At 44.4% G+C, this 72,089-nt stretch overlaps 3 protein-coding genes across 4 annotated transcripts; all 3 read right to left on the bottom strand.

The window, feature by feature from the left end:
- Positions 1-14,946: 14,946 nt before the first annotated feature.
- LOC123062811 (structural maintenance of chromosomes protein 2-1) lies at positions 14,947-30,016 on the bottom strand. Its single transcript, XM_044486482.1, has 21 exons — positions 29,549-30,016; positions 28,350-29,030; positions 28,119-28,262; positions 27,744-28,034; positions 27,433-27,618; positions 27,164-27,328; positions 27,020-27,079; positions 26,834-26,896; positions 26,621-26,712; positions 25,522-25,618; positions 19,255-19,371; positions 18,950-19,168; positions 17,844-17,984; positions 17,576-17,743; positions 17,197-17,381; positions 16,969-17,062; positions 16,795-16,883; positions 16,444-16,669; positions 15,552-15,626; positions 15,293-15,429; positions 14,947-15,214 (listed from the first exon to the last, which is right to left on the bottom strand). Exons 1-20 carry the CDS (start codon positions 29,864-29,866, stop codon positions 15,313-15,315), a joined length of 3,528 nt encoding a protein of 1,175 aa, XP_044342417.1. The 5' UTR covers positions 29,867-30,016; the 3' UTR covers positions 14,947-15,214; positions 15,293-15,312.
- Positions 30,017-31,217: 1,201 nt separating this feature from the next.
- Positions 31,218-35,670, bottom strand: LOC123062812 (peptidyl serine alpha-galactosyltransferase). 2 transcript variants are annotated; one of them, XM_044486484.1, is made up of 8 exons: positions 35,285-35,670; positions 34,802-34,972; positions 34,288-34,531; positions 33,967-34,167; positions 33,402-33,868; positions 33,165-33,329; positions 32,640-32,883; positions 31,218-32,233 (listed from the first exon to the last, which is right to left on the bottom strand). In XM_044486484.1, exons 1-8 carry the CDS (start codon positions 35,566-35,568, stop codon positions 31,565-31,567), a joined length of 2,445 nt encoding a protein of 814 aa, XP_044342419.1. In that variant the 5' UTR covers positions 35,569-35,670; the 3' UTR covers positions 31,218-31,564. The 2 variants fall into 2 exon arrangements, with proteins under 2 accessions (XP_044342419.1, XP_044342420.1); XM_044486485.1 differs by having other exon boundaries at positions 35,281-35,648.
- Positions 35,671-36,470: 800 nt separating this feature from the next.
- On the bottom strand, positions 36,471-40,478 carry LOC123062810 (two-component response regulator ORR26). Its single transcript, XM_044486481.1, has 5 exons — positions 40,240-40,478; positions 39,119-39,271; positions 38,630-39,010; positions 38,438-38,514; positions 36,471-37,722 (listed from the first exon to the last, which is right to left on the bottom strand). The coding sequence occupies exons 1-5, from the start codon at positions 40,346-40,348 to the stop codon at positions 36,688-36,690; spliced, it is 1,755 nt and encodes a 584-aa protein (XP_044342416.1). The 5' UTR covers positions 40,349-40,478; the 3' UTR covers positions 36,471-36,687.
- Between the last annotated feature and the right edge of the window lie 31,611 nt (positions 40,479-72,089).

The raw sequence follows: 72,089 nt of genomic DNA, 5'->3' as shown, positions 1-72,089 counted from the left end.
ATCCACTCCTCCCTCGTTGCTAGATGACTCCATAGATAGATCTTGGTGACACGTAGGAAAATTTTGAATTTATGCTACGTTCCCCAACACCACCAGCCAAATATGCATATAGAATAGCTGTTTCTTTCCATTACTCTCTATGTGTTACATTGGCAGCATATTCCATGTGCTGACCCGTTTCGGGCTGCAACATTAATGTTGCAGACTTTTCAGACGATGATTAAGGAGTTTTAGGTCGTGGTTCTATACTCGGTGATGCCGTTGGAGTTGATGGACTCACTTATCTTCCAAGCCTTCCGTTGTTATCATTATTAGATGGCCTTAAGCCATATTTATTGTAAGTTCTCTTTTGGAGACACTCGATGTAATAAGTGTGTGATTGCTACTATGTTATAAATCCTTCAAGTACTGTGTGGTGTCAGCATTACTGATCCAGGGATGACACCGGAGCACAGAGAATGGACCGTTTGAGGTCTGGTCGCTACAAAACTACTATGAACTGCAAAGACCAACTTTGAATTGTCAACTGAAAATACGAAGTAGAGTTCCCAACACATACACGGGGTAACTGAACATAAGTCATTACAGAATTGCACCATCTAGAGGATCAAGATTACCTGGGACTGCGAAAAATGTGCTTTTATCATTCTACCTATGTTTTGTGTATGGCTTAGATCAAGGGCAGCATCAACCTGCAGTTCATGTTCATCCAGATCAGTTGAAAAGGATTTCCATTTTGTTATTCTCTCTGTCAAACCATCTTGCAAACACCTCAAACATGGAGCCGTATAGGAGTACAAAGAAGAAACATGGTAAAACCTGCTTGCTCAAACTCAAGAATTTACATCAACAAATGTGTCATGCAAGGAACAAAGGTTCCAACTAGAAAGAAGAGGGACTTCTGTTGGAAATATGCCCTAGAGGCAATAATAAAATGGTTATTATTATATTTCCTTGTTCATGATAATTGTCTATTGTTCATGCTATAATTGTGTTATCCGGAAATCGTAATACATGTGTGAATACATAGACCACAACACGTCCCTAGTGAGCCTCTAGTTGACTAGCTCGTTGATTAAAAGATAGTCATGGTTTCCTGACTATGCACATTAGAAGTCATTGATAATGGGATCACATCATTAGGAGAATGATGTGATGGACAAGACCCAATCCTAAGCATAGCTCAAATATCATATAGTTCGTTTGCTATAGCTTTTCCGAATGTCAAGTATCGTCTCCTTAGACCACGAGATTGTGCAACTCCCGGATACCGTAGGAGTGCTTTGGGTGTGCCAAACGTCACAACGTAACTGGGTGACTATAAAGGTGCACTACGGGTATCTCCGAAAGTGTTTGTTGGGTTGCACGAATCGAGACTGGGATTTGTCACTCCGTATGACGGAGAGGTATCTCTGGGCCCACTCGATAATGCATCATCATAATGAGCTCAATGTGACCAAGTGGTTGATCACGGGATCATGCATTGCGGTACGAGTAAAGTGACTTGCCGGTAGCGAGATTGAACGAGGTATTGGGATACCGACGATCGAGTCTCGGGCAAGTAACGTACCGATTGACAAAGGGAACTGTATATGGGATTGATTGAATCCTCGACATCGTGGTTCATCCGATGAGATCATCAAGGAGCATGTGGGAGCCAACATGGGTATCCAGATCCTGTTGTTGGTTATTGACCGAAGAGTCGTCTCGGTCATGTCTGCGTGTCTCCCGAACCCGTAGGGTCTACACACTTAAGGTTCAGTGACACTAGGGTTGTTGAGATATTAGTATACGGTAACCCGAAAGTTGTTCGGAGTCCCGGATGAGATCCCGGACGTCACGAGGAGTTCCGGAATGGTCCGGAGGTGAAGATTTATATATAGGAAGTCCAGTTTCGGCCATCGGGAAAGTTTCGGGGGTAATCGGTATTGTACCGGGACCACCGGAAGGGTCCACCGGGTGGGGCCACCTATCCCGGAGGGCCCCATGGGCTGAAGTGGGAGGGGAACCAGCCCCTAGTGGGATGGTGCGCCCCCTTGGGCCTCCCCCTGCGCCTAGGGTTGGAAACCCTAGGGGTGGGGGGCGCCCCACTTGGCTTGGGGGGCAAGCCACCCCCTTGGCCGCCGCCCCCCCTTGGAGATCCCATCTCCTAGGGCCGGCGCCCCCCTAGGGGTCCTATATACAGTGGGAGGGAGGGCAGCCGCACCCAAGCCCCTGGTGCCTCCCTCTCCCTCTCGTGACACCTCTCCCTCTTGCTGAGCTTGGCGAAGCCCTGCCGAGATCACCGTTGCTTCCACCACCACGCCGTTGTGCTGCTGGATCTCCATCAACCTCTCCTTCCCCCTTGCTGGATCAAGTTGGAGGAGACGTCTTCCCAACTGTACGTGTGTTGAACGCGGAGGTGCCGTCCGTTCGGGGCTAGGTCATCGGTGATTTGGATCACGACGAGTACGACTCCATCAACCCCGTTCTCTTGAACGCTTCCGCTCGCGATCTACAAGGGTATGTAGATGCACTCCCCTCTTCCTCGTTGCTAGATGACTCCATAGATTGACCTTGGTGATACGTAGAAAATTTTAAAATTCTGCTACGTTCCCCAACAGTGGCATCATGAGCCAGGTTTATGCGTAGTTTCTATGAACGAGTAGAGCACAAATCAGTTGTGGGCATCGATATTGTCAATTTACTTGTCGTTACTAGTCTTATCTTGATTCAGCGGCATTGTGGGATGAAGCGGCCCGGACCGACCTTACACGTACGCTTACGTGAGACTGGTTCCACCGACTGACATGCACTAGTTGCATAAGGTGGCTAGCGGGTGTCTGTCTCTCCCACTTCAGTCGGATCGGATTCGATGAAAAGGGTCCTTATGAAGGGTAAATAGAAATTGGCATATCACGTTGTGGTTTTGGCGTAGGTAAGAAATGTTCTTGCTAGAAACCTATAGCAGCCACGTAAAAACTTGCAACAACAATTAGAGGACGTCTAACTTGTTTTTGCAGCATGTGCCGTGTGATGTGATATGGCCAAAAGGATGTGATGAATGATATATGTGATGTATGAGATTGATCATGTTCTTGTAATAGGAATCACGACTTGCATGTCGATGAGTATGACAACTGGCAGGAGCCATAGGAGTTGTCTTAATTTATTTATGACTTGCGTGTCAACATAAACGTCATGTAATTACTTTACTTTATTGCTAAACCCTTAGCCATAGTAGTAGAAGTAATAGATGACGAGACAACTTCAAGAAGACACGATGATGGAGATCATGATGATGGAGATCATGGTGTCATGCCGGTGACAACGATGATCATGGAGCCCCGAAGATGGAGATCAAAAGGAGCAAATGATATTGGCAGTATCATGTCACTATTTGATTGCATGTGATGTTTATCATGTTTTACATCTTATTTGCTTAGAACGACGATAGCTTAAATAAGATGATCCCTCGTAATAATTTCAAGAAAGTGTTCCCCCTAACTATGCACCGTTGCGAAGGTTCGTTGTTTCGAAGCACCACGTGATGATCGGGTGTGATAGATTCTAACGTTCAAATACAACGGGTGTAAGCCAGATTTACACACGCAATACACTTAGGTTGACTTGACGAGCCTAGCATGTACAGACATGGCCTCGGAACACAGAAGACCGAAAGGTCGAGCTTGAGTCGTATAGAAGATACGATCAACATGAAGATGTTCACCAATGTTGACTAGTCCGTCTCACGTGATGATCGGACACGGCCTAGTTGACTCGGATCATGTTTCACTTAGATGACTAGAGGGATGTCTATCTTTGTGGGAGTTCATTGAATAATTTGATTAGATTAACTTAATTATCATGAACTTAGTCTAAAATCTTTACAATATGTCTTGTAGATCAAATGGCCCACGTTGTCCTCAACTTCAACGCGTTCCTAGAGAAAACCAAGCTGAAAGATGATGGCAGCAACTATACGGACTGGGTCCGGAACCTGAGGATCATCCTCATAGCTGCCAAGAAAGATTATGTCCTAGAAGCACCGCTAGGTGACGCACCCATCCCAGAGAACCAAGATGTTATGAACGCTTGGCAGTCACGTGTTGATGATTACTCCCTCGTTCAGTGCGGCATGCTTTACAGCTTAGAACCGGGGCTCCAAAAGCGTTTTGAACAACACGGAGCATATGAGATGTTCGAAGAGCTGAAAATGGTTTTCCAAGCTCATGCACGGGTCGAGAGATATGAAGTCTCCGACAAGTTCTTCAGTTTTAAGATGGAGGAAAATAGTTCTATCAGTGAGCACATACTCAAAATGTCTGGGTTGCATAACCGCTTGACTCAGCTGGGAGTTAATCTCCCGGATGACGCGGTCATTGACAGAATCCTTCAGTCACTTCCACCGAGCTACAAGAGCTTTGTGATGAACTTCAATATGCAGGGGATGGAACAGACTATTCCTGAGGTATATTCAATGCTGAAATCAGCGGAGGTGGAGATCAAAAAGGAACATCAAGTGTTGATGGTTAATAAAACCACTAAGTTTAAGAAAGGCAAGGGTAAGAAGAACTTCAAGAAGGATGACAAGGGGGTTTCCGCGCCCGGTAAGCAAGCTGCCGGGAAGAAGCCAAAGAATGGACCCAAGCCCGAGACTGAGTGTTTTCATTGCAAGGGAAGTGGTCACTGGAAGCGGAATTGCCCCAAATATTTAGCGGACAAGAAGACTGGCAACACTAAAGGTATATGTGATATACATGTAATTGATGTGTACCTTACCAATACTCGTAATAGCTCCTGGGTATTTGATACCGGTGCGGTTGCTCACATTTGTAACTCAAAGCAGGAGGTGCGGAATAAGCGGAGACTGGCGAAGGACGAGGTGACGATGCGCGTCGGGAATGGTTCCAAGGTCGATGTGATCACCGTCGGCACGCTACCTCTACATTTACCTACGGGATTAGTTTTAAACCTCAATAATTGTTATTTAGTGCCAGCTTTGAGCATGAACATTGTATCAGAATCTCGTTTAATTCAAGATGGCTACTCATTTAAATCCGAGAATAATGGTTGTTCTATTTATATGAGAGATATGTTTTATGGTCATGCTCCGCTGGTGAATGGTATACTCTTAATGAATCTCGAGCGTAATGTTACATATATTCATAGTGTGAATACCAAAAGATGTAAGGTTGATAATGATAGTCCCACATACTTGTGGCACTGCCGCCTTGGTCACATAGGTGTCAAACGCATGAAGAAGCTCCATGCAGATGGACTTTTGGAGTCTCTTAATTATGAATCATTTGACACGTGCGAACCATGCCTCATAGATAAAATGACCAAGACTCCGTTCTCAGGAACAATGGAGCGAGCAACCAACTTATTGGAAATCATACATACTGATGTGTGCGGTCCAATGAGTGTTGAGGCTCGCGGTGGCTATCGTTATGTTCTCACCCCCACTGATGACTTGAGTAGATATGGGTATGTCTACTTAATGAAACACAAGTCTGAGACCTTTGAAAAGTTCAAGGAATTTTAGAGTGAGGTTGAGAATCAACGTGACAGGAAAATCAAGTTCTTGCGATCAGATCGTGGGGGAGAATACTTGAGTCACGAATTTGGCACGCACTTAAGAAAATGTGGAATAGTTTCACAACTCATGCCGCCTGGAACACCCCAGCGTAATGGTGTGTCCGAACATAGTAATCGCACTCTATTGGATATGGTGCGATCTATGATGTCTCTTACCGATCTACCGCTGTCATTTTGGGGCTATGCTTTAGAGACTGTTGCATTCACTTTAAATAGGGCTCCATCGAAATCCGTTGAGACGACACCATATGAATTATGGTTTGGGAAGAAACCTAAGCTGTCGTTTCTAAAAGTTTGGGGATGTGATGCTTATGTCAAGAAACTTCAACCTAAAAAGCTCGAACCCAAGTCGGAAAATGCGTCTTCATAGGATACCCTAAAGAAACTATTGGGTATACCTTCTACCTCAGATCCGACGGCAAGATCTTTGTTGCCAAGAATGGATCCTTTCTAGAGAAAGAGTTTCTCTCGAAAGAAGTGAGTGGGAGGAAAGTAGAACTTGATGAAGTATTGCCTCTTGAACCGGAGAGTGGCGCAGCTCAGGAAATTGTTCCTGAGGTGCCTGCACCGACTAGAGAGGAAGTTAATGATGATGATCATGAAACTTCAGATCAAGTTGCTACTGAACTTCGTAGGTCCACAAGGACACGTTCCGCACTAGAGTGGTACGGCAACCCTGTCTTGGAAATCATGTTGTTAGACAACGGTGAACCTTCGAACTATGAGGAAGCGATGGCGGGCCCAGATTCCGACAAATGGCTGGAAGCCATGAAATCTGAGATAGGATCCATGTATGAAAACGAAGTATGGACTTTGACTGACTTGCCCGATGATCAGCGAGCCATAGAAAATAAATGGATCTTTAAGAAGAAGACAGACACGGATGGTAATGTAACCATCTATAAAGCTCGGCTTGTCGCTAAGGGTTATCGACAAGTTCAAGGGGTTGACTACGATGAGACTTTCTCACCCGTAGAGAAGCTGAAGTCCGTCTGAATCATGTTAACAATTGCCGCATTCTATGATTATGAGATATGGCAAATGGACGTCAAAACGGTGTTCCTTAATGGTTTCCTTAAGGAAGAATTGTATATGATGCAGCCGGAAGGTTTTGTCGATCCTAAGAATGCTGACAAGGTGTGCAAGCTCCAACGCTCGATCTATGGGCTGGTGCAAGCATCTCGGAGTTGGAACATTCGTTTTGATGAGATGATCAAAGCGTTTGGGTTTACGCAGACTTATGGAGAAGCCTGCATTTACAAGAAAGTGAGTGGGAGCTCTGTAGCATTTCTCATATTGTATGTGGATGACATACTGTTGATGGGAAATGATATAGAATTCTTGGAAAGCATAAAGGCCTACTTGAACAAGTGTTTTTCAATGAAGGATCTTGGAGAAGCTGCTTACATATTAGGCATCAAGATCTATAGAGATAGATCGAGACGCCTCATTGGTCTTTCACAGAGTACGTACCTTGACAAGATATTGAAGAAGTTCAATATGGATCAGTCAAAGAAGGGGTTCTTGCCTGTATTGCAAGGTACGAGATTGAGCACGGCTCAATGCCCGACCACGGCAGAAGATAGAGAAAAGATGAGTGTCGTCCCCTATGCCTCGGTCATAGGGTCTATCATGTATGCTATGTTGTGTACCAGACCTAAACCTTGCCGTAAGTTTGGTAGGAAGGTACCAAAGTAATCCCGGCATGGAACACTGGACAGCGGTCAAGAATATCCTAAAGTACCTGAAGAGGACTAAGGATATGTTTCTCGTTTATGGAGGTCACGAAGAGCTCGTCGTAAAGGGTTACGTCGATGCTAGCTTCGACACAGATCTGGATGACTCTAAGTCACAAATCGGATACATGTATATTTTGAATGGTGGGGTAGTAAGCTGGTGCAGTTGCAAGCAAAGCGTTGTGGCGGGATCTACATGTGAAGCGGAGTATATGGCAGCCTCAGAGGCAGCACAAGAAGCAATCTGGGTGAAGGAGTTCATTACCGACCTAGGAGTCATTCCCAATGCGTCGGGCCCGATGACTCTCTTCTGTGACAACACTGGAGCTATTACCCTTGACAAGGAGCCCAGGTTTCACAGGAAGACCAGGCATATCAAGCGTCGCCTCAATTCCATTCGTGAAAGTGTTCAAAATGGAGACATAGATATTTGTAAAGTACATACGGACCTGAATGTAGCAGATCCGTTGACTAAACCTCTCCCTAGAGCAAAACATGATCAACACCAAAACTCAATGGGTGTTCGATTCATCACAATGTAACTAGATTATTAACTCTAGTGCAAGTGGAAGACTGTTGGAAATATGCCCTAGAGGCAATAATAAAATGGTTATTATTATATTTCCTTGTTCATGATAATTTTCTATTGTTCATGCTATAATTGTGTTATCCAGAAATCGTAATACATGTGTGAATACATAGACCACAACACGTCCCTAGTGAGCCTCTAGTTGACTAGCTCGTTGATCAAAAGATAGTCATGGTTTCCTGACTATGGACATTAGATGTCATTGATAACGGGATCACATCATTAGGAGAATGATGTGATGGACAAAGACCCAATCGTAAGCATAGCTCAAAGGTTGTGTAGTTCGTTTGCTATAGCTTTTCTGAATGTCAAGTATCATCTCCTTAGACCATGAGATTGTGCAACTCCCGGATACCGTAGGAGTGCTTTGGGTGTGCCAAACGTCACAACATAACTGGGTGACTATAAAGGTGCACTACGGGTATCTCCGAAAGTGTCTGTTGGGTTGCACGAATCGAGACTGGGATTTGTCGCTCCGTATGACGGAGAGGTATCTCTGGGCCCACTCGGTAATGCATCATCATAATGAGCTCAATGTGACCAAGTGGTTGATCACAGGATCATGCATTACGGTACGAGTAAAGTGACTTGCCGGTAACGAGATTGAACGAGGTATTGGGATACCGACGATCGAGTCTCGGGCAAGTAACGTACCCATTGACAAAGGGAATTGTATACGGGATTGATTGAATCCCAGACATCATGGTTCATCCGATGAGATCATCGAGGAGGATGTGGGAGACAACATGGGTATCCAGATCCTGTTGTTGGTTATTGACCGGAGAGTCGTCTCGGTCATGTCTGCGTGTCTTTCGAACCCGTAGGGTCTACACACTTAACGTTCGGTGATGCTAGGGTTGTCGAGATAGTAGTATACGGTAACCCGAAAATTGTTCGGAGTCCCGGATGAGATCTCGGACGTCACGAGGAGTTCCGAAATGGTCCGAAGGTGAAGAATTATATATAGGAAGTCAAGTTTCGGCCATCGGGAAAGTTTCGGGGGTAATCGGTATTGTACTGGGACCACCGGAAGGGTCCCGGGGGTCCACCGGGTGGGGCCACCTATCCCGGAGGGCCCCATGGGCTGAAGTGGGAGGGGAACCAGCCCCTAGTGGGCTGGTGCGTCCCCCTTGGGCCTCCCCCTGCGCCTAGGGTTGGAAACCCTAGGGGTGGGGGCGCCCCACTTGGCTTGGGGGGCAAGCCACCCCCTTGGCCGCCGCCCCCCTTGGAGATCCCATCTCCTAGGGCCAGCGCCCCCCCTAGGGGTCCTATATATAGTGGGGGGAGGGAGGGCAGCCGCACCCTAGCCCCTGGTGCCTCCCTCTCCCTCCCGTGACACCTCTCCCTCTTGCTGAGCTTGGCGAAGCCCTGCCGAGATCACCGTTGCTTCCACCACCACGCCGTTGTGCTGCTGGATTTTTATCAACCTCTCCTTCCCCCTTGTTGGATCAAGTTGGAGGAGACGTCTTCCCAACCGTACGTGTGTTGAACGCGGAGGTGCCGTCCGTTCGGCGCTAGGTCATCGGTGATTTGGATCACGACGAGTATGACTCCATCAACCCCGTTCTCTTGAACGCTTCCGCTCGCGATCTACAAGGGTATGTAGATGCACTTCCCTCTCCCTTGTTGCTAGATAACTCCATAGATTGACCTTGGTGATGCGTAGAAAATTTTAAAATTTTACTACGTTCCCCAACAACTTCTAGGTAAACTAGTCTATACATATCAAACTATCAATCTTCCCAGTCCATACCATGGCGTACTTCCACCACGGTCTAGAAAAAACTAAATGTTTGCAGCAAGGTGCCATGCAATCATGCTCAGGCTAGTGAAATAGTTGCTTTAGTTCCCTTAATTAATACGTGCATACAACAAGATAAAGTTTCGTTCGTCCTAGCAAAAGAACTTGGTGTCATGATACTAATCGATTTGGACGTGGTAAAGATGTGCGTCTAAGCAACTTCTTCCTCGCTCTAGACCGACCCATAAAAAAGCAGAAATAATAAATTCCGAACATTCGGATTTTAAGCATAGCAACCCGAACGTATTTCATGGCAATTTTAGTTGATGCGAGGTGGAAAGTTTAGTCGGTGAACATGGCAAAAATGCACTTTTGCAATGATTATCCTTTACCTTGGCCGAGTTCCGTCCACTCACTTCTTCCTCTCTCGATCTTTGGTTTTGAGTAATGAAACAGGGGTGTGCCGACCTGGGGCCCATATTAAATAAGGATCCAATATATCTATATGCTTAAATAAATTATTAAAAAGTTTTGCAAAATATAAAATCAACATGGACAAAGGGCATATGTCCCCCATCACACTTTACCATGTTGTATTTATTCAATAATTATTTATATTTGAACCACCGACACGGACCTTGCACGCTAGTGCCCTCCAAGGAGTGCAGCTTCTCGGAGCGGCTGCACCATGACGTTGCCCGAGCGGGCTACGTCCAGCAGGCCGCGGTGCGAACGGGTTGCACCAATCTGACGTGAGCATGCTGCCCCTCCTGGGAGACGCGCTAGGCTCGATGGAGTACATGGTCACAATTGGGATTGGGTTGCCGACATTTGGCCATCGGCATCGACACCGGAAACCACGTCTTCTGGTGCGCTGCAACACCCATGTCGGCACACTGTTCGACTCTACGGCATCAAGCTCCTCACGCCCTTCTTCTGTATCTCTATGGTGTGCTCACAGCTTGGCTGGTAGTGGAAAGGTTGTTCTCATGACCACTGCCAGTACGTTATTAGCTACCTAGAAAGCTCATACACTCTAGGGAGTTACGCCTCTGACACCCTTGCACTAACCGGCTCGAAAGCCATCAAAGGCTTCCAATTCGGCTACAACCACACGGATACATTCAACCCTAGGCTTGACGGCCTCGTCGAGCTCGGCAGCGGTGTGCAGTCGTTCCTGTCGCAGAAGGCGGCGACGTACGGGAGCCAGTTCTCCTACTGCCTCCCACCGACCCCACTCTCCTTCGGGTTCCTCACCTTAGGCGTGCCCGCCGACAAGGGGTTAAAAAGACAAAAAATTCCTACATGTATCATGATGTAGAAAATGGATGGCTAGATAAGGCGTGTCGTGAAGCCTCAGCTCCACCACAATTTTCCTGGGATTTGAGACTTTCTATAGCAACAACCAACAAGGCAATAGCATGGCAAAGGTCACGACTCAAGAACCTCGCGTCTCTGCTCAACCCCACACCACCTTAGCCCACCCACCCCGTCCTCAAGAAAACAACACTTGGTTCATCCGATCTGGAGAAATGGACTACGTCCAATTTGTCGAACTAACTCATTAATTTTGAGAATTTGACTAGCATTCAAATAGTTCATTGGATCGGAGCCTAGAACATCTATATCTATACTTTGAATATTGATTGTTGGATGAAATCAATCCGACGGTATAAAGGTAACAAATCTGAGCAATGTTGGTTGTCGGATATGTTCTTCACTCAGTCGGGTTTTGCCATGTGTAGTATGTAGAAGATTCCATGTTTGAGCTTAATCACAATGCACAAACCTCAAAACAACTTCCTCTTTGTTCCAAAATCTTCCATTTAAATTTTACAAAACAATTCCTCTGAATGTATTACCATTCTTTTAGACTTATAATTTACAACGAATAATATGCACAAACGTCAAAACACAAACATCCTTTGTTCTAGAATATTCCATGCTTCCATTATTCAACCTTTTTCTTTGAATTACCACTCCGTTCTTCACTTTATGAATTACAATGCACGATATGCAAAAACCTCAAATCAAATGCACTTCTTATTTGTTCTACACTCGGCCATATATTCCCCCAAGTTTGTTTTCCTCTAAAAGAATTGCTCTTGACTTTGAATTTATGGTTTTTTTTCGTTCAAGGCTATGACATATCATTCAAAAGTTTCATTTGTCTTTGAAGATGCAATACTAGCTACTCAAAATTGCAATATGGAATACCTAAAGATAATCAATGATCCTAGACGCACGGAGGAATACAGGCATCTCAACGCTACTTAATCCCCCCAGATTTTCATGGGGATGAGCCGCGCCTCCCTCCTAATCTCCAATAAAAAACGGCCACCTAATTACAATCCGTTGAATCCGTAACAACCAATCTGTATGTGTAGCATTACTCAAAATAATTATGTTGGATATATTTCTCATGTGTTTCGTGTAGTATTATATCGTCCAGTCTTCGAGTATTTTGTAGCTATAATTTGATTTTCAAGGGGATGAACTGCGAGAATTAAATCTACAAATACACATGCATATATGACTCCAAACATACATGTGTTACCTGTTATAATGTGATATGTCATTATTCATTCATTACTTTGGTTATTTAAGTTCGTGCGTGCAATGCATGTGTACTTTACTATATTAGTTATGGGGGTGGGGGCGCAAAAGAAACACGGTGTGGATCTCACTTAGCAGTTCATGTGGCCTTTTTTGCTCGCAGAAGAGACGATGCGAAGAGAACATGAACACCAAAGTCAAAAAGATTCGGCTTCATGACTCTTTGGCAGTACAAGTGAATCTTCTAGGCTTATATACATGATACATCTTAACTAACTCGTTCAAATCGGAGAGTTGCGGTTTCGAGAAATGTGCCCACGCATCATTAAAAGAAAAAAACGCATATACAGCAGAGAAAAAAGTAGATAGAGTTTGAAGTGATGATTTTTACAGGTTCACAAGGTGATTTGTTTTTTCAAGCAACAGGCAAAAGCGTTGCCTTTTCATTAAGATAGAAGGAAGAAACACGAAAATCCATCTCTACACCCGAGCTCATTTGCACCCGCATTGATGAAAAAAATCAAAACAAATACTAAAAAAGTTTTAAAAATTCCATTTTTTTTGTGCGGTAGACAATTTGACGCGTGAGGTCCGCTCTAATTTTCAAATCATTTGGACAGTTGAGGAGCTCTCAGCAAGAAAGACAAATTGCGGATCTGTAAAAATGTTTACTGTTTTGGTTTGATTTGTCTTTTCTGCTGAGAGCTGCTCAGATGTCCAAATGACTTGAGATTTGGAGCGGTCCTCACATATCAAATTGTCTACCGCACAAAAAAATGAAATTTTCTAAAAAAAATTGACGAATTGTATTCTAACCGGGTGTAGATGAGACTGGGCACCGAAACGCCCTACTCGGATAAACATGCATTTACAAGAGGAAAGATGTTTCTTAGGGAAACAAGCTAAAGAAAAAAGGGCAGTATGCAGGAATCACGCCAATGACCTAGCCTTGCGCTCCGAAAGCAAGCTCGCGCTGACGCATATCCTCAAGGGCCATATTTGCCACTTCGATGTAGGTTAGCCGCGATCCATCCTTCGGTTCCCCTTTTTCCATGTGTTCCAAATCACAGGGAGGATGACCACTTAGCCGGCACGACTCCTACAAGATGGTTGCACTAAGGCAAATCGGTGCTTGGCAGGCACGGATTTAATAAAAACTAAAAAGAGTGGCTTGGTTTACTCCTATATCTCAATCCAGAGCCACCAACATAGGAAGCCTGAGTACATGTCGCTGCAGGCTCAACCAACCAGGGTGGAAAATTAGGAGTTTTGGGAGAGTACTATTTACACTGTTGCTAAATCTCAGTCGACTGAAATTTAATTATGTCTCAGTCAATGTTATATTAGTGAGATCTTACATTAAGATCCGTGAAAATTTTTCTTTTTTCTTTCTTACATGTATTAATTGACTGAGACTTGATTAAGTCTTAGTCGACTGAGACCTAGCCACATCCTACTATTTATATGAGCTGGCATGCCGTTCATTTTATCATCACACTCAGATCATGCAGAGTTTGATGGTTCAATCATGCAGGAGGTACCAAACCATACCAAGTTCATGACTTGCTTGCCAGCGTGGGGTTGTGAGTGGCATGACCATCGAGCAAGTGGTGCATGTGACCATCGAGCAAATGGTGCCTGTGAGTGGCATGACCATCGAGTCAAGTGTGTCGGCACCTGCTCCAAATTCTAATGCTTTCTTCGCAAAGGAGTTTTGTGACTTGCTTGCCAACGTGAAGGTTGCTAGACCTGGTTTGGGTAGGTCAATTGCTTGCCTCCTAACTGGGACGCCAATAAAGGGCAAATCAAAGAAGGTTGGCAAAGGTAAGAGTGGTGCCATAGGCAAGACGAATGTGCTTGATTGATGGATGATCTCCGATCTCTCGGCTCGTCCTCTTGGACTGGGTTGCCTTTGTGGTTTGGGAGGAGCATGATGTCTTGTGTCGAGGTGTTCTTCTTGGATCACTTGGCGTGATAGCAATGTCGAGGTTGGTTGTTGTTAGCTTGAAGGGGCGTATGTGTTGTTGTGGGGTTTCATGTCATGTGAGTAGTTCGTCTGTGGTACGTTTGTAATGGCTTTCGCCTGATTTTTCATAATTAATTGGACAGTTCTCTTCTTCTTAATTAATTGATGAAGCAAAAAATTTGCCTCCATTTCAGAAAAAAAAAAGTTCATGACTTCTGTGCCGCGTGCTTCCTAGAATCCTATTTTGTGCTTCATATAATCTGTACCACGTGATTGTACGGAAATGATGGGATTGTCAGTTGTCACGATCTCACCAACACTTTCAGTGTCCAACCCGGGCTAGTAATGCCTTCAGGAGATCAATTGTTTTCGCCGTGGCCTTTATACTTCCTGCAGCACGCGCTGGTCTGCGGCAATGCATGCGACAGGCAAGCAGATCTGGCAAAGAACGAGCCAGCCTTGCAGTCGCAGTGTATTGGATGGTAGTCAAAAGAGCCGTTATTTGCGATTTGGTGACCTTCCAAAGTGCTACTCCCTCCGTCCCAAGACATATTGACACTAGTGTAGTGTCAAAAGCACTAGTATATTATGGGATGGAGGGAGTATTTTGTATCCTTCAAATGACTACTATTACTTTGAATATAAAACACCATTTTTTTTCTGGTAGAATATAAAATACCCTGCTTCTGCTAAAAGAAGCCATGGCACCCATTTAGGAAACAGCTAGCTCTAGAATAGTATAAGTGTTTTGAGTATCACACAGAGTAGACCCTAGACAGAGACAAACAGTTACAAATATAGAGTGAATAATACGCCACCAGGCCAAGATACACAGAAGAAAAAATGTATATACATCAACATGACGACATGTTCTAATATTGAGTTAGTACATAGGTTTGCAAACATATTGTGATGCCAATAGCCTACAAGTGAGGGGCTTGAGACTTTGTAGCGAATCCAACTACCGCAGAACATTGGAAGCCGGTTAGTTGTTGATTGCCATGACCAAAGAGTTCTTCACAGTCGTGTCCCTGAATTAGCCATCTCTGAATAAGGAATTGGTAAGCCGTTATTTGATTATAGCCTTTAGTCGTAAACAACCTAATTTTGAGTTGAGAGCATACCTTCAGACAAAGCATGTCTATCATTTCTGTTTCGAAGGGACTGTTCGTGTCACAGTGGACACCCCATCCACAAATTTCGTTCGGAATATCACGTTGGCGTTGTTGAACATACCCTCTTTTAGCGACACAACTATGAACTGCAATGACCAAATTTGAATTGTCAACTGAAAGGATGAAACAATGTTCCCAACACACACATACAGACGGTAACTGAACATGAGTCATTACAGGATTGCACCATCTAGAGGAGCAAGATTACCTGGGACTGTGGAAAATGTGCCTTTATCATTCTACCAATGTTTTGGGTATGGCTCAGATCAAGGGCAGCATCAACCTGCAGTACAGGGACATCCAGATCAGTTGAAAAGGAACATTATTATTAATTTGTTTTTTTATTCTGTACATCAAAACAACTTGCAAATACCTCAAACCTGGAGCATATGGGACTAAAAAAGAGAAACATGGTAGAATCATCTTGCTCAAACTAAAGAATTTACATCGACAACAAATGTGGCATGCCAGGAACAAAGGTTCCAACTAGACAGAAGAGGGACTTCTAGATAAACCAGTCTATCCATATGAGCATAAAATGAAAAATATTGGCCTGATTATTTTTGCAAGCTAGTGTTGGTAATAATCAAGTTGTAGGTCCATATCACACCATATGTTTAGATCAGAACCACTGTATCAAGCAATGGAGATCAAACGTCACAATAATATACAATGGTGCACTATGGAGTCTATGCAGTATCAAACTATCAATCTTCCCAATCCATAACATGGTATACTTTCTACCACAGTCTAGAAAAATATAAAACAGCAAACTAAATGTTGGCAGCCAGGTGTCATGGAATCATGTTCAGACCGGTGGACTAGTTGTTTTAGTCTTAACTGTTAACTGATCATTTCCAAAATCCAAACATCATAAAATGCCTGATCATAAGACAGATCAAGTTCCAGCCAGCCTTGAAGCTGATTTTGTTTAAGTTTCAGTGAACTGTCTCTGTAAAATCTGTCATGTGATTTGCAGGAACACTGCATAACAGTCTTGCTAATCTTAATTGACTATGCTAGTTTGTAGTATGACCAGCCAGATTAGAGATGGTGGTAACCGGTAAGCAATTTAAATACAAAATCACATGCAGACATACCTCATCTAATATGTAAAGCGGCGCAGGTTTAAAAAGAAGTAACGCCAGAATAAGACTAAGAGCAAGAAGGGACCGCTGTCCTCCACTAAGTTCAGACAAAGATTGCTTCCAGACTGTTCCAAATGCCACCCGAACTTCAAGACCATCCAAGAAGGTACCACCTTCAGGAGGATCAAGTTTTGCCATTGTACCAGGTAGAAGAGTACCAAATATAGACCCAAAATCCCTACAGGAGCAGAGGTTAGTTAACTTTGTACATTTGTGAGTAAAGAGAATACTATCATTACAGAGTATGAGCAATATTCATGCAGTGGTGCATCTGCTGGGAAATATTACAGAAAGGTTACTTACTTGTTAACTTTGAGCCATGTAACTTTCAAGGTCTCTTTCTTCTTCTCATCCAACTCTTCTATCACTTTCTTGATTTTTGACTTGTCATTCTGAAGATGACAACAAAAGGTATATTGCATGCTGGTACCAAAATCAATCCCAGGTTATCAAGAAATTTAGATGTGCAAGACCTACCTCGATAATATTTTTCTTCGATATCAAATCATTGTATTCATCCTCTGCCTTCTCAAACATTGCCATAACTTTCTTATTGACCCTCTTCTCAAGACTGCATTTGACAGTTAAGTAATAAGTCAGTTCGTTGCATTGAAAATTAAACAGCTGATAAGAGAACAACTATCCAGAAACATTAGATGTACTTGCAATTTTCCTTATTTCACTTTTTTTAGATAAAAGATGTACCCGGATTGCTGAGCTTGGAGATTATCAAGTTCTTCCCTCGCCTTGTGTGGTTCACACGATGCAAAGTCGTAATCTGTACCACTTTTTCCGAACAATTGTTTCTCAGTTGCAATCCAACTGTACTTCTCCATTAGCTTATCAACCCTTGAAGAGCAATCCTTCTGCTCTATCTCCATCCTCTTAACCTGTATGATATATTAAGAAGTTAAAAAACAGTAAGTTATAAAAGCAGAAATATTCACCATCTACACAATCAGAACAGTATTAAAAAACATCAGTTATAAAGTAGAAATATGCACCACATACCCAATAAGTACAATACTGAAAAAAATCAGTTATAAAGCAAAAATATGCACCAGAGATTAGACCCAATAAGTACCTCATTTTCCATTTTCTTCCTTTCGACATTCGAATCACCAAGTAGCTGCTGAAGTTTTTGCTGCTCTTTGGAGATGCTGTTTATTTGTGAGTCACATTCCTTCAGTTTGGAGCGACCAATGTTGAGCTCAGATTCAGCTTGGTCATACTCTAGCTTTGTGGCAGCAACCTGCATGTGATCAGTGAAACAAAGGGAAATACTTTAATAAATGAAATGTAACGGCTGGTAGTTAAGTACAAATAAGCCATTACACCGCATATTGAACTACCTTGCTCTTATGTGTGCCCCAGGTTTCAGACAGCGCAGTAATCTGAGCTTTCGAAGTTATCAATTGCTCTTCAAGCGAAGCAAGTTCATTAGCAACTGCATCTTTCTCCATAATAAGCCTCTCCCTCTCGCTTTGATAAGCCTAATCAGGATAAGCAAACATAGAAACAACAGATATGTTATTCATTAAACTGCTGGGATTAATGCTCAGGACTGAACTAAAACTCACAATGAAGTTGTGAACATAATATCATACATAAAATTCAGTAGTAACCAGGCACACTATAGTCCAAATATATTCTGCACAGTGTTAAAGAAAGCCTAAGTGGTAGATTAATCCATTTTAAAAAAAATGGACAGAACTTGGCTGTTTTTGAACTACTTCTGTTTGGCTGCTTGCGCAATAATGGCAATATGCCATTTATCTTATTATTAGGGTCCGTTCGGGAACTATTTCCTTCAGATTCTGGCAACATGATCTCTATTAGGCTATATCTATTTGAACTGAACTGCATTTTAGTTGTTATTTTGCTTGCTGTGTGAACCAGATGAGTGATGTGTATTTGCTATGGTATGAACTGCAATTTAGATGCTATTTCAATTGTCTATGTGCTATGTTTCCTATTTTCCTGTGCATATTATTCAAAAACAGTCAAATTCTGGCCAATTTTAAAAAATGCTTAAGCGTGCTTAAGCGCGTCCAATGCTGGCCTTACGCTTTCCACTTTTTTGAACATTGATTCTGCACCAATAACAGGACGGTACCCTGCAAACTTACACGCATCTACAGCGGGAGCTTGTGTTTGACTGATGGCAGTCAATGGAATTTATGATCTTTAACAATAAGCAGACTAGTGAAAGTATCTCAGTTATCTATATCTAACAGAATATGCATGTCATAAAACAACCAGACAATCCATTCGTGAAAGAAAAGGACAATCCTATAAAAGAACACTACTGACCATAAAGAAATCATTCTAGAGCTAGAAGTTAACTCCAGATAACAAAGAAGAGGAACATCTTATTGAACACGGTAACACTCCAGAGATAATATTGCAAGTGACAAATGCAAATCACCTATGGCAAAAACAGAGTCAGAAAACCAACCTTTAATTGCTTCGACATGGCCTGCATTTCCGATTTCAGTGACTTTATCTTTTTTTCTAGAGCTTTGAGCCTACCTTCACGTTCACTGCCATAAGTCTTAATTGTCTTTTCCAAATCAGAAACAGTGGATACACATTTTTTATGCTCCACTTGTTTTTCCTTCAATTCTTCTTTTGATTCCTGGAGTTCTTGCTCAAGTTTCTTCACAAGTTCACCTAACTAAAGTACAAATAGAACAATTGTTGATCCAATTTGAAGCTGAATGTGGTAAGGTAACCATATTGGTGGCATAAAAATAATTATACCTTGTGATGTTCATTTTGTTCAACTCTGCTTTGAAATAATGACAGATCATATGATTTGAGTTCAAACTGAGATTTCAACTCAGCGTACTTTTTATGCAGAGGCAGGAGCACAGCAATCTGCAAAACAAGGTAAATCAAAATATCTACTTATCAGACAATTGTAAAGCATTCCATTAAAAAGAATCAATCTAACCAATGTTATGATGCTGTTGGGCTGTGTCTTATCTGTATTTCAGTGTGTGTGTGTGTGCGCGCTTATGGCCCATGTGGCCCATGTGGCCCATGTGGCCCATGTAACCCTGCAGCCTATATATGTGCTGCCCCCTTGTACAGGAAACCCTAACTCCAATAGAATACAATACCAGGCCATCTTTCTATCCCAGCCGCCACCCCTCTCTCCCCTGATTCTACATGGTGTCAGAGCTTGGGTTCCCAATCCCAGCAGTGGTGATGGTGGTTGGCTGGTTGTGCTTGCTGGCGATTGTCTGAGAGGAGAAGGCTTGTGTGGAAGAAGGAGAGGTGGAATCCCAGATCTGAGGGGAGGAGGTAGTAGAGAGGTGAAAGTGGGGAGCAGTGGTTGCTGGAGGTTGCTAGTGGTGTGATTCAAGATTGGAAAGATGGGGGACAACCAGGGGTTGGTAAAGGCGTTGGAGAAGCTAGCTGAGCTCATCACTGTCAAGGCAGAGGGTGTGGCTTCCCCAGGTGCGCTTGTTCCTCAGCCTGAGGTGATACAGAAAATAGAACTGATGCCAAATGAAATCAAGATGGAAGGGGTCACAAACTACCTAAGCTGGTCCAGAAGGGCATTGCTAATATTGAGGACAAAGGGGCTGGAAGGCTATGTCAGAGGGGAAGTAGATGAACCGGCCAACAGGGCAAGTGAAGAGTGGAAGAAGTGGAGTGTCATTGACTCTCTGGTGGTGGCATGGCTGCTGAACTCCTTGACCCCATCCATTGCAGAAGCCGTGGAGACTCTTCCCCATGCAGCAAAGGTATGGAAAACCCTGGAAACATTGTACTCCGGGAAAGGGAACATAATGCTTATGGCGCAGATTGAGGATAGAGTAAATGAGCTAAAACAAGGGGATAAGTCGGTGATGGAGTATGTAGCAGAATTGCAGCATTTGTGGGCTGACTTAGACCACTATGATCCACTGGAGTTACCACATTCAGAATGTATAGTTGCTACTAAGAAGTGGGTAGAGCGTAGGAGAGTGATGAAATTCTTGAAGGGACTTAGCTCAGAATTTGAAGGAAGGCGTGCTGGGTTGTTTCATCAGCCAAAGCTCCCCTCGCTTGAGGAGGCAGTTGCAGCAATGGCACAGGAGGAGGTCAGGTTGAAGTTGACCAGGACTGGAGAAGCGAATGCATCTCGCTCAGCATTTACTGTGTCTGAATGGAAGGAGACAAGAGAGTGCTTCAACTGTGGAGAGAAAGGTCACATAAGCATCAATTGCACAGCACAACGCAGAGAAATACGTGGTAGGGGAAGAGGTTACAGCCGAGGTGGATACGGGGAGTTAGAGGCAGAGGTAACTTGAGGGGTTCGAATTATTCCAGTGGCTTCAAAGCAAACTTGGCTAACTTGGCAACGCAAGAAGAAGGGACGTCAACAACCTCTCAAGGGGAGTCGAAGAGTAGAAGCCAGGAGGACAACACCTTCGGGAACTTTGCCCACTTTGTCTACACAGGGGAAGGTAACTTTGCAAATGCATCTATATCCACACATGATTTCCTTCCAGATTGGATATTAGATTCTGGAGCATCCAAGCATGTTGCGGGTACCTCAACTGAGTTTGAATCATATACTCAGTACCCAATTACACATTGTGAAACAATACAAACTGCTGATGGCACCTCACAACCGATTAAAGGAGTTGGATCAGTTCAATGTACACCCACTATTAAATTATCTGATGTATTACATGTTCCAGCTTTTCCTGTGAACTTGCTTTCTCTAAGTGCTTTGATTGATCAGATAGATTGCCGAATAACTCTTGATAAGAAAATATGTTTGATTCAGGAGAGGATGACTGGAAGGAAACTTGGGACAGGAACCAGGCGTAGTGGATTGTGGTATATGAATCGTGATGTGTCTAGGTCTGGTGCTAGTCCTATTTTGGCTGTACTAGTTGGAGTAAGTGAGACAATAGCGATGATCCATCACTGTCGCATGGGGCATATGGCTTTTGATAAGATGAGTAAGATGTTTCCTGATGTAATGCGTGGAGTAGACAAGAGTAAGCTTGTGTGTGATGCATGTGAATATGCAAAGCACACAAGAATCTCATATTTGAGTAAGGGGCTAAGGAGTATATCCCCGTTTATGCTGATCCACTCTGATGTGTGGACATGTCCTGTTGTTTCTGTTAGTGGAATGAAATATTTTGTGACATTTATAGACTGCCACACTCGCATGACTTGGGTGTACCTCATGCGACATAAAGATGAGGTATTCCAATGTTTTCAGGAGTTTTATGCCTATGTGCGAAACCAATTCAATGTGCAGGTGCAGGTGATCAGATCTGACAATGGAACTGAATATGTAAACAAGCAATTTGGAGGTTTCCTGTCAGCACAAGGCATAATGCACCAAACATCATGTCCAGATACCCCTGCTCAGAATGGTGTTGCAGAAAGGAAAAACCGACACATTTTAGAAGTGGCTCGATCACTTATGTTCACCATGAATGTGCCAAAATTCTTGTGGAGTGAAGCTGTCATGACTGCAACGTTCCTGATCAACCGGATGCCTTCAAAAATGCTTGGTATGAAGTCCCCATGTGAGATGCTATTTGGGGAGAACAAATTCTCAGTTCCTCCGAAGTTATTTGGGTGCACCTGCTTCGTTAGAGATCACAGACTAGCAGTGGGAAAGCTGGATCCACGAGCTGTAAAATGCATATTTGTTGGATATCCTGCAGGGCAGCGAGGCTATAAGTGTTGGAGTCCTGCTGAAAGGCGCACATTTGTAAGTATGGATGTCACCTTTCGAGAATCTGAGCCTTTCTATGGTGAGAAGACAGATCTCAGCACTTTATTCGAAGAACTTGACCACTCACAATCTATGCAGGGTGGTCAAGAGGGGGAGTGCAACTTGAGTGGTGAGTGCAGCACCCTATGTTTTTAAAGCGGTAAAGCGAAGCGAGGCGCTGGGGGGGGCGCCTCACTGCTTAAGCGGTAAAGCATAAAGCGAGGCGACGCTTTAGACTGATCTGAAGCTAATGGGCAGTAGGAATTTAGGATAGATAACCATAGTAAGATACTGATTCATAGACACAACAAACTAGACTAAAGTACTGCACTACTAGTCTACTACTAGAATAGCACTAAAACGTCCGGAGAGGAGGAAGCTGGTCCAGATCTGGAGAGGGGGCTGCTGCTAGAGGAGAGAGGAGAGAGCCAGAGGAGTGGTGGGGGAGGAGCAGGAGCTGCACGTTTTGGTCCCTCTTTTCCCTCCTCTTACTATTCACATGTGAGCCCAGTTTCCCGCCCTTTTGTTCCTGCCCAGACCAGCTTTCCCGCCTAAAAACTGTGTTCCCCTGCCTGGCATGTCTAAAGCGTCCTGTATGTGCTAAAGCGCCCTCCAGGACGCCTAAGCGGACGTTTCAGACGCTCTAAACTCTAAAGCGGACGCCTTAGACACAGAGCTAAAGCGACTTGGACGCCTTGAGCCTCGAGGGACGCTTTAGCGACGCTTTACAAACAGAGGCAGCACCAATGGCGACAAGGAGCAGCCAATACCAACCCCGAAAATAGTGGGATCCTTCATTCCAGTTGTAGTTGATGGGGCTGAACAGCAGAGGTGGCAGAGACCAAATGAGGAAAGGAATCCTCAGGTGTATACAAGAAGGAAGAGAGGTGTGGAGGAACAAGTGCATGAGGAGCAGTCAAAAGAAACTATGGAACAGGGGGAGCAGTCAGAAGAAACTCAAGCGACAGGAAGCTCATCTGAAGTGGAGTCATATGAAAATTCAAGTACTGAAGAAGCATCACCTAACCTGCCAATTGCTCTCAAGAAGGAAGTAGCAAGGAAAACTTTGAGCAAGGGCAATCTTGAGCATGACATCAGTAATTATGTCACCTATGAAGCCCTATCACCTTCATTTAGAGCATTTGTCGCATCACTTCAAGCCGTGATTGTTCCTAAAGACTGGAAAGAAGCAAGACAAGATCCAAAGTGGTGTGAAGCCATGAGGGAAGAGTTGGAGGCCCTGAGAAAGAACAAAACATGGGAGCTAGCAAATCTTCCATATGGGAAGAAGGCAGTCAGTTGTAAGTGGATCTTCACAGTGAAGCAGAATCCTGAGGGTAAGGTTGAGCGTTACAAGGCAAGACTGGTAGCCAGAGGGTACAGCCAAACGTATGGTATTGATTATGACAAAACATTCGCCCCAGTTGCAAAGATGAATACAGTGAGGATTCTAATCTCATGTGCAGCTAACTTTGGATGGCCACTACACCAACTTGATGTAAAAAATGCCTTTTTACATGGAGATCTACAAGAGGAAGTCTACATGGAAATTCCTCCTGGACTTTCTACACCTGGGACTGTTGGGAAGGTTTGTAGATTGAGAAAATCTCTCTATGGTTTGAAGCAATCGCCAAGGGCTTGGTTTGACCGGTTCAGGCAAGCAGTTTGCAGTATGGAGTATAAACAATGCAATGGAGATCACATTGTTTTCTATAAACATTCCAAGCAACAGATTACTATTCTTGCAGTATATGTGGATGACATCATAATAGCGGGAGACAATGAAGAGGAGATTGGAAGACTAAAGAAATGCCTAGGCAAAGCATTTGAAGTTAAGGATCTTGGTCAGCTAAAATATTTCCTGGGTATCGAAGTTGCAAGATCAAAGAGGGGAATAGCCCTGTCTCAGCGGAAGTATACCTTAGAGCTCCTAAGTGATATGGGAATGCTTGGATGTAGAGCAGCCCCAACTCCCATTGAACAAAATCACAAATTGACAGCACAGATGGGTGAACAAGTTAACAAAGCAAAATATCAACAATTGGTTGGCAAACTTCTGTACTTGTGTCACACTAGACCAGATATTACATATGCAGTAAGTGTAGTAAGTAGATATATGCATGACCCCAGAAGTGGACACCTTGATGCAGTCTATAGAATCATGAGGTATCTAAAGGGCAGCCCTGGTATGGGACTCTGGTTCAAGAGTAATGGCCATTTGAATGTTGACGGTTATAGCGATGCTGATTGGGCTAGCTGTCTTGATGATAGACGATCAACCTCTGGCTATTGTGTGTTTGTTGGTGGAAATTTGGTATCATGGAGAAGCAAAAAACAACCGGTGGTGTCAAAATCAACTGCAGAAGCTGAGTATAGGGCAATGTCTCAAGGGCTGAGTGAGATGTTATGGGTAAGAGGCCTTCTGCTTGAGCTGAAAGTGCTCAGACAAGATCCTCTGAATGTGTGGTGTGACAACAAATCTGCAATCAGCATTGCTAATAATCCAGTGCAACATGACACAAAACATGTGGAGATAGACAGATTCTTTATCAAAGAGAAACTGGATGCAGGAATCATCAAGATAACTCATGTGAGCTCTGGACAACAAGTCGCCGATTGTTTGACAAAAGGTTTGGGAACCAGGGAGAACAATCTTGCTTGTGACAAGATGGGCATGATAGATATCTATCATCCCTCTTGAGGGGGAGTGTTGGGCTGTGTCTTATCTGTATTTCAGTGTGTGTGTGTGTGCGCTTATGGCCCATGTGGCCCATGTGGCCCATGTGGCCCATGTGGCCCATGTAACCCTGCAGCCTATATATGTGCTGCCCCCTTGTACAGGAAACCCTAACTCCAATAGAATACAATACCAGGCCATCTTTCTATCCCAGCCGCCACCCCTCTCTCCCCTGATTCTACAGATGCCAATGTATAACATGTTTATACCAATGAAGAGAGATAATTATCAGTACTAAACAAACAAAAACTAATGTGTGTTTAATGTACAATACATGATCAATTAGATTTTAATTGGTAGCACCATAAATTCACTTTCCTTCTTGACCATCGTGTATACATGCTAATGCCATTTATTTCTTATGTTGCAAAACCAAAGTTTTACAAACTTTCAGTTCACAGATGAAGGCAGATATTTAACAGCAAAATGTGGTTTGTAGAGAATATTGTAGTATCACATAACATAAGAAGATCCCGGATCATGAAGAGTACTATAAATACATATGTACTCAAAAGAAAACAGGATAGCATGTAGTGGCATTGCATTAAGTGAATACCTTCTGTTCAATAACAGAGAGCCTGTCCTCATGTTCAGAGAGATCAGCCTCAGCTTTAGCTAATTCATGGAGTTTCCTTAGCAAGTCCCCACCACCTCTGTAGTGTTTATCTCATCAGATTAGTAGATAAAATGAGAACAAATCCAGTATACTTGTTTTGTTTTCTGAAAGTAATCTAGCTTGTCTCCAGAAAATACAACTATAAGATGCCAAAGATGCCCAATATCTGCTCGAAATTTTGACTATGACCAACCAGTACCAAAGAAATAAGGCCTGATGAACATGTCTGCCTACCCTAGAGCCCCTTAAGAATGCTAAGGAAAAATAATTGTTTTTAGAAAAAGTCTAGATCACCCCCCTGAGGTTTTGGGGCCAAGTCAACATAACCACTTGAGCTTCAAAACCCTCTAAGCAGCCCCTAAGCAGTTAAATACCATTAAAATGATCCCAAAATATATCGTTCTGAGTGTGGTTTTACCACCACGACAGGCGGGGTGGTTGACAATTCAGCATGTGGCGCCTACTTGTCCGCCACATCATCTAAAAAGCTAACAGGTAAAAGAAATGGCCCAGGTAAAATTATTCCTATTTTAGAAACAAATTCCCAGGATGACAAAAGAAATTCATTTGTTTCCTGATTTTGAAATTTCAACAGAACAGGTGAAATCTGTTCCAGAATCAGAAATCTGATCAATTCATATTTCCAAACAATTTGAAAAGTATAGTTTTTCCGTTTTGGAATCCTTTAAAAATTATTAAAATTACAGGCTTTTTGTAAATCCAATTTAAAAGTAAACTGATTTTCCTGACTTATTTTGTTTCCTAACATTTTACATGATGTGGAGGTGATATACCACCTCCTCAGCCATGTCACCTACCACAGTGCCAAAACCGTCTCGGGGGTTATTTAAACAGTAGTCAATTCCTTCGGGGCTACTTTGACAGTTTTAAAGCCGAGGGGTGATAAAAGAAATGTACTACATGATCCAAAACAACAGGGAAGGCAAAGGAAAGGAACACCCATTTCAAAATTCATCTGAAAATAAATCAGATGCAAGCATTAACACCAAGTGAAATGTGAAATGTGACACAATATTACCTGCGACTGCCTCCGGTCAATAGCCCACTAGGCTGGAAAATGTCACCTTCAAGAGTCACACTTGTACTGCCAACTTCCCTATTGAAGGCAATCTATAACAAGAGAATCAACTGTCTCAGTAAGAACCAACACTGAACATATATTATACTTGGATAGGCAGACTCAGTTAGAACTAGAATGACTAGAACATATTTCTGAAGAAAGCTACATTACCTCCTTTGCTGCCTCCATATTTCGACATACAAATGTCGAGCCAAAGACATAAGCCATAGCATTCTGCAATAAGGAATCTCTTCAAAATTTAAGATTGTTGATATAATGAATGACAAGGCATATACATAGTGCAGAATACTGTAAAAACTAATACAAATTATACAATCATAGGATGAAAATACTAACCTTTACTTCTTCGTCATAGCCAACCAATTCTAGAGCTAATGTTACATTTTCAGCTCCAACCTACATACATACAAATCAGTATAACATTCTCAAAAGTCAGCAAAAAGGTTATATCCAACGAATGAAAACAAAACATTCACTGACCATTCTACGAGCCGCCTGCTGGACTCTATCAGGTATAGTGCCTGTATGGATTTTATTCAACGGTATTATGGTCACCCTCCTTTTGAGCCCTCCGTTTTGTAGGAGCTGCTTTCCTGTGGTTTCTGTGTCAACAACCACATTATATAGCCTGCCTCCAGCAGCAACCTGCATAATTTGACTAGGAATTAAACTGATGCATCCAAACCAGTTCCTTCACTGAAAGGGGAACTCAACTTCAAAACAAAAATGAGGAGTTTGCTGAAACAGACCTCCAATGCTGTTGCCGTGGAGCTATCCTTTATCTTAATAAGCCGCGCAACTACTCCTTTGACTTTTGATCTATCAAATTTTTTGACAGGATCTTGATAGCTGAAGTTCACATTCCCCAGCTCACCAGAAAGTGCACGAACTTTGTCCTTCAATTTTTGAACCACCTCTACCTCTGTTGATCGATCCTATGAATGATGGAAGAACACAGAGTGATGAAAAACAGTTCCCAAACATTGCCTACCTGTTAAGGAACTTCTAAAATAGTAATATGCACCGTTTATGCCACAGGAAAATGATCTTTTTTGCATACCTTTTGCAGAGCTTCCATCTGGCCCTCTTCGTAATTTATAGACCCCATGGATGCCTTGATAGCATCCAAGTCTTTTGTCCTAGCTTTCAGCTCTTTCTCAGCTGCAGTAGCTTCATCACGCTTGGATTTCATCTGAGCTTTCTTCTCTTTCAGCTCCTTCTCAGAATGGCTTATTTTTGTCGTCAACTGCTTTAGTCCAGATTCTGCCTCTCCAACAGCAGCTTTTGCATCTCTAAGTTGATCTTCTAGGCATTTCTTCTCATTCGCACTGCTTTTTCCTGCCAGCACACCCTGTGTAAAGTAGAATTTAGTATCCAGGAACTCAAAGTCAAGTTGTCAGTTTATACATTCTATGATTTGCAAAAGTTTGCATACCTGATATTCTTTCTCGCTATCATCTATCTCCTTTGTCAGATCCTCTGCTCTCTTACTCATATCAGATGCACCGTCCTCTGCATTTTTTACAGCAGCATCTCTTTCAACAATAGATCTCTTGATGTCCTCAATGTTCTTCAGGATCTATAAACAGATGGCATATATGCCACACTGTAAGTATTTTGGAATAAATATGGGTACTGAGGGACGTGAAAATAAATAATGCATTACCTTTTCAGCAGCCTTTTCCTCTGACCTTAGAGTTTCCTCTTGATTATCCATCAGAGAAGTTTCCTTAATAAGTGCATGTGAGAGCTTATCCACTTTCTCTGACAAAACCTTCATCTCACCGCCTAGCTTGGCTTCTTTTTCAGCAGTTAAGGTAGCTACGTTTTTGTCCATTTCATCTATGTCTGCTTTTAGCTTTTCTGTGCTTTCATCCAGTTCAACAATCTTTCCCTGGATTTGTTTGACATCACTGAGTGCACTTTCTCGCACTTTCTCAGCTTGAACAAACTCATATGCAATACAGAATCTTTTCAGTCGATCCAGTTCAGTGTTACCATTGGCCCATTTCATGTACTGGCACCTCTCTTTTCTAAGTTTCTCCAATGCAGGAAGGATTTCATCATCAAGAAGTTTATTGATCTCCTCGACTTTGTTCTGCTTCTTCTCAAGTGTTTTCAGAGCAGATTCCTTCTTCATTTCGTACATCCTTGTGCCGGCTGCCTCTTCCAACATGGAAAGAATTTCTGGAGGCTTCATGTTCAGCACTTTCGTAATACGTCCTTGCATAATTAGGAAATGGGGATTGTTCACGTTAAGCTGCACAGAGTGGAAAAGAGTCTGCACCCGGGAAGGTTGTGCAAGATGGCCATTTATAAGGTATTTGTTCCGTCCACCAACTACAATCTACAGATACAAGAGTAGCTTGTCAGTATTCAGTAAAGCTGGAGGCACTAATGGTCCACAATAGAAACACTACAAAGATTAAGAATCTAATCGAAAAATAAATAAACTGCAGATAGCAACTTCAGTTAAAGCAGATCCATCATAATTAAGTGAATTAATTGCAAAATTTGACAAGGCGTTATTGCCTGTTAGTGGAAAACATTCTTGCGCATAAATACTGGAATGCCAAAAGTCCACAACGACCTAAATCTAGAGCATATCCATAGTACAAAACTCCTAAAAATCCTTTCTAAAATCCACCTCCAGTCAGTATCACGATCTCGAGGACCAACAGGCAGACGGACAACAACTCCCGACTCAACAATTAGCGTCAAATTCGAACCACTAAGGACAGAAGTGTAAGGGACGCACTAAATCCCCTTCAGAAATTCTCCCACGGAACCCAATCACGCGCATAGGGAGGCGTCAAAAGGACAGGTGGGCAGCGTAAGTCGGGGCAGGGGGGTGGGATGCGTAACCTGGCGCGTGACGGTGATCTCGGCCGAGTCCTCGTAGCCGAGCGGGGAGCGGGCGCGGTCGGAGTTGTCGAAGACGATGGAGACGGTGGCCTTGGTGACGCCGGCCTGGCCCTGCTTGTAGACGAGCTCCTGGAGCGAGGCGGCGCGCACGGCGCGGAGGTCGGTGATGCCGAGCACGAAGCAGATGGAGTCGAGGATGTTGGACTTGCCGGAGCCGTTGAGCCCGGTGATGGCGTTGAACAGCGGGTCGAACCCCGGCACCACCGTCCGCCCCGCGTACGACTTGAAGCCCTCCAGGCAGACCTCCTTGATGTGCATCTCGCCGGCCGCCGGGGGCGTCGCCGGCGGGAGATCCGGCTAGGGTTTGGGGGGGGGGGGGGGGTCGAGCGGGAAAGTTTTCGGGGGGCGGGGGATTTTCGGGGATGGGGTTTCGAAATGGTTTCCGCCGTGTGGAGTGGACTGGCGACTGGTAGTGAGGAAAGGAGAGCCGAGGGAGAATATGCTGACGGCGGGTGGGGTATTCTGGGCCTTTGGTTGGGCTTCTGGGCTGAGATGGTAACCTGGGCCTTTGGCTGGGCTTCGCGTAAGGCGTTTACTCTGTTTTTCCTAGACTTGTTTTTGCTTGCTCAAAAAACAAAATTAGACTCGTTTTTGCGCAATCACTAGTTTTTCTGGGGTGTTTTTGCTAACTTGCTATGCTATTTCTATAAGAGAATCTTCAACAGATTTCCAGTAAATCTTCCTCAAGCTGGTCATAGTGAGAGTAACTTAGCTATTAACAAAATTAATGTTGCATCAGTGGTTTCGGCAGAGATAAAGGCTATTCGGTATGGATTTATTATGGCTTCTAATTTCGGGTGCTCCAATATAATCATTGAATCAGATAGTTTAAATGCATTGGAGGCTGTTTCAGACCTTGATGCTTACATGGGTCCCGATGTGCCAATCATCACCGAGACTAGACTGCTGGCGATTAACTTTTCAAATGTCAGCTTTGTTTATTGTGGAAGGGAAACCAATCTTGTTGCTGATTGTTTAGCAAAGCACTGCTTTAGCCTTGGTTTATCTGAATTTTGGGACTCCAATCCCCCTGACTTTATTCTTCCACATACTGTAAATGACATGGCTATTATATGAGAAATAAAGTTATTTACGTTCAAAAAAACACAACGCATATCAAGGCAAATTTGCTTATGTGACAAATAGTTAATGGAGAAACAGATGTTTGTGATGACATAATATATTACCGTAACATAACGCACCCCAAGGCAAAAATGGGTCTACATCTAGATAAATGAAGTCTTGTATGACACCCTGCCTCTCTCTCTGGCGGACGGCGGCGCTAGTCAACGGCGATGACGGATGGGAAGGCGGTGTGTGACATATGGGCCCACGGTTTGGGTGGTATTGTGAGAAGGGCAACACCCCTCACATGAGGGAGTTGTGCTCTTCCTGACCCCCTCTCTACGTGGAGGTTGCGTTTTTTATCACCAATATTTTACTGGGAAAACGAGAGTCGTTGGACTAGCTTTTTTGGCTCAATTCTAAGAGTAAGGACAGGAAAGAGAAGTTGTTGGAGATGTTTTTACGAAATACTTGTCGTTTAAAGATGTGGAAAAAAAACTTGAAGACAGAGCGGTTGTGCTACAGGGATTGTGTGACCAAAAACTTGAAAACACATATAATTTTGTATAGCAGTCCAGAGGGATTGTGACCAAAATGTTTATTCTATCCGTATGCTAGTTAATCACATACAATTTTCTACACAGACACCTTAATTGACTAGGGAAAACAATACAAGAGCATATCAATTACACCAAGCTAAACAAACACCTATAGGAATTGAACATAACAGCGTTAGCTACAGTAGTTGCAACAAAATCTGCTAATAGCACTAAAAAAACTTGTCAAAAATAAGGAATTCACATGGTTAATCAGCTCCGGCTTCTTCTTTCCTATAGATTCCTTGTACTGTACCCCCTTTATGTCTGTATTGGCAAAGGAATAAACTTATGATCATACTGTTTGTTTTATAGTCAAGCTGTGGGCCTTCTGGCTTCTGGAAGCCCTAGATCTCGAAACACTTCTCCTTCGATCCGAGAAAAACATCGAGATTACCAGTAAAAAAACTACTACAGATGTTGCCCAAACAGCAAAAATCCACATCTTTGATGATCTGGTTAGTCTCTTTGATCCATGTACACGTGATACAGTGTCTGTGGCTCTTTCAACAGCCTGCTGCCTGGTCACATCCATGTGCTCCACATTTCGTCCAATTGTAGTTGTGGACGACCGTTGTGTAACTCTCTCTGATTTATTGGAGGTTAAAACTTCCTCAATTTTCTTCGAGATGCTGCCTATGGTGGTGCTTAGTCGAGGGCAATTTCGGCGTTTGTGGTGCAAGTATAGGGCCTTGTTCAAAGCCTTGCCACACTCGATGCTGAGAAGATCCCTCTCCCGTGCATTTTGATCGCCTTTCGTGATAGCAGATGGATCAGGTGGTTCAGGGAACTTGGCCCAACATGTGTTTACAATATCAGCGTTTCTCCAGTCTGCCTTGTCAAAGCTCCAATCACCAACACCAAATCTCAGCCCATAATGGAAAACCTTGTAATTTACTCCAGGCAGAGGAACATAGCCTGGATATATTAATATGTCACTCCTTATGATGTGTCGCAGGTTAAGCTGCATGACAAGTGAAGAAGAAACTGTCAAGCAGCAAGATAAACCAATTTTGCAGAGAAGGACAAGATCATAGCCCTTATAGTTCATCGTCTATACTAGATTTCTAGAACTTATGAATGCTAACTGCCAGCTGGTGCTATCCATACTAGCTTTCGAACTTCTACTGACACCGAGAGATCTAACTGCCAACTGAAGCTAACCATGCTAGCTTTCTAGAACTTATTAGCGCACGCTTTCCATAGACTATCTCTAGCAGTTACAAGCACCATATTTGCATTGATGTAAACATCTACAGGTTTTAAAATGATTCAATATAGCCAGTAAGTTCTAATGCGATGCAGCCAGTTGCAGACATATGCTTGCAGTTGCAAGGACAAAAGGGGAAAAGATAAACCACTACACATACCTCGGCTGCTGCAAAAGAGTAACCATACATCTCACTTATCCAGCCAGAGGCATATATATCACCAGTAATGTTTGTCGCATAGTGATCTTTGTCTGCACGAACCTCTTCTGATTTGTGCAGCCACAGCATAGCAAAACGTCGGAGATCATCAATATGCATGATAATGACACCACCAACCTTTTCGCATGCAGATGGATTGCGAGTGTGTATCTTTGCAAGTATGTTATCGCACCCAATGAGATAACTGACAAACAGAAAGGATGATATTAGTACATGGTTCTCTCATATGCAGTAATTACATGCATCACTGCCTCAACTTTGCAATGAGACTTGCACAAATCTTGAAGTACGCAAGAGGTAAGTTGGTTCAACGAACTCTTAGATGTGCACTAAGATTTGTGCAAACTCAGCATGGAGTCGATGCATAGAAGCACCTCTCAACATATCTGGTAAACAGGAACTGTAATATCACTAAACCACAGCAACACATGCTGCAAATTACACAGCGCCACATAAGAATCTTACTCATAGGGAGTTGAAACAGGATGACCAAGTTTTGCACCATACTCCCATGGAGTGATGGGACCTCTCATGATCATATCAGCATCCAAGATAACAATGAACTCAGCATCAGTCTGCACATGGTTAATCCAATGGAGAACTGCTGCTGGTTTATTAATTGCTGGGTACCTAAGAAGAACAAGTAAAAGATTACGTACCGAGCAAAAGTTTTGAGCGCATTATTAAGCCAGAAGTTTATACCAGTCCCCTGTCAGTGGGTGTCTGTTCATAGATGGAACATAATGTGTGGGAGCAAGGTCACGGCCCTTGTAATTCTTCAATTCCTCGTCTGTACAACTCAATAAGCGTGTAATATTACCAGGCTGACCGCTTATACGAAAGCTGTGCATGAGCCCAACAGTTTGCCAGTCAAAATACGACGAACATTCGGTTGAGAAAAGGGTGTGTATTTTTGGATGTCTGCTTTTGGACAATGCAACATGCTGTACAGTCAATTTGTTTTCAACTTTTAGACTGTTCCAGTACTTTGGTTTTGTAAGCTCTGAGAACCTTTTGCTTTTAAGGAAGCTCAAGTATTTTGACCACTGTGGTTTCGGGCAGCCAACAGATGTGTGATGCAAAAGAAGCCCTTCGTTCAATGTGTTAATGCACTCGATGCTTAGATATAAGGCCCGTTTCACATTTGGGTCAGATTCCATCACCTCAACCTATATAAAGTTAGTAACATTAAATAGTCACATACAGCATAGCTAGCCACTGCCTACCAGTGAGAACATCCCAAAATATGGTTAGGAAGACTGTTTACCTCTCTAGGGAATGGAGGTGGAGGAAATAAGCGGTTGCAGTCATAAACTATACCATCCTCATGGTGTTCTAACTTGCTGAAGGACCAATTTCCAACTTTAAATGGCAAACCATAGTGCAGGATAAGTGGCTCAGTGCCAATTCTTGGAGTATAGCCTGGGTAGATCATTATGTCATCATTTATCTTGTGTCTTAGACCTACCTGTCAAAGAGGATTATAGTATTATACAATGAAGGTAATACGTAAAACCACATAAAATATACTCGGGAAATATTTGCTTTCACAATGCATAATACAGTGAAGAAGAGTAATCGAGCTTACTTCTGCAGCGCCAAATGAGTACCCATACATCTCACTGATCCACCCCATGCCATATATATCACCAGTAATATTAGTTGACCAGTGGGACTTATCTTGCCTCACTTCTTCAGTTTTTGACAGCCACAGAGGGGCTAGAGCTCTTAAGTCATCGATATGCATGATCAGAATTCCACCAACTTTGTCACAAAATTCTGGATGTGCAGTGTGCAACTGTGCAAGGATGTTATCACAACCCTTCAAATACCTAGTTAAGAGAATACGTAAATAAGATAAATCGGAGGCTGAGTTCCAGACTTCCAGTCAGACAATGATATGAACCTGAGTTAACAAGTGACACTCAGTACAAAAGGTATGCTCTGCGAGGAAGGATGAGTCACCAATGTCTAAACTATTGATGTGGTACAGCACTATTTCAGTAACTAATTTTACTACCATCGCCCAATTCCACATTACCATACTAAGCAGAAAATGGACAGAAGGATCATCAATTCTAAATTGCTGACTGAAACCATACCCATAATAAGCTGCAACAGGCTTGCCTTTTTCTGCTCCGAGTTCCCAAGGGATAATCGGGCCTCTAACAATCTGGTCTGCATCCAAGATCACGACCCAATCGACGTTGTCCGCCTCTGGGCTGTGCTCCAACCAATGTACCACCCCTGCAGGCTTGTTGATGGCTGGGTACCTGCACACGGAAAATGAACACCAAGGTCACTTTCATTCCAAATGAGGAAATCTTCGAAGCTCGTATTCATATTCATCCATGCCCCAATCAGTTCACTCCAAGAAGGGCCTGCCAAATCAAGCACCTCACCCAAATCAAGCGTTATAAATTCCAAATGCAGAAGCAGTCCGCAACTAATTTCTCAGTCCGTCTCAAATCCTAACCCCAGAAGTTTCAGCTTCGGCCGGGCGCAGGGTAAAGTGGAACAAATGGGGAACGAGGAGGAGAGGAGCATGCGTGCTGAATGTGCGTGCGGCGACGAGAGTTACCTACCAGTCGCCGGTGCGGGGGTGGCGGCTGTAGGAGGGGACCTGGAGAGTGTGGCCGATGCGGAGGCCGCGGTAGGAGGGGAGCTGGTCGGGGGCGCAGCTGAGGAGGCGGGTGACGCCGCCGGGCTGCCCCGCCTTGCGCAGGCTGTGGAGGAGCCCCACCGCCTGCCAGTCGAAGTAGTCGCCGCACTCCACCGAGAAGAGCGTGTGCAGCCGCCGCCCCTCCCCGGAGGCATACACCACGGCCGGCCACAGCAGCAGGAGGAGGAGGAGCGCGGCCGCCGCCATTGGTGGTGGGGTGGCGGATCTCGCGCCCGGATCCTACCTTCGTTTTCTCGCTGCTTTGTGTCCGAGCCTCTGACCCTGAAGGCCTGAAGGATTCGTGTACTGACGGAAGGCGACGGGTGCTCAGGAGTACGCCAACCGGGCCGGTTTACGTAAACCCCCTAAAAAGTCAAAAGGCAGTGCTGGTCTTGGGTAAGGTTCAAAGCTTGTGTGATAATACTACACCCTGTTCGCAGTTACAAAATCACTACGGTAGCAAAATTGTTTTTATTAAATACTCCCTCTGTCTTAAAATGTAAGGCATTTTTGCCCACTAACATTTTGAGACAGAGGTAGTAGTAAAAATCTAGTTGTCGGCCAATGCGTAAACCTTGAAACTTGTGGACGCCTTACATAAATCAACCGATAAACGGGGTGTTTAACAAATAATAATCACACTAATTTGGGTATAATTTACATGATTTTCTCAGTCACCGAAATTCACTCCGGAGTGTTCATACTTTTGGCATCACAACAGAGTCAAATGGAAGCACGCTCAGATTGGCCGGAGGCAGACAGTTCAGCTGGTGCAGCAGCAAGTGAGTTCCAGTGCAATTGTGATGCAAACTGGTTATGATTGCAACTCTACTGTTTCATTCATCTTTGCAGATGCTAGATTAGTTTTGGTTTGTATCATACTGCATCAAAGTCTACTAACCGCTACCCCACCCAAGAAATTCTTTTGTGTTAGATCAGTAGTAACTTCTCCGTCCCACAATATAAGATCGTTTGTGGGACGGAGGGAGTAGAAGTTATGTTTGCCTGTGATGTGCAATGGCAATAGCAAACACAGTCTGCAATGCTGCATCAGAGCGAAAATCTACAGCAGTGCTGGCTCTGAAAGCAAATATTCGACAGTCTCCATATATATACTTTGAGAGATCCTCGAAGAGTATTTATAGATTATACCATGCCACGGTCTATAATACAGACATTTTTATCAAAAGTGGAGTTACTACAATTAGATCCTTCCACCAAAGGATCAAGTTAGAACACTGCAGCCCTACAAGAGGTGCTATATGGAGACATACCAAACAACACCATCCTCTCCTCGCAAAACGGCATGGCCGAACAGAAGGGGGATTATGCAAAGAGGCATCCATCCATCAACGGGTAGTCCGTCGTTTCGCTGCTGAAGTGGTCTTGATCATCATACCAGTTACTTTGTAGCCCAGATAGTATCATCGCGTCGTTGTAGTGAAACAAATCAATGCTACTCAGCCCTACATTCTCAAAGGAGAGACCTCCTTGAAGTGGGTAGCCGGGGAGATCCTCGGGCAGAGAAGCAAAATCCGCCCCGCATATGATGTTTGGCTCCTCTTGCGAACGAAGCCAGGAGCCTTGGTTGCTCGTCTGGCCGAAGTAACAATCTTTAGTGCTAGGCAAACCTTCCACACTGGAAAACTTCCGGTCAGCAGCATTGGTTGCGGTCACAACACTGTCACTGATCTGAACAGAAACCGAATCAGCTGTACATGTCAACGCCGGGGAGAAGGACTTGATGCAGTCAAGAAGGGCTGGCTTCACATCTGAGAAGTTTCTGGCGTCCATCTCCGTACTGCAACTCATTGAGATAAGCGGCGGTGGGGTAAACAAATGGCCAGGAGCAGTGGGGTGTTCCAAGTCTGGCTTTGGTAGGCATGCATAATCCCCTAACAAGTCGCAGCGTGCATGGTTGTGCTTTGGGTACTGCATGAACTGCTTTGCTGGCACTCCTCCAGTCCAGGCCTGGCATTCCAGTATCATGGTTTCTGATGGCTTCCTGTCCTGATTCACTGGCAAACCTTTGAACGACAGCACGCCGCCTATTGGTGAAACACCGGCGACATTCTGAGGTTCGGCAGCTGAACTTACAGAATTCATGCTTCTATCTGGCGCCGGTAAGGGGACCGTGCGCTTGGTTTCTTCTAACTGAGAATCTGACAAACTGCTCTGGCCTTGTATCTTCTGGGAAGCATGCGGATATCCACTGGAAGTGTTGCTTGGTTGCTCTTGGAAGGAGCTTCTGAGGTTAAGGTTCTCTGATGATGGTCCCTTAGTGCTGAAATCTTGCCTGCCAGAGCCCAATATCCTTTCCTCATTCTGCTTTTGCAGCCTCCCCAAGTATAGGCGATATTTCTGCATTAACAACGAATTTTCTTCTGATGAATACTAGAAAACCATTCCTTAGTTTTCAGGAATACAATGATTTTACCTGAATTCTAGAGTGTTGGGTAAGTGCTTCAGAATTCACATGAATTTGTATGCATTTTGAGTATGTGATATTTGACAGTTAAAGGTAAGGATTCAGGTTAATATAAACTGCAAAAAAGTATTTTTGCAAGGGAGCTACTCAGAAAGTATATGTTCCTACAGTAGCTCGACCAATGATCAAATAGGAGCTTTGTCATAACCCATGAACATGGCACAGGGAAAGAATGCACATGGCGGGAACTCATTGCAACACCATAACATCCCTTTTTGTGTCATTTACTGAACCAAGAATCTCCTTTCACTTACTTCTAGGGGGAACTCTGACAAAGGTGATCTTGTGTTATTTTAAAAAGGTGATCCTTTATTGCACGAGAAACTACCTGCATCAGATTATAAATTCCAATTTTACTGCTATTCATACGCCTGATTTGTGAGTTTCAAAGTTGCCCAAATTTGTCATGACACACCAGGTATAGGGAGTTGGAGAAAAGTCATGGTGCAGTTATCTGAATTTAGTGTGTCCTGTATACAAACTTTCTTGATTTTATTAAAAATCTGATTTAACGCCCTCTTTATGAACTCGGTTCCTTTTTCAAGAAAAGAGACCATAGAAATTTGCCATTTGAACATCATGTCATACCTGAAGATGGCTAGCAACATTCTCTCTTGTTAAGCCCGGCACGTTCATCAGGTCCAATATTTTCTTCGGCCCCACTTCTGCAAAATGACGGCATTGCTCTTTTGGAATGAGGATCATGCTGATTTGATAAATTTATAGGAAGGTAACTGATAAATATATAGGAAGGTAACTGATATTTCAGAGAGCACTCACTGTCGAATCCAATTTGGTTCACAGCATTTACAAACTTCTGATGCAGATCAACAGACCAGACTACTCTAGCCTTCTTAGCAGTAGCACCGTCACTGGAGTCCTGATCTCCGTGGTCCATGTCTTTTCTCTTCCTCGTGGGATCGGAATCAACTGTCATAAATAGGCCCTTCTCATCAAATCCCTCGAAACCATATCTTAGTATCTGGAGATCATCACAGCTATCATGACCTTCGATCTCTTTAACCTCGTGCATTTTCTTCCTGTATACATGTTGCCAAATGTTCCGGAGTTCCTTCATCCGAACAGGCTTAAGGAGGTAATCGCAAGCACCATGCTGCACACCTTTCATCACCCTACTTGTCTCCCCATCAATGGACATCACTGTGAAAACAGAATGGAGCAGTTTGGCAGTTTTGAGTAGATATTCAAACTGAATAAAAATATCATTTCTTCTTTGAAAATTGCAGGGGTTTGGTGTTGGATACTAACTTATAACAGGCAGATCCATCTCAAGTCCAATGTGTTCAAGAAGCTTGAAGCCATCCATATCTGGCATGTTGACATCACTAATCACAATGTCGAACCTGTTTTTCCTCTCCCGGAGAATTTCAAGAGCAACTCTAGCTAGGCCGCATGTGGTAACTGCAGGTAGATAACTAGTTTAGTCTAACTGATAAACAGATAACTCATCATCATTCATCACACAAAAATCATGACTATTAACATAAATAGGGAGGCATAAAAATGGTTTCTGCGCTGGCGCAAAACACAAAACAGAGAGGCTAATAGATTGGTAGTTAAGTTAGTTAAGAACACTGACCACTCAGTAGGTGATGATTGGCAATAGGTCTACCAAAAGGACAGGTAAGTACTGTATGTTAAAACTGAATTTTCTACATAGCCCTCAAAGTCCCCAGTCACTGGTGTCACGGAAATATAACACCTAAATGGTGAAAGGCCGCAAAGAAGATATCGTCGGAAGTAACTACACGCTCTGAATTTTAATGTGTGGTTCCTGGTAAATTACACAGGAGTTGCCTCAAAAGCAAATTACGCAGCACCTCAAAGAAACAAAACTGATTCAGCAGTGATACCAACCCCTCTGCGGAGAAAAAGATATCCATCTGAATTATTGAGCAATCATCATCACATAAAAGTGGACACAGACTCGAAATGCATATGTTGTTCGCTATACAAATTTTTTAGCCAAAAAGGGTTTGATGGACAAGGCCTCTGCTGCTCGCACTCAGTCACTCACGGTTGACACCAACCAGTCACATACACACACAAGCAAAAACAGACACAAAAGGGGAATCCAAAAGCGGGCAAACCGCTGGATGATACAAATCTATGAAAGAAAGTTCCCCAGACAGCCTAAATTCGATCGACAAGGTCCGAAAAGTCCACTTCAATCCCAGAACGCACACGCACACGCACACAATAATTTAATTATAGCGATTAGTCTCAACTCTCAACCGATTTCGCTGGGTAATTTAAACAAGCAGCAGGCACGCATGGGCGACGGACGGATGCATATGGGGAGGCGACGGCGTAGCCGCCACGCCAAGCCGATCGGGAACCCGAGGAGGAAAGCAGGCGAAGATTCGAACCTTCGTAGGAGCACTTGCGGAGCATCTTCTCGAGTATCTTGAGCCAGGTGGGGTCGTCGTCGACGACGAGGACGCGCAGCCCGTAGGGGAAGGCGGACGCGTCGGCCATGGCCGCGCCGCGCCGCGCCGAGCCCCCCTCCTTCCTCTCTCGGTGCGCGGCGGGCGGGGGCCTGCGAGTGGAGTGGGAGGGAGCAGGAGGGCGGGCGGTGGGAGGCAAAGGTGGGGAGGCGGGTAAAAGGGCCGGGGGTTGGGGGGAAGTGGAGGGGGAGGGGGCCGATTAATATTGGCGCGCGCGCGCTTGCGCTTAACCAACTTTATTCCGACTGCGGCTTTTCTCGCGAGCCCAACAAATGGCTTTGGAATAAGAGACGAAGCCGAGCCGAGTGAGCCGTGAGCGGACTTTTGATCAAGTGGGGGTGTGAGGCGTGTTGCTTTTCTGATGGTTCTGCCCGTTCTCTATGGCTGGGAAATGTTATTGTTATTAGGCATACTGACTGACATGGGGCTTTGTTAAGTTGTAAGTTGGGTCTTGTGATAGGAGATAAGGGGCTAAGCTTGTCTGAATATAATGTGCTTTCCTGGCTAGTGGGTGATGCTTTGGTGGTGGATGTGGAGGCCGAATTTTGTAGATGCAGATGAAGTGCATTTTGGATAGGCGGATGTTGTAGTGTGGCAACCGATGTATGTCTGCGGATGTTGTTGTGAAGAGATTATTCTCTAAACCAGCCATGGGGAAGATGAGTGTGACGGATTTACAAATAATTCTTATTACACCGAGTCCCGGTATGTTTATTCAATCATAATGCAACAAATATGTCTTTAGTCTTGCGGGGTTAGAAAAAATAACTGAGATTAATTCATCGTAAAAAAATTAGGTGGATTGATGCATTGTAACTTATTACCACCGCAAAATAACCTCAGTATATTGCCATTATCTCGTCTGGCTCTCTTACTTGTCTTCTTTTCATTGGGTTTTCCTCAACTTGACTTTTTTTTTCCCAAACCTTCCTTTAACCATTACAGTAACGTAAAGGGCGTCGGGCGACATGGGTGCGCTTGCTTTGCCATGTCATGGTGTCCACCTGATAGCATGTGTTAGTCTAACGATAAAAATAAAACTGTGTGATAGACAGACGCAAATTTAGAGAAATCTGACACACACAAAAGTTAAGCGAGGCATGAGTGAATAGTGGTGATAGTTTAAGAAGTTCAGGGTGCATTCTCATAGAAACACGACTAGCCAACACAAGCAAACACTAAGCTACGCATGGTTGATCCACACCATCGGAATTTATTGTGATTCAACATACCAACTCATGATTTAGGGCATGTGATGACACATATCCATGCTTCTTTAAACTCAATGAGGAAGGTTGGAAACCTATGATAGTGTGTTACATTGTATCCATTTACATGGTTTCATACCTTACCAATGACCGCACAACCAATTTCTTCGTCCGCATTTTTAGAAGTATACATTCAACTAAAATATGCCAAACAACTAAACATGCCATGTCTTTCATGATAAAATTGTAACCCAGCTCACTTAATTAGAGAAGTGGATGTATAAGTTCACCCCGAGAGTTCAGGTCTCTTACATGCCTAATTATATTGTGGGGGCTTCTCCTATAGTTAAAAAATGAAATATACACACATGCATGTGGACCATCATACATATACATTCATATGTGAGCACATCCCCTCGGACCACACACACGGAATTGGTTGATATCGAGGATAATTTAGTGGTCCCACAAATTCTCACTAAGTGATGCTCGTTTGGAGACTAGTCATGTAGTATATATTATGTGTCTAAACTATTTATAATCATAACAATATGTATCTCAAATTTTCTGTGATATTCAAAAGGTCTTCATTTTTTTGGCTTGTCAGTTCCCCTCCTCCCACTGCCAATGCATTCTTGTAATCTTGGTTAGATGTACAAACGAACCCCAGCCAAGTTTTTGGTAATGTGGGCTTAGACTCAAACGCAACATACATAGGCCTACACCGTCCCAATGTGCTAACCATATATTTCCATATATGTGGGCTCATACATGATGGAATTGTGTGAGGTTTATTTCTATTATTTGTAGAACACACCACATGAATAGATTACCCTCCACAAAAAAAGGTAAACACATCTTCATAACATATTCCATCTGTTGGGGAACGTAGTATTTCAAAAAAATTGCCTACAATCACGCAAGATCTATCTAGGAGAAGCATAGCAACGAGCGGGGAGAGTGCGTCCTGATAACCCACAAGTATAGGGGATCAATTGTAGCCTCTTTAGATAAGTAAGAGTGCCGAACCCAACGAGGAATTAAAGATAGAACAAATATTCCCTCAAATTCTATCGACCATCGATACAACTCTACGCACGCTTAACGTTCGCTTTACCCAGAATAAGTATGAAACTAGAAGTATTATGTAGGTGTTTTTGGATAGGTTTGCAAGATAATAAAGAGCATGTAAATAAAAAGTAGGGACTGTTTAGATAAAGACACAACTAAGTTAATTTTAGTAAAGAGCTTTTTGTTACGAGAAAGTTATTTGTCCCTAGGCAATCGATAACTAGACCGATAATCATTATTGTAATTTTATTTGAGGGAGAGACATAAGCTAACATACTTTCTCTACTTGGATCATATGCACCTCTAGCAAGCATCCGCAACTACTAAAGATCATTAAGGTAAAACCCAACCATAGCATTAAAGTATCAAGTGTTGGAGATATGCCCTAGAGGCAATCATGTATGATGATATTTCCTATGTGTTTATGAATAAAGATAGTCCTTGGACATTATCAACGATGTGTGTCAGCAAGTACGTGACTTGTTTATGGGACTATGCATTGTATGATGATTGTCCTAAAAGGTCCCTAGTCGAAAGGGTTGTGTGGACGCGCAGCCAATTAGACTAGCATATGACATGGTCGATGGCTTGGTCTCACTAGCCATGGAGCATTGGATGCTAACCGGATAATATGGACTTGGAAGGATCTGGTCGGATTCGACATAGTCGGATCCGAGTCGAGATAAGGTCCAAGTCGGACAAACCCAACTATGAGACGCAGCGATATGTCATCTGTGAGTCTCTAGTACAACATATGTTCTATGTTCTAAGACCTGAGCTGACGCATGTACTCGGGATGGTGACAGACTTGCTTTGGGCCGACCAAACGCTACTCCGTAACTGGGTAGTTATAAAGGTAGGTTTCGGGTTTGTCTAGAACCATGCTGCGAGACGTGGTCGAGCAAGATGGGATTTGCCCCTCCGATTAGGAGAGATATACTCTGGGCCCCTCGTGTGATCCGACCAGGATAAGCATGGCCATGCGACAAGGATTATGAGATAATCCGGTTTGTGGTCGGCATCACTGGAACGAGAAAGAGGTCGGGCTAGCACAAGGATGACAGACTCGCCTTGAGCTCGACAACATATATCGTGTGGCAAAAGGAATGGAAGTGTGTGTTGGGGAACGTAGTAATTTCAAAATTTTCCTACGCACACGCAAGATCATGGTGATGCATAGCAACGAGAGGGGAGAGTGTTGTCTACGTACCCTCGTAGACCGGAAGCGGAAGCATTAGCACAACGCGGTTGATGTAGTCATACGTCTTCACGACCCGACCGATCAAGCACTGAAACTACGGCACCTCCGAGTTCTAGCACACGTTCAGCTCGATGACGATCCCCGGACTCCGATCCAGCAAAGTGTTGGGGAAGAGTTCCGTCAGCACGACGGCGTGGTGACGATCTTGATGTTCTACCGTCGCAGGGCTTCGCCTAAGCACCGCTACAATATTATCGAGGATTATGGTGGAGGGGGGGCACCGCACACGGCTAAGAGATCAATGATCAATTGTTGTGTCCATGGGGTGCCCCCCCCCCCGCCCCCGTATATAAAGGAGTGGAGGAGGGAGCCGACCAAGGAGGGTGGCGCGCCCTAGGGGGGAGTCCAACTGCCACAGGGAGTAGGACTCCCCTTTTTCCTATTAGGAGTAGGAGAGGGAAGGAAGAGGAAGGATGGAGGAAGGAAAGGGGGGCGGCCCCCTTCCCAATTCGGATTGGGCTTGGGGGGCGCCCCCTCCCTTGCTCCTTTCCCCTCCTTTCCACTAAGGCCCAATAAGGCCCATATACCTCTTGGGGGGTTTCGATAACCTCTCGGTGATCCGGTATTGTCCCAATCTCACCCGGAACCTTTCCGGTGTCCAAATATAGTCGTCCAATATATCGATCTTTATGTCTCGACCATTTCGAGACTCCTCGTCAAGTCCGTGATCACATTCGGGACTCCGAACAACCTTCGGTACATCAAAATATATAAACTCATAATGAAACTGTCATCGTAACGTTAAGCGTGCGGACCCTACGGGTTCAAGAACAATGTAGACATGACCGAGACACGTTTCCGGTCAATAACCAATAGTGGAACCTGGATGCTCATATTGGCTCCTACATATTCTACGAAGATCTTTATCGGTCAGACCGCATAACAACATATGTTTGTTCCCTTTGTCATCGGTATGTTACTTGCCCGAGATTCGATCGTCGGTATCTCAATACCTAGTTCAATCTCGTTACCGGCAAGTCTCTTTACTCGTTCTGTAATACATCATCTTGCAACTAACTTATTAGTTACATTTCTTGCAAGGCTTAAGTGATGTGCATTAACGAGAGGGCCCAGAGATACCTCTCCGACAATCGGAGTGACAAATCCTAATCTCGAAATACGCCAACCCAACAAGTACCTTCGGAGACACCTGTAGAGCACCTTTATAATCACCCAGTTACGATGTGACGTTTGGTAGCACACAAAGTGTTCCTCCGGTAAACGGGAGATGCATAATCTCATAGTCATAGGAACATGTATAAGTTATGAAGAAAGCAATAGCAACAAACTAAACGATCAAGTGCTAAGCTAATGAAATGGGTCAAGTCAATCACATCATTCTCCTAATGATGTGATCCCGTTAATCAAATGACAACTCATGTCTATGGCTAGGAAACATAACCATCTTCGATCAACGAGCTAGTCAAATAGAGGCATACTAGTGACACTCTGTTTGTCTATGTATTCACACATGTATTATGTTTCCGGTTAATACAATTCTAGCATGAATAATAAACATTTATCATGAAATAAGGAAATAAATAATAACTTTATTATTGCCTCTAGGGCATATTTCCTTCAGTCTCCCACTTGCACTAGAGTCAATAATCTAGTTCACATTGCCATGTGATTTAACATCAATAGTTCACATCACCATGTGATTAACACCCATAGTTCACATCGTCATGTGACCAACACCCTAAGGGTTTACTAGAGTCAATAATCTGGTTCACATTGCTATGCGATTAACACCCAAAGAGTACTAAGGTGTGATCATGTTTTGCTTGTGAGAAAAGTTTAGTCAACGGGTCTGCCACATTCAGATCCATAAGTATTTTGCAAATTTCTATGTCAACGATGCTCTGCACGGAGCTATTCTAGCTAATTGCTCCCACTTTCAATATGTATCCAGATTGAGATTTAGAGTCATCTGGACCAGTGTCAAAATTTGCATCGGCGTAACCCTTTACGACGAACCTTTTTGTCACCTCCATAATCGAGAAACATATCCTTATTTCACTAAGGATAATTTTACCGTTGTCCAGTGATCTACTCCTAGATCACTATTGTACTCCCTTGCAAAAAACAGTGTAGGGTATACAATAGATCTGGTACACAGCATGGCATATTTTATAGAACCTATGGCCAAGGCATAGGGAATGACTTTCATTCTCTCTCTATCTTCTGCCGTGGTCGGGTTTTGAGTCTTACTCAACTTCACACCTTGTAACACAGGCAAGAACTCTTTCTTTGACTGTTCCATTTTGAACTACTTCAAAATCTTGTCAAGGTATGTACTCATTGAAAAACTTATCAAGCGTCTTGCTCTATCTCTATAGATCTTGATGCTCAATATGTAAGCAGCTTCACCGAGGCCTTTCTTTGAAAAACTCCTTTCAAACACTCCTTTATGCTTTGCAGAAAATTCTACATTATCTCCGATCAACAATATGTTATTCACATATACTTATCAGAAATGTTGTAGTGCTCCCACTCACTTTCTTGTAAATACAGGCTTCACTTCAAGTCTGTATAAAACTATATGCTTTGATCAACTTATCAAAGCGTATATTCCAACTCCGAGATGCTTGCACCAGTCCATAGATGGATCACTGGAGCTTGCATATTTTGTTAGCACCTTTAGGATTGACAAAACCTTCTGGTTGCATCATATACAACTCTTCTTTAACAAATCCATTAAGGAATGCAGTTTTGTTTATCCATTTGCCAGATTTCATAAAATGCGGCAATTGCTAACATGATTCGGACAGACTTAAGCATAGATATGAGTGAGAAACTCTCATCGTAGTCAACACCTTGAACTTGTCGAAAACCTTGTGCGGCAATTCTAGCTTTGTAGATAGTAACACTACTATCACCGTCCGTCTTCCTCTTGAAGATCCATTTATTTTTTATGGCTTGCTGATCAACGGGCAAGTCAACCAAAGTCCACACTTTGTTCTCATACATGGATCTCATCTCAGATTTCATGGCCTCAAGCCATTTCGCGGAATCTGGGCTCATCATCGCTTCCTCATAGTTCGTAGGCTCGTCATGGTCAAGTAACATGACCCCCAGAACAGGATTACCATACCACTCTGGTGCGGATCTCACTCTGGTTTACCTACGAGGTTCGGTAGTAACTTGATCTGAAGTTACATGATCATCATCATTAGCTTCCTCACTAATTGGTGTAGTAATCACAGGAACAGATTTCTGTGATGAACTACTTTCCAATAAGGGAGCAGGTACAGTTACCTCATCAAGTTCTACTTTCCTCCCACTCACTTCTTTCGAGAGAAACTCCTTTTCTAGAAAGGATCCATTCAAAGCAACGAATATATTGCCTTCGGATCTGTGATAGAAGGTGTACCCAACATTTTCTATTGGGTATCCTATGAAGATGCACTATTCCGATTTGGGTTTGAGCTTATCAGGTTGAAACTCTTCCACATAAGCATTGCAACCTCAAACTTTAAGAAAACGACAGCTTAGGTTTCTTGCCAAACCATAGTTCATATGGTGTCGTCTCAACGGATTTAGATGGTGCCCTATTTAATGTGAATGTAGCTGTCTCTAATGCATAACCCCAAAACGATAGTGGTAAATCGGTAAGAGACATCATAGATCGCACCATATCTAATAAAGTACGGTTACGATGTTCGGACACACCATTACACTGTAATGGTGTTCCAGGTGGCGTGAGTAGTGAAACTATTTCACATTGTTTTAACTGAAGGCCAAACTCGTAACTCAAATATTTTACTTCTGCGATCATATCGTAGATACTTTTATTTTTGTTACGATGATTCTCCACTTCACTCTGAAATTCTTTGAACTTTCCAAATGTTTCAGATTTGTGTTTCATCAAGTATATATACTCATATCTGCTCAAATCATCTGTGAAGATCAGAAAATAATGATACCTGCCGCGAGCCTCAATATTCATCGGACCACATACATCAGTATGTATGATTTCCAACAAATCTGTTGCTCGCTCCATTGTTCCGGAGAACGGAGTCTTAGTCATCTTGCCCATGAGGCATGGTTCACAAGCATCAACTGATTCATAATCAAGTGATTCCAAAAGCCCATCAGCATGGATTTTCTTCATGCGCTTTACACCAATATAACCTAGCCGACAGTGCCACAAATAAGTTGCACTATCATTATTAACTTTGCATCTTTTGGCTTCAATATTATAAAAATGTGTATCACCACGATCGAGATCCAACAAACCATTTTCATTGGGTGTATGACCATAGAAGGTTTTATTCATGTAAACAGAACAACAATTATTCTCTAACTTACATGAATAACCGTATTGCAATAAACATGATTCAACCATATTCATGCTCAACGCAAACACTAAGTAACATTTATTTTAGGTTTAACACTAATCCCGAAAGTATAGGGAGTGTGCGATGATGATCATATCAATCTTGGAACCATTTCCAATACACATCGTCACTTCACCCTTAACTAGTCTCTGTTCATTCTGCAACTCCTGTTTCGAGTTACTACTCTTAGCAACTGAACCAGTATCAAATACCGAGGGGTTGCTACGAACACTAGTAAAATACACATCAGTAATCTGTATATCAAATACACCTTTGTTCACTTTGCCATCCTTCTTATCCGCCAAATACTTGGGGCAGTTCCGCTTCTAGTGACCAGTCCCTTTGCAGTAGAAGCACTTAGTCTCAGGCTTAGGACCAGACTTGGGCTTCTTCACTTGATCAACAACTTGCTTGCCGTTCTTCTTGAAGTTCCCTTTCTTTCCCTTTGCCATTTTCTTGAAACTAGTGGTCTTGTTAATCATCAACACTTGATGCTCTTTCTTGATTTCTACCTTCATCAATTTCATCATCATGAAAAGCTCGGGAATCGTTTTCATCATCCGTTGCATACTATAGTTCATCACGAAGTTCTACTAACTTGGTGATGGTGACTAGAGAATTCTGTCAATCACTATTTTATCTGGAAGATTAACTCCCACTTGATTCAAGCGATTGTAGTACCCAGGCAATCTGAACACATGCTCACTGCTTGAGCTATTCTCCTCCATCTTTTAGCTATAGAACTTGTTGGAGACTTTATATCTCTCAACTCGGGTATTTGCTTGAAATATTAACTTCAACTCCTGGAACATCCAAATGATCCATGACATTCAAAACGTCTTTGAAGTCCCGATTCTAAGCTGTTAAGCATGGTGCACTAAACTATCAAGTAGTCATCATATTGAGCTAGCCAAACGTTCATGACGTCTGCATCTGCTCCTGCAATAGATCTATCACCTAGCGGTGCATTAAGGACATAATTCTTCTGTGCAGCAATGAGGATAAACCTCAGATCACGGATCCAATCCGCATCATTGCTACTAACATCTTTCAACTTAGTTTTCTCTAGGAACATATCAAAAATAAAACAGGGGAGCTAAATGCGAGCTATTGATCTAAAACATAGATATGCTAATACTATCAGGACTAAGTTCATGATAAATTAAAGTTCAATTAATCATATTACTTAAGAACTCCCACTTAGAAAGACATCCCTCTAATCTTCTAAGTGATCACGTGATCCAAATCAACTAAACCATAATTGATCATCACGTGAAATGGAGTAGTTTTCAATGGTGAACATCACTATGTTGATCATATCTACTATATGATTCACGCTCGACCTTTCGGTCTCAGTGTTCCGAGGCCATATCTGCATATGCTAGGCTCGTCAAGTTTAACCTGAGTATTCTGCGTGTGCAAAACTGGCTTGCACCCGTTGTAGATGGACATAGAGCTTATCACACCCGATCATCACGTGGTGTCTGGGCACGACGAACTTTGGCAACGGTGCATACTCAGGGAGAACACTTTTATCTTGAAATTTAGTGAGAGATCATCTTATAATGCTACCATCAATCAAAGCAAGATAAGATGCATAAAAGATAAACATCACATGCAATCAATATAAGTGATATGATATGGCCATCATCATCTTGTGCTTGTGATCTCCATCTCCGAAGCATCGTCATGATCACCATTGTCACTGGCGCGACACCTTGATCTCCATCGTAGCATCGTTGTCGTCTCTCCAATCTTATGCTTCCACGACTATCGCTACCGCTTAGTGATAAAGTAAAGCATTACAGCGTGATTGCATTGCATACAATAAAGCGACAACCATATGGCTCCTGCCAGTTGCCGATAACTCGGTTACAAAACATGATCATCTCATACAATAAAATTTAGCATCATGTCTTGACCATATCACATCACAACATGCCCTGCAAAAACAAGTTAGACATCCTCTACTTTGTTGTTGCAAGTTTTACGTGGCTGCTACGGGCTTAGCAAGAACCGTTCTTACCTACGCATCAAAACCACAACGATAGTTTGTCAAGTTGGTGCTGTTTTAACCTTCGCAAGGACCGGGCGTAGCCACACTTGGTTCAACTAAAATTGGAGAAACTGACACCCGCCAGCCACCTGTGTGCAAAGCACGTCGGTAGAACCAGTCTCGCGTAAGCGTACGCGTAATGTCGGTCCGGGCCGCTTCATCCAACAATACCGCCGAACCAACGTATGACATGCTGGTAAGCAGTATGACTTATATCGCCCACAACTCACTTGTGTTCTACTCGTGCATATAACATCAACGCATAAAACCTAGGCTCGGATGCCACTGTTGGGGAACGTAGTAATTTCAAAATTTTCCTACGCACACGCAAGATCATGGTGATGCATAGCAATGAGAGGGGAGAGTGTTGTCTATGTACCTTCATAGACCAGAAGCAGAAGTGTTAGCACAACACGGTTGATGTAGTCGTACGTCTTCACGGCCCGACCGATCAAGCACCAAAACTACGGCACCTTCGAGTTCTAGCACACGTTCAGCTCGATGACGATCCCCAGACTCCGATCCAGCAAAGTGTCGGGGAAGAGTTCCGTCAGCACGACGGCGTGGTGACGATCTTGATGTTCTACCGTCCCAGGGCTTCGCCTAAGCACCGCTACAATATTATCGAGGATTATGGTGGAGGGGGGCACCGCACACGGCTAAGAGATCAATGATCAATTGTTGTGTCCATGGGGTGCCCCCCTACCCCCGTATATAAAGGAGTGGAGGAGGAGGTCGGCCAAGGAGGGTGGCGCGCCCTAGGGGGGAGTCCAACTCCCACAGGGAGTAGGACTCCCCTTTTTCCTATTAGGAGTAGGAGAGGGAAGGAAGAGGAAGGATGGAGGAAGGAAAGGGGGGCCGCCCCCCTTCCCAATTCGGATTGGGCTTGGGGGGGGGGCCTCCCTTGCTCCTTTCCACTAAGGCCCAATAAGGCCCATATACCTCCCGAGGGGTTCCGATAACCTCCCGGTGATCCGGTATTGTTCCAATCTCACCTGGAACCTTTCCGGTGTCCAAATATAGTCGTCCAATATATCGATCTTGTTGGGTAACGTAGCATAAATTCAAAATTTTCCTACGTGTCACCAAGATCTATCTATGGAGTCATCTAGCAACGAGGGAGGAGTAGATCTACATACCCTTGTAGATCGCGCGCGGAAGCGTTCAAGAGAACGGGGTTGATGGAGTCGTACTCGTCGTGATCCAAATCACCGATGATCCTAGCGCCGAACGGACGGCACCTCCGCGTTCAACACACGTACGGAGCAGCAACGTCTCCTCCTTCTTGATCCAGCAAGGGGGGAGGAGAGGTTGATGGAGGATGGCTTCAGCAGCAGCACGACGGCGTGGTGGTGGTGAAGCTGTAGTACTCCGGCAGGGCTTTGCTAAGCACTATGGAGGAGGAGGAGGTGTTGGAGAGGGAGAGGGAGGCACCAAAGGCCAAAGTGAGAAGTCCTCCATCTCCCCCACTATATATAGGGGGGCCTAGGGGGGGCGCCGGCCCTAGGAGATCCAATCTCCTAGGGGGGCGGCGGCCAAGGGAGGAATCCCTCCTCCCCAAGGCACCTAGGAGGTGCCTTCCCCTCTTAGGACTCTTCCTTAGGGTTTCCCCACCCTTAGGCGCATGGGCCCTAGGGGGAAGTGGCGCCCCAGCCCACTTTGGGCTGGATCCCTTCCCACTTCAGCCCATGGGGCCCTCCGGGATAGGTGGCCCCACCCGGTGGACCCCCGGGACCTTCCGGTGGTCCCGGTACAATACCGGTGACCCCGAAACTTGTCCCGATGGCCGAAACAGCACTTCCTATATATAATTCTTTACCTCCGGACCATTCCAGAACTCCTCGCTACGTCCGGGATCTCATCCGGGACTCCGAACAACATTCGGGTTACTGCATATACATATCCCTACAACCCTAGTGTCACCGAACCTTAAGTGTGTAGACCCTACGGGTTCGGGAACCATGCAGACATGACCGAGATGACTCTCCGGTCAATAACCATCAGCGGGATCTGGATACCCATGTTGGCTCCCACATGTTCCACGACGATCTCATCGGATGAACCACGATGTCGAGGATTCAATCAATCCCGCATACAATTCCCTTTGTCTATCGGTATGTTACTTGCCTGAGATTCGACCGTCGGTATCCCGATACCTTTGTTCAATCTTGTTACCGGCAAGTCTCTTTACTCGTTCCATAACACATCATCCCGTGATCAACTCCTTGATCACATTGTGCACATTATGATGATGTCCTACCGAGTGGGCCCAGAGATACCTCTCCGTTTACACGGAGTGACAAATCCCAGTCTTGATTCGTGCCAACCCAACAGACACTTTCGGAGATACCTGTAGTGTACCTTTATAGCCAACCAGTTATGTTGTGACGTTTGGCACACCCAAAGCACTCCTACGGTATCCGGGAGTTGCACAATCTCATGGTCTAAGGAAATGATACTTGACATTAGAAAAGCTTTAGCATACGAACTACATGATCTTGTGCTAGGCTTAGGATTGGGTCTTTGTCCATCATATCATTCTCCTAATGATGTGATCCCGTTATCAATGACATCCAATGTCCATGGTCAGGAAACTGTAACCATCTATTGATCAACGAGCTAGTCAACTAGAGGCTTACTAGGGACATGGTGTTGTCTATGTATCCACACATGTATCTGAGTTTCCTATCAATACAATTCTAGCATGGATAATAAACGATTATCATGAACAAGGAAATATAGTAATAACTAATTTATTATTGCCTCTAGGGCATATTTCCAACAGATCTTTATGTCTCGATCATTTCGAGACTCCTCGTCAAGTCCGTGATCACATCCGGGACTCCGAACAACCTTCGGTACATCAAAATATATAAACTCATAATGAAACTGTCATCATAACGTTAAGCGTGCGGACCCTACGGGTTCAAGAACAATGTAGACATGACCGAGACACGTCTTCGGTCAATAACCAATAGCGGAACCTGGATGCTCATATTGGCTCCTATTCTACGAAGATCTTTATCGGTTAGACCGCATAACAACATACGTTTGTTCCCTTTGTCATCGGTATGTTACTTGCCCGAGATTCGATCATCGGTATCTCAATACCTAGTTCAATCTCATTACCGGCAAGTCTCTTTACTCGTTCTGTAATACATCATCTTGCAACTAACTTATTAGTTGCATTGCTTGCAAGGCTTAAGTGATGTGCATTAACGAGAGGGCCCAGAGATACCTCTCCGACAATCGGAGTGACAAATCCTAATCTCGAAATACGCCAACCCAACAAGTACCTTCGGAGACACTTGTAGATCACCTTTATAATCACCCAGTTACGATGTGACGTTTGGTAGCACACAAAGTGTTCCTCCGGTAAACGGGAGTTGCATAATCTCATAGTCATAGGAACATGTATAAGTTATGAAGAAAGCAATAGCAACAAACTAAATGATCAAGTGCTAAGCTAATGGAATGGGTCAAGTCAATCACATCATTCTCCTAATGATGTGATCCCGTTAATCAAATGACAACTCATGTCTATGGCTAGGAAACATAACCATCTTCGATCAACGAGCTAGTCAAGTAGAGGCATACTAGTGACACTCTGTTTGTCTATGTATTCACACATGTATTATGTTTCCGGTTAATACAATTCTAGCATGAATAATAAACATTTATCATGAAATAAGGAAATAAATAATAACTTTATTATTGCCTCTAGGGCATATTTCCTTCAGTGTGATGTACAGGTTCGCTAACCAGCTTCATAGTCTGCTTGGTGTTCGGCATGCCTTGCTAGAGGCTGCTACCAACCGTGTAGTTCGGAGGTGATCCGAACTGCTACCAAGCCGACTTGAACCTAAGGGGTCGCGTGCTTAAGGGAAGGAACCTACGAGGTCGGATCTGAGGACACTAGTCAGATGTGATCCGAACTGTATTCGGATTATGGCCGAGTAGACTTATGGGCTTTAGAGTCCATGCGAAGCCCAAGTGTTGAGCCCACGACGGACGCCTATATGTAGTGGAGGTGCCGCACACTCACGCGGCTGATCGCTTTGGCGCTGTCACTAGGGTTTGCATGTGTTGCGAATAGACACCTCCACTCGCCGCCGGTTGTGTGATCGGACCTAGCAGTCTGCCGCACGACGCTCCTCTTGCACGCGGGGATACCGTTAGAGGCAGTGCACTTGCGCCGCTCCAGCGAACCTGTACGTGGGAACCGACCATCGGTTGTATGAGGGATATCGGACAAGGAGGAGACGATCTACGCGGACGCGCTGCCCCAACTCTTCTTCCGCTGCACGGCACTGCGCGTCTAGTGGTAACGAACTGTGATTGATGTAGACTCAACTAGATGGCGAGTCGTTCGTCGGCCCGATCTTTCACGATACTAGCAGCAACAAGAAATTCTGGTCGAGCAAAGATGCAAGACCGTAAGAACGAAAACTTGCGTCAAGTAGATTGAATCGACTCCACGCACAGCAGCAACAAAATCCTCACGGATCAACAACGAAGACGATATTTGGTGTCCCTCGACATGGAACGTTTTCTGTAACTTTATTGACTCATGATTTAAGAAAAACCAATCTGCGTTACATGGCCGAAGCCAGCCATATTTATAGGCGACCCTGAGCTCACAAACCGACCTGGACTCTATCCTAACGTGCAAAACACTCACGTGCAAAACAAAGAGAAGGAAAACTAGGACTCTCTCTCTCTCAACCATATAACTAGGACTTTCCTAATAAAATAATCCGGCAACGTTGTTAATCATGCAGGATCACGCCTAACCAAAATAGATCACGCAGGATCTAAACAACCAAAACAAGACCGTACCATAGAGGTTTCTATTCGGATGAAACTTACTAACAAAAACTAAAAAAAATTAGGCTACTTGAATTGGAATAGCACCGACCAATGTCCAACTTGGAGTACGAAAATTTGGCGTGACTTCTTCAGCTGGTGGTTCTGATGATGGTACTTTCATTGTAATTTGGCCAATGGTCAAACTATTTGATTTGATAACTTGATCTTTTTTTGCACCTCTGGTCACATCATCCCCTCCTCCTTGAAACAAAACCATCCTCGGTTTTGCGGGAGATTTCATTGACTTCTTCAGTGAAGCAGTTGTGTCCACCATGATTTCTCCCATAAACATAGAACGCAGAACATGTCGTCTTCCGGCTTTCCAAAAAAAGTATGTATTGGACCGTCCCTCATGTGTGGCATGACGGTCATATTGCCACGGTCTCCCCAACAATAAATGACATGCATCCATCGGCAATACATCACAAATCACTGTATCAGTATAGTCACCAACCGAAAAATTGAGACGCACCTTGTGAGTAACTTTCAGTTTCCCCGACTGATATAACCATTCGACGCAGTGGGGTTGTGGGTGCTTCCAGGTAGGCAAAGCTAAAGCATCCACCAAGTCCTTGCTAACCGCATTGGTGTAGCTTCCTCCATCTATGATCAACTTACAATTAGTGTTGTCGATTTTGCATTGAGTTTGAAAAATATTCCATCGCTGCCCCTTATCCTCAATGCGATCTTCTTGCACCCGTTGCACCATCAAAGACGGATATGATTCTGCAGCTTCGAAACTCGCAACCACATTTTCAACATCTTCAAATTTTTCACCAGAAGTGTCAGAAACTGCCTCTTCATCACTAGCGGATGCATAGCCATCTCTCGTGAGCAACATTCTTTTCTCATTAGGACATTCACGCTTCATATGTCCCCTTCCTCCACACTTGAAACACTCTATGTCACTAGTGCGTCCGGTCGACTGTGCACTAGAATCAACCATCGACAGTCCTGATTTTGAAGCATCCTTTTGCACGGAACCATGAGAGCGATTTGATGATGTTGCCCTGGAGCTAGGACCGACATCCTCACTCTTATACTGCGAGCGTCGCCATGTGTTCAAAGTGGTAATGGGAACAATGTTGACTTGGCGTCGCTTAATCTGTTGTTCCGCACGCACAGCTTGGTGCACAAGATCTTGTATGTTGTAGTAGACCACCATCTCAACACGATCCTGCACCTTGATATTTAGCCCGTTAAAGAAACGAGCCATAGTCGCCTCCGGGTCCTCCGTTGTCCCTGTACGTATCATAAGCAATTCCATCTCCTTGTAATATTCATCAACACTCATATTACCTTGAGAGAGCCGCTGTAACTTGTTGTACATGTCTCTTTTATAGTGCTCAGGAACAAAACGTCGCCTCATGAATTCTTTCATACCTCGCCAAGTCGTCGGCCGATGTCTTGAACGACAAATTTGATTCCACCAAATTAGCGCGTATCCGGTGAATTCAATTCTAGCAAGTTGAACTTTCTTCTCCTCGCTATAATGATGGGCATCAAAAATTTGATCAACATGCATCTCCCACTCCAAATAGCCTTCTGGTTCGTACTTGCCGGAGAACGAAGGGATTGAAATTTTTATGCGCCCAATTCCATCATCCAAAGGCACACGCACAGCTTGACCAACTCGGTCATGCACTCCACCACGAATGGATGTTTCGGGACGAGGCTCATAGTGTCGTGGTCGTGGCGCGTACCCCGCGTGGTCAATGCCATCACCGAAACCATCATCTCCAGCATGAGGGTGTGCCGCCAGACGGCGATCATGCACGCCAGCATATCCGTCGCGAGCTGGTGGTGCATAATACAGTGGAGCAGCCGGAGCAGTCTGTGGTGGTGCAGAAGTCGCTGCCGGCATATTGATGATGTTTGCCAAACCATCGAACCGAGTGATCAGGACATCTATCCTTTTGCCGAGCGCGTCATGACATTGCTTGATGTAGTTGCATGTGTGGTCAAAACCATCCCGAATATTTTGAGGAATATCATCCGCATACACTGGACGCACTATTTCCTAGAATCAGCGGCAACCTCGTCACCCTTGTCGGCCGAGGTTGACATCTTAATCAACATAGTACCGTGAACAACCTTAGCTCTGAATACCACTTGATGTAGACTCGACTAGATGGCGAGTCGTTCGTCGGCCCGATCTTTCACGATACTAGCAGCAACAAGAAATTCCGGTCGAGCAAAGATGCAAGACCGTAAGAACGAAAACTTGCGTCAAGTAGATTGAATCGACTCCACGCACAGCAGCAACAAAATCCTCACGGATCAGCAACGAAGACGTTATTTGGTGTCCCTCGACATGGAATGTTTTCTGTAACTTTATTGACTCGCGATTTAAGAAAAACCAATCTGCGTTACATCGCCGAAGCCAGACATATTTATAGGCGACCCTGAGCTCACAAACCGACCTGGACTCTATCCTAACGTGCAAAACACTCACGTGCAAAACAAAGAGAAGGAAAACTAGGACTCTCTCTCTCAACCATATAACTAGGACTTTCCTAATAAAATAATCCGGCAACGTTGTTAATCATGCAGGATCACGCCTAACCAAAATAGATCACGCAGGATCTAAACAACCAAAACAAGACCGTACCATAGCGGTTTCTATTCGGATGAAACTTACTAACAAAAACTTAAAAAAATTAGGCTACTTGAATTGGAATAGCACCGACCAATGTCCAACTTGGAGTACGAAAATTTGGCGTGACTTCTTCAGCTGGTGGTTCTGATGATGGTACTTTCATTGTAATTTGGCCAATGGTCAAACTATTTGATTTGATAACTTGATCTTTTTTTGCACCTCTGGTCACATCATCCCCTCCTCCTTGAAACAAAACTGTCCTCGGTTTTGCGGGAGATTTCATTGACTTCTTCAGTGAAGCAGTTGTGTCCACCATGATTTCTCCCATAAACATAGAACGCAGAACATGTCGTCTTCCGGCTTTCCAAAAAGAGTATGTATTGGACCGTCCCTCATGTGTGGCATGACGGTCATATTGCCATGGTCTCCCCAACAATAAATGACATGCATCCATCGGCAATACATCACAAATCACTGTATCAGTATAGTCACCAACCGAAAAATTGAGACGCACCTTGTGAGTAACTTTCAGTTTCCCCGACTGATATAACCATTCGACGCAGTGGGGTTGTGGGTGCTTCCAGGTAGGCAAAGCTAAAGCATCCACCAAGTCCTTGCTAACCGCATTGGTGTAGCTTCCTCCATCTATGATCAACTTACAATTAGTGTTGTCGATTTTGCATTGAGTTTGAAAAATATTCCATCGCTGTCCCTTATCCTCAATGCGATCTTCTTGCACCCGTTGCACCATCAAAGACGGATATGATTCTGCAGCTTCGAAACTCGCAACCACATTTTCAACATCTTCAAATTTTTCACCAGAAGTGTCAGAAACTGCCTCTTCATCACTAGCGGATGCATAGCCATCTCTCGTGAGCAACATTCTTTTCTCATTAGGACATTCACGCTTCATATGTCCCCTTCCTCCACACTTGAAACACTCTATGTCACTAGTGCGTCCGGTCGACTGTGCACTAGAATCAACCATCGACAGTCCTGATTTTGAAGCATCCTTTTGCACGGAACCATGAGAGCGATTTGATGATGTTGCCCTGGAGCTAGGACCGACATCCTCACTCTTATACTGCAAGCGTCGCCATGTGTTCAAAGTGGTACTGGGAACAATGTTGACTTGGCGTCGCTTAATCTGTTGTTCCGCACGCACAGCTTGGTGCACAAGATCTTGTATGTTGTAGTAGACCACCATCTCAACACGATCCTGCACCTCGATATTTAGCCCGTTAAAGAAACGAGCCATAGTCGCCTCCGGATCCTCCGTTGTCCCTGTACGTATCATAAGCAATTCCATCTCCTTGTAATATTCATCAACACTCATATTACCTTGAGAGAGCCGCTGCAACTTGTTGTACATGTCTCTTTTATAGTGCTCAGGAACAAAACGTCGCCTCATGAATTCTTTCATACCTCGCCAAGTCGTCGGCCGATGTCTTGAACGACAAATTTGATTCCACCAAATTAGCGCGTATCCGGTGAATTCAATTCCAGCAAGTTGAACTTTCTTCTCCTCGCTATAATGATGGGCATCAAAAATTTGATCAACACGCATCTCCCACTCCAAATAGCCTTCTGGTTCGCACTTGCCGGAGAACGAAGGGATTGAAATTTTTATGCGCCCAATTCCATCATCCAAAGGCACACGCACAGCTTGACCAACTCGGTCATGCACTCCACCACGAATGGATGTTTCGGGACGAGGCTCATAGTGTCGTGGTCGTGGCGCGCACCCCGCGTGGTCAATGCCATCACCGAAACCATCATCTCCAGCATGAGGGTGTGCCGCCAGACGGCGATCATGCACGCCAGCATATCCGTCGCGAGCTGGTGGTGCATAATACAGTGGAGCAGCCGGAGCAGTCTGTGGTGGTGCAGAAGTCGCTGCCGGCATATTGATGATGTCTGCCAAACCATCGAACCGAGTGATCAGGACATCTATCCTTTTGCCGAGCGCGTCATGACATTGCTTGATGTAGTTGCATGTGTGGTCAAAACCATCCCGAATATTTTGAGGAATATCATCCGCATACACTGGACGCACTATTTCCTCAGAATCAGCAGCAACCTCGTCACCCTTGTCGGCCGAGGTTGACATCTTAATCAACACAGTACCGTGAACAACCTTAGCTCTGAATACCACTTGATGTAGACTCGACTAGATGGCGAGTCGTTCGTCGGCCCGATCTTTCACGATACTAGCAGCAACAAGAAATTCCGGTCGAGCAAAGATGCAAGACCGTAAGAACGAAAACTTGCGTCAAGTAGATTGAATCGACTCCACGCACAGCAGCAACAAAATCCTCACGGATCAGCAACGAAGACGTTATTTGGTGTCCCTCGACATGGAACGTTTTCTGTAACTTTATTGACTCACGATTTAAGAAAAACCAATCTGCGTTACATGGCCGAAGCCAGCCATATTTATAGGCGACCCTGAGCTCACAAACCGACCTGGACTCTATCCTAACGTGCAAAACACTCACGTGCAAAACAAAGAGAAGGAAAACTAGGACTCTCTCTCTCAACCATATAACTAGGACTTTCCTAATAAAATAATCCGGCAACGTTGTTAATCATGCAGGATCACGCCTAACCAAAATAGATCACGCAGGATCTAAACAACCAAAACAAGACCGTACCATAGCGGTTTCTATTCGGATGAAACTTACTAACAAAAACTAAAAAAAATTAGGCTACTTGAATTGGAATAGCACCGACCAATGTCCAACTTGGAGTACGAAAATTTGGCGTGACTTCTTCAGCTGGTGGTTCTGATGATGGTACTTTCATTGTAATTTGGCCAATGGTCAAACTATTTGATTTGATAACTTGATCTTTTTTTGCACCTCCGGTCCATCTCCCGTAGCATGTTCTTGGTTGTTCTGCGCGTAGGAAATTTTAATTTTCAGTCGACGCACCCTACCGTAGATCACAAAAGTGGTATCAGAGCCTCTGCTATATGATTTGGATTCAGATCGTATGCATATTAGATATGTGGAGGCAATAGATGAGATCTGTTGTCATTGATAAGAATGGTTGTGTGCATGGTTGATGAGATCAACTACACATGGGGATCGATGTGGCTATGTTTTCTGTTGATTGGGATCGATGAGGTTGTGACACGATCTACCCCTACCGGTCGGTTATCCGCCATCGGGTTTAACAGTGAAACGTAAATCCGAATCGGATTCGCAATGATCGATGAGATCGGTCAGATCAGATGAGATCGGTCACGATCTACCCCTACCAATGGGACCGTCGTGTGCGTAGCGCCTTGTATTTCGTACACGATCACTCAAACCGATAGAATGGGATTCTATGCATAACTTTATTTTGCAGGGTTTGATGTGAATAGTATGGCTCATGTGTATGTGATGCATGTGTGTAAATTATACATGGCCTGCGTGTCATGTTTGGCAGCCGGCAGGAGCCAAAGTGCTGTCATTATATTGTATAACGACCTGTGTGTCGACTTGTGACTCTATGTAAAATTCATTACTAGTTGTAGTAGTTGGATAATAGAGATCAGGTTGGTGTCTTGGCGTCCCGGCGTGACAAACAAGATGGAGTTCCTAAATGGTCATCGGAGTCGGAGCCAACCTGGAAGAACATCCATGAAGGAGCCATACTATTTCACAATATATGTTTTACTTGTGATTGTTATGCTTCCTTGTTTTCTATGCATGTTAGAATGGTAGAAAGATCCCTCATGAATATCAAGCGAATTTCCATCCCCGATGTTGCACCTTCGCACATCAAGTACGTCTAGTAGTGGGCTCATAAAATTGGGGTGCTGCTAGGTGTCCTTGAACTGAAGGGTTTGTGTCAGACAAGGACATGCACTACATTAGGTTGACTTGACAAGGCTATCAAAACAGTTTTGGGCCTTGTGGCAAAAGAGGTCGGGAGCCGGGGTATGAGATACCTACCCGACCGACAGGAGTCGTATAGAGATACGATTAGCAAGGAGTTGCTTACCGGATAGGCATGTTGTCTAGCAGTGATGCTAAAGCTCACTAGTCGCATGTGCTAGTCGGATCCTGAATCACTGAGAGTTTGCGGAGGGATGCTGACTTCAGTGGGAGTATTTCTATTTAAGGCTAGAATTACTCTACATAAACACATTGCTTAGTGATTGCATATTTTTCTGTTGTAGATCAATGGCACCACCTGCTCAACCCAACTTTGCACTGAAATCAATTCTGGAAAAGGATAAACTGAATGGAACAAACTTTACTACCTGGTATAGAAATTTGAGAATTGTTCTCAAGCATGATAAAAAGGAACATGTTCTAGAGGATTAGCTTCCAGAGAAACCTGCCGATAATGCTAGTACCACAACCAAGAATGCCTACCAGAAACTCGTTGATGAATCAAACGAGATCAGCTGCCTCATGCTGGCTTGTATGGAGCCCGATTTGCAGCAGCATTTCAAAGACGTTGGGGCTTTCGATATGATCGAGAGTCTCAAGAGCATGTTTCAGGTGCAGGCTAGGACCGAAAGGTTCAACATCTGGTGATCCTTGATGGATTGTAAGCTGAAAGAAGGTGATCCACTGAGCCCGCATGTGATCAAGATGATCGGATATGTGCAAGATTTGGATCGGTTGGGCTTCCCGCTCTTGGATGAGCTGGATACTGATGCAGTTCTAGGTTCTCTTCCGCCTAGCTATGGGATGTTCATCTCGAACTATCATATGCATGGCATGGATAAGAAGCTCACTGAATTGCATGGGATGCTCAAAGTGGCAGAACAAGATATTAAGAAAGGCACGCATCAAGTGTTGATGGTGCAGAAATCGGCTAAGTTCAAGAAGAGTTGGTCTAAGAAGATGGCTAAGGCAAAGGGCGAGATGGTAACCTCCGCCGCTACGCCGAAGTCTGGACCAGACTCAAAGACCATTTGCTATCATTGCAAGGAAACTGGTCACTGGAAGAGGAACTGTAGCAAGTGGCTTGCAGAGCATGGCAAGAAGGCCGGGAATGCTGCTTCAGGCAAAGGTACACTTGTTGCATATGTTATAGACATTTACCTTGGTGACATACCTAGTAGCTCTTGGGTATTTGATACCGGATCGGTTGTTCATATTTGCAACTCGATGCAGGGGCTGGTAAGAACTAGGCGTGTGGCACAAGGGGAGATTGACATCAGGGTCGGCAACAAAGCAAGAGTTGCTGCATTGGAGGTCGGCACGATGCAGCTCCAGCTTCCTTCTGGATTTATTTTGGAATTGAATAATTGTTATTACATTCCTGCACTTAGTCGGAACATTATTTCTTCCTCATGCTTGATGAGTCAGGGTTATGAATTCAATTTAAAGGACAATGGTTGTTCGATTTATTTGAATGGTATGTTCCACGGCTATGCACCCATTCTTGATGGGTTATTTATATTGAATCTAGAACAAGAACCGGTCTATAACGTGAATGTCAAGAGGCATAAGCCCAATGAGATAAATCCGACATACTTCTAGCATCGCCGGCTTGGACACATTAGTCTGAAATGCATGAAGAAGCTCCATGATGATGGACTCCTAACTTCGACCGACTTTGGGTCATTCGAGACATGTGAATCATGCTTGCTCGGCAAGATGACTAAGTCTCCTTCCGCAAAGAGTTGCGAGAGGGCATCTGAGCTGTTGGAACTGATACACAGTGATGTGTGTGGACCAATGAGCACAACTGCCAGAGGTGGCTATCAATACTTCGTGACTTTTACTGACGACTTGAGTAGATACGAATATATCTATTTGATGAGGCACAAGTTAGAGACTTTTGAAAAGTTCAAAGAGTTTCAAAACGAGGTGGAGAATTAGCTCGACAAGACTATAAAACTTCTACAATCTGATCATGGAGGTGAGTACATGAGCCAGGAGTTTGATAATCATCTGAAAAGCAGAGTATAGTACCTTAGCTCACACCTCCGGGTACGCCACAGAGAAATGGTGTATCAGAACGGAGGAATCGCACCTTGTTGGACATGGTTCGATCTATGATGAGCAAGTCGGATTTACCCTTGTCATTCTGGGGATACGCTCTAGAAACTGCAGCTTTCACACTTAACAGGGTACCATCAAAATCCGTAGACAAGACACCACATGAGATGTGGACCGGGAAGAGTCCCAGTTTGTCTTTTCTAAAGATTTGGGGTTGTGAAGCATTTGTCAAGAAACTTATATCAGACAAGCTTACACCAAGTCGGATAAGTGCATATTCATGGGATATCCAAGGGAAACCTTGGGATATAACTTCTACAACCGGGAAGAGAACAAAGTGTTTGTTGCTCGGAACGGGGTTTTCCTTGAGAAAGAGTTTCTCAGTCGGGAGGCCAGTGGGAGGACGGTTTGAATCGAAGAAATTCGAGGACCACTCGGGGACGGCTCGGCTGGTGATGAGATCATACCGGAGTCAGTCAGGGAACCCGTAGTGGAAGCGGCACCGGAACCACGAAGGTCGGAAAGATTGCGCAGAGTGCGCAATGTATTGTTGCTAGAAAGCGACGAGCCGGCCACATATGCGGAAGCGATGGTGAGCCCAGATTCCGAGGCATGGCCGGAGGCCATGAGATCCGAGTTAAAGTCCATGGATGTGAATCAAGTTTGGGACTTGGTTGATCCGCCGCCTGGCGTAACGGCCATTGGTTGCAAACGGGTCTTTAAGAAGAAAACCAATGTGGATGGAAATGTTCAGATTCACAAAGCTCGGCTTGTTGCTAAGGGTTATGGACAAGTTCAAGGAATTGACTACGATGAAACTTACTCGCCGGTAGCGATGCTTAAGTCGGTGAGGATCGTACTAGCTATAGCTGCATATTTTGATTACGAGATATGGCAGATGGATGTCAAGACGGCTTTCCTTCATGGAAATTTAACCGAGGACGTGTATATGATACAGCCCGAGGGTTTTGTCGATCCGACTAGCACTAGTAAGGTATGCAAGCTCAAGAGATCCATTTATGGGTTGAGGCAAGCATCTCGGAGCTGGAACATTCGTTTTGATGAGGTCGTCACTGGTTTCGGCTTCATCAAAAGCGAAGAGGACTCTTGTTTATACAAGAAGTTAAGTGGGAGCTCAATAGTGTTTTTGATCTTGTATGTGGATGACATACTACTGCTCGAAAATGATATTTTGATGCTGAACTCGGTCAAGGAGTCATTGAATGGCAAGTTTTCGATGAAGGACCTTGGTGAGGCAATGTACATTTTAGGCATTAAGATCTATAGAGATAGATCAAGGAGGCTTCTCGGCTTAAGCCAAAGCATGTGCATAGATAAAGTGTTGAAGCGGTTCAACATGATGAGGCAAAGAAAGGGTTCTTGCCACTCTCACATGGTATAAGGCTAAGCGAGACTCAGAGTCCTTCGACATTTGATGAGCGAATCAGGATGAGTAGGATTCCATATGCCTCGGCAATCGGATCCATCATGTATGCCATGATATGTACACGGCCTGATGTTGCTTTTGCAATAAGCCTAACAAGTAGATACCAGGGCAACCCAGGTGAGAGTCACTGGGCAGCGGTAAAGACTATTTTGAAGTACCTAAAAAGGACTAAAGAGATGTTCCTAGTTTATGGAGGTGAGGAAGAGCTCGTCGTAAGGGGTTACGCCGATGCTAGTTTCCAAACCGACAGAGATGATCGTCGATCACAGTCGGGATTCGTGTACGTCATGAACGGAGGAGTAGTGAGCTGGATGAGTTCCAAGCAAGATACGGTGGCCGATTCTACTACAGAAGCCGAATACATTGCGGCTTGTGAAGCTGCAAAGGAAGGTGTTTGGATCCGGAACTTTCTGGATGATCTTGGTATTTTCCCAGCCTCGATAAAACCGTTGGACCTTTATTGTGATAATTCTGGTGCCATCGCACAAGCCAAGGAGCCGAGGAATCACCACAAGGTCAGACACATAGATAGGAAATATCACCTGATACGAACGATCGTAAAGAGTGGTGATGTAGAGTTATGCAAAATTCACACGGATGCAAATGTTGCGGATCCGTTGACTAAGCCGCTTCCACAACCCAAGCATGAGGGGCACGTTATAGCTATGGGCATTCGATGTCTATTTGATTGACTCTAGTGCAAGTGAGAGACTGTTGGAGATATGCCCTAGAGGAAATCATGTATGATGATATTTCCTATGTGTTTATGAATAAAGATAGTCCTTGGACATTATCAATGATGTGTATCAGCAAGTATGTGACTTGTTTGTGGGACTATGCATTGTATGATGATTGTCCTAAAAGGTCCCTAGTCGAAAGGGCTGTGTGGACGCGCAACCAACTAGACTAGCATATGACACGATCGATGGCTTGGTCTCACTAGCCATGGAGCATTGGATGCTAACCAGATAATATGGACTTGGAAGGATCTGGTCGGATTCGATGTAGTCGGATCCGAGTCGAGATAAGGTCCAAGTCGGACAGATCCAACTATGAGACGCAGCAATATGTCATCTGTGAGTCTCTAGTACAACATATGTTCTATCTTCTAAGACCTGAGCTGACGCATGTACTCGGGATGGTGACAGACTTGCTTTGGGACGACCAAACACTACTCCGTAACTAGGTAGTTATAAAGGTAGGTTTCGGGTTTGTCCAGAACCATGCTGCGAGACGTGGTCGAGCAAGATGGGATTTGCCCCTCCGATCAGGAGAGATATACTCTGGGCCCCTCGTGTGATCCGACCAGGATAATCATGGCCATGCGACAAGGATTATGAGATAATCCTGTTTGTGGTCGGCATCACTGGAACGAGAAAGAGGTCGGGTTAGCACAAGGATGACAGACTCGCCTTGAGCTCGACAACATATATCGTGTGGCAAAAGGAATGGAAGTGTGATGTATAGGTTCGCTAACCAGCTTCATAGTCTGCTTGGTGTTTGGCATGCCTTGCTAGAGGCCGCTACCAACCGTGCAGTTCGGAGGTGATCCGAACTGCAACCAAGCCGACTTGAACCTAAGGGGTCGCGCGCTTAAGGGAAGGAACCTATGAGGTCGGATCCGAGGACACTGGTCGGATGTGATCCAAACTGTATTCAGATTGTGGCCGAGTAGACTTATGGGCTTTAGGGTCCGTGCGAAGCCCAAGTGTTGAGCCCACGACGGACGCCTATATGTAGTGGAGGTGCCGCACACTCACGCGGCTGATCGCTTCGGCGCTGTCACTAGGGTTTGCATGTGTTGCGAATAGACACCCCCACTCGCCGCCGGTTGTGTGATCGGACCTAGCAGTCCGCCGCATGACGTTCCTCCTGCACGCGCGGATACCGTTAGAGGTGGTGCACTTGCGCTGCTCCGGCGAACCTGTACGTGGGAACCGACCACCGGTTGTACGAGGGAGATCGGACAAGGAGGAGACGATCTACGCGGACGCGCTGCCCCAACTCTTCTTCCGCTGCACGGCACTGCGCGTCTAGTGGTAACGAACTGTGATCCATCTCCCGTAGCATGTTCTTGGTTGTTCTGCGTGTAGGAAATTTTAATTTGCAGTCGACGCACCCTACCGTAGATCACAACATCAAGTCCTCTTTATCCCATACGCAAACAACCTACTTACTCGGGTATGTGCTTCTGTCACTCACGCCACCCACCATAAGCAAATCATGAACATATTGCAAACCCTACAACGGGAATCCCTCATGCTTGCGCGACACGGAGAGCACCATAGGATAGCACCAATAATAAAACATGCAACTCAAACCAATCACGATCATCAATTAACCCATAGGACAAAACGGATCTACTCAAACATCATAGGATAGCCATACATCATTCGAAAATAATATATAGCGTTGAGGACCATGTTTAAGTAGAGATTACACCGGGTAAAAGAGGGGTTACACCGCTGCATAGAGGGGGGAAGAGTTGGTGATGATGGCGGTGAAGTTGTTGGTGAAGATTGCGGTGATGATGATGGCCCCCGGTGGCACTCCGGCGCCACCGGAAGCGAGGGGGAGAGAGCCCCCCTCCTCCTTCTTCTTCCTTGACCTCCTCCCTAGATGGGAGAAGGGTTTCCCTCTGGTCCTTGGTCTCCATGGCGTGGGAGGGGCGAGAGCCCCTCCGAGATTGGATCTGTCTCTCTGTCTCTCTCTCTCTTTCTGCGTTCTGGTATTCTACCCTTTCACCGTTTCGTATATATATGGAGATCCATAACTTCGATTGGATTGAAACCTTCGCCAAGATTTTTTATTCTGAAAATTAGCTTTCTTGCAGCCGAAGAAGGGCATTAACCGCCTTATGGGGGGCCCACAAGGGTCAGGGGCGTGCCCCTTGCCTCATGCCTCCCTCGAGCATCGTCTCGCGTTGATTTTATTCACATATTCTCCAAATATTCCAAAAATATTCTCCGTTCATTTTTATCCCGTTTGGATTCCGTTTGATATGGGTTTTCTGCGAAACATAAAACATGCAACAAACAGGAACTGGCACTGGGCACTGGATCAATATGTTAGTCCCAAAAAATAGTATAAAAAGTTGCCAAAAGTATATGAAAGTTGTAGAATATTGGCATGGAACAATCAAAAATTATAGATACGACAGAGACGTATCACGTCCACGTACCCTCGTAGACCGAAAGCAGAAGTGTTAAGTAACGCGGTTGATGTAGTCAAACGTCTTCCCCGATCCAACCGATCAAGTACTGAACGCATGGCACCTCCGTGATCTGCACACATTCAGCTCGGTGACGTCCCTCAAACTCTAGATCCAGCTGAGGCCGATGGAGAGTTTTGTCAGCACGACGGCGTGGTGACGGTGATGATGAAGTTACCGACGCAAGGCTTCGCCTAATCACTACAACAATATGACCGAGGTGGAAATCTGTGGAGGGGGCACCGCACGTGGCTAAGAGATCTGAAAGTGCGTTATATCGACTAGAGGGGGGGGGGTGAATAGGCGATTTTTATGTAATTCTTCGAAACGTGGAAGTTTCGAAGACAAACGATAGAAATAGACCTATTACCATGCAGCGGAAGGTAGACTACACTAGGCAAACCATAGTCAAGTATTCAATGAAGTGAAAGCACTATGACCTATAGCAGCTAGGTAGTTAGGATCAGGTAGGAAGATATTATGAAGCCAAACAGAATACGCAGTCACTCAGTGAAGACAAAAGATAGTGCAATCATACAATGACTTCACAAGAACCAACAGTAAGTAAAGGGAAGGGAAGGATGAAACCAGTGACTCGTTGAAGACAATGATTTGTTAGACCAGTTCCAGTTGCTGTGACAACTGTACGTCTGGTTAGGGCGGCTAGGTATTTAAACCTGAGGACACACAGTCCCAGACACCCAGTCCTGAACACGCAGCTCAGGACACCCAGTCCTCACCGTATTCCCCTTGAGCTAAGGTCACACAGAACTCACCCAATCACTCTGGTAAGTCTTCAAGGTAGACTCCCAAACCTTCACAGACTTCGTTCACCGGCGATCCACAATGACTCTTGGATGCTCAGAATGCGACGCCTAACCGTCTGGAGGATTCACAGTCCTCAAGTGTAATAAGTCTTCAGATCACATAGACAGGAAGACTTAAGTGATGCCTAACACTCTTTGGCTCTTGGTGGTTAGGGCTTTATCCTCGCAAGGAATTCTCTCTCAAAGGCTTCGAGGTGGGTTGCTCTCAAACGACAAAAGCCGTACTTTAACTCTGAGCAGCCAACCGTTTATGGTTGTAGGGGGTGGGCTATTTATAGCCACTAGGCAACCTGACCTGATTTGTCCGAAATGACCCTGGGTCACTAAGGAACTGACACGTGTTCCAACGGTCAGATTTCAAACACACACGACAACTTTACTTGGGCTAAAAGCAAAGCTGACTTGTCCGACTCTGGACAAGATTCGCTCTCATAGTCTTCACTCGAAGACATAGGTTTTGGTTAAGCATCACTTCAGTCATTCTGACCGGTTCTCTTGGACCCCACTTAATAGTACGGTGGTTCCTATGACTCAATAAAGAAGAAAAAGAACTACGAAAGATCTAAGTCTTCGAGCTCCATAGGCTTCATGCGATGTCTTCTCTTGTCATAGTCTTTAATGTGAGTATCTTCACATACCACCTTTGACATCAATGTCTTCATACATTTTTAGGGATCATCTCTGGTAGGAAAACTGAATCAATGAGGGACTTCTACCTGTGTTATCCTGCAATTCTCACAAACACATTAGTCCCTCAACTAGGTTTGTCGTCAATACTCCAAAACCAACTAGGGGTGACACTAGATGCACTTACAATCTCCCCCTTTTTGGTAATTGATGACAAACTAGTTGAAGTTTTCAACGGGGAATATAATATGTGAAATTGTAAAGGATAAGGAATTGTCTTCATAAGTTGCAAGGGCTCCCCCTGAAGATGTGCATATAAGTAATTTGCTTTTGGAATGCAAATGCACATGGCAGGTTGTACTTGTGGAGATCCTCTTCAACTTATGATGTCAATTCATTATGCATGTGAAGGTATGTGAAGATAATGACATGCATAATGGAAAATGGACGTCTGCAAAATGATCTAAGTGCGGAGTTTATCGTCGCACATGCGGAATTTATCATCGCATCACAAAGAAGCAAATAAGTAGCAGACGACCATCGAGTTTAAGTGTTACAACTCAAAGAACCAAATGTATCAAAACGAGAGTTGTAAACACTAGGCAAAATATAAAGCAACCGCCCATATGGACCCGCTTGAAGACTATCAAACTCATATGCTTCTCCCCCTTTTGTCAGTAAGGACCAAAAAGGTTTGAAGACATAGAGCATCTACTCGTTCCCATGAAGAGTAGGTGAAGCAGCAGGGTCGTCGGTGGTGTTCGGCGGTGCAGAAGAACTTGGAGCAGTGTCGAAGCGTGCTGAAGGAGGGGGCGGTGAAGTAGCACCGTCTTCGTCCTCGATCACTCTGGCATCCACAGTTGCCGTAGAGGAAGAGAACTCAGAGTCTTCAAGAGATGGAGTTCGTCGCAGCACTGCCCTTCGAGGAGGTGTGGAGTCAAACTTGAAGCGTTCAGAGAAGCCATCCTCTTGAAGATCATCTTCAGAGCACATAAGCGTCAGCCCTTTCCATATGCGTCGAGAGGTTTCATGGGCAACAAAGGCATTCTTGGTGGCAAGATTGCGAATGCGGTTGACATCCACCAAGAGGCTTTGCATTTGGCGCTTTAGCCAGTCATGATGCCTATCCTGTTTCTGATGAAGAACCACCAGAAGCTCTCGGTCGTTGAGAACCCGAGATCGCTTCTTGGGTCGTTGGGTAGTAGTGCTTTCAATGGCTTCAGTAAGGGCACGATGAGGTGCACGTGTAGTTCCAGCCAGAGGATAAACACGAGTGACTGCTTCAACTCCTTCAATGTTCTGAGAGAAACTTTGATGCTCCGCATTCTGAAGACTAAGAGGCTCCTTGGCAGGCTCAGGATAAATGGCCTCAACGGACATATCCACATCAGGCAGAAAGATCCAATGATTGTGAGCAGATGGCTGATATGAGATAGCGGAGTGGAGTTTAATCAGCCGCATTATCCATGGAGCGTAGAACTTCAAGCCAAAAAGATCAGAGCCTGATGCAGCAAGTTGGCGGATGAAGAAGTCTTGTGCATTGAAGCATTTGCCATGAAGAATATAGAAGACCAAAGTTTTCATTGCACCTTCCAGCTTGGCATGTGGAGAATGTCCTTTGATGGGCCAGAGAGTTCGCCTTATGATGTGATAGATAGTCCTTGGCAGATACTCAAGGTCTTCAACAAAGAACTCCTTAGGATATGCAGCATCTTGTGGCAAGGGCTTCATCATACTAAGCATCTGACTCATGTTCGGTTCAGGCTTCTGAAAGATGTTCTCCATAGCTTCACTGTGAAGCTGACAGCCAGGTTCATAGAGGTCTCCAGGAGTGGGCAGACCAGTGAGCTCAATGATATCAAAGGCTTTGGCTTCGTGATGAACATTTCCTGTCATCCACTCCAGGACCCAAGTCTTCGGATCTCTGTTGTAGCCACGTATGTGAAGTGTGGCATAAAATTGGAGCAGCAACTCTTCGTTCCAGTGCTCTTGGTCGGTGACAAAAGGCAACAGTCCAACCTCTTTGAAGCAATCCAGAGCTTTCCAGACAGGGCAGACCAGCTATTGCTTCGGTGTCAAGACGCTTATGTGGGAAGATGCGACCTTGATTGTACAGAATGCAGGAGTAATAGCTTCGCTGTGGATAGCTCCAGAACCGATCAGAAGATATTCGTTCCCTTGAGTAGGGGTTCTTGGAGCTGTTGAAGAAAGTGTTGTCTGCTTTGAAGCTGTTGACATTGAAGGAACTTCAAACTGAATGGCTTCAACATGTTCAAAGGCTTTAAAGGCTTTCGCTTGCTGGACA

Source organism: Triticum aestivum, chromosome 3A, assembly GCF_018294505.1.
Source record: "Triticum aestivum cultivar Chinese Spring chromosome 3A, IWGSC CS RefSeq v2.1, whole genome shotgun sequence".
In the NCBI taxonomy this organism is placed as follows: domain Eukaryota; kingdom Viridiplantae; phylum Streptophyta; class Magnoliopsida; order Poales; family Poaceae; genus Triticum; species Triticum aestivum.
This window is presented reverse-complemented; position numbering and strand designations above follow the sequence as displayed.

Bases quoted from the DNA above. Each gene is read 5' to 3' on its own strand.
- LOC123062811 (XM_044486482.1), bottom strand. From the start codon at position 29,866: ATGCACATCAAGGAGGTCTGCCTGGAGGGCTTCAAGTCGTACGCGGGG. The intron at 17,985-18,949 runs GTTGGTTTTCTG...TATCCTGATTAG, and splicing joins CCATGTCGAAGCAATTAAAG to GCTTATCAAAGCGAGAGGGA. The intron at 16,670-16,794 runs GTAAGTAACCTT...CTGCTCCTGTAG, and splicing joins ACATGGCTCAAAGTTAACAA to GGATTTTGGGTCTATATTTG.
- LOC123062812 (XM_044486484.1), bottom strand. From the start codon at position 35,568: ATGGCGGCGGCCGCGCTCCTCCTCCTCCTGCTGCTGTGGCCGGCCGTG. The intron at 34,973-35,284 runs GTAGGTAACTCT...TTCCGTGTGCAG, and splicing joins CACCCCCGCACCGGCGACTG to GTACCCAGCCATCAACAAGC. The intron at 33,869-33,966 runs GTAAACAGTCTT...AACTTTATATAG, and splicing joins CACCTCCATTCCCTAGAGAG to GTTGAGGTGATGGAATCTGA.
- LOC123062810 (XM_044486481.1), bottom strand. From the start codon at position 40,348: ATGGCCGACGCGTCCGCCTTCCCCTACGGGCTGCGCGTCCTCGTCGTC. The intron at 39,272-40,239 runs GTTCGAATCTTC...ATCTACCTGCAG, and splicing joins CCGCAAGTGCTCCTACGAAG to TTACCACATGCGGCCTAGCT. The intron at 38,515-38,629 runs GTGAGTGCTCTC...GTCATTTTGCAG, and splicing joins GAACCAAATTGGATTCGACA to AAGTGGGGCCGAAGAAAATA.